This window comes from Carya illinoinensis, chromosome 16 (genome assembly GCF_018687715.1).
Source record: "Carya illinoinensis cultivar Pawnee chromosome 16, C.illinoinensisPawnee_v1, whole genome shotgun sequence".
Classification (NCBI taxonomy): domain Eukaryota; kingdom Viridiplantae; phylum Streptophyta; class Magnoliopsida; order Fagales; family Juglandaceae; genus Carya; species Carya illinoinensis.
In genome coordinates this window covers 24954125-25026213 of record NC_056767.1, presented here as the reverse complement: position 1 = coordinate 25026213, position 72089 = coordinate 24954125, and the positions used below count along the sequence as shown (strand labels likewise).

Below are 72089 nucleotides of genomic sequence, written 5' to 3'. Positions count from 1 at the left end.
GATGATTATGAAGGAGCAGAGGATCTGATGCTCATTGAATGGTCCTTTGGACCTCAGGGGTGGGGAGGAGTACTAGCAACTAGCAATTAAATTAGCAACGCAAATACCCAATAAGAATGTAGATTTCTTTTTCTGTAAAAAGATAATAAATTGGCAGAAAATAAAAAAGAAGAGCATGAAAATTTGAAACCCCACGTCATTTATTGTTCATTCCAAATAGATTGATATTAATAAGTTTTAGATAGTTTGAGGGTTGAAAGATAGCTTGTGGGATATTGGGTTGATTTTGGCACTACCTTCAACCCTTTTATACGGGGTGCTGATTATGAGGATCCATGGTCCAATGTACCATGTTTTTGTTTGCCTATGGATGGTTTGGGGGATTCCATCCTCAAGCTATGAGGGTGCAGGGTTATATGAGATTAAGAGACTTGGAGCCCCCGAAGGTGGTGGTTCGTGGGGGCAATAGTGGGCTGTGATTTGGAGAGTTTGGAGAATGGAGATACAGCAGAAGCATCATTTTGAGGTGTGGGGTTCCACCATTTATGCTCTGCTCATGATTGTAATTTTCTTTCACCCTATTTGGTTACTGTGAAAATCCAACAAGGGATCTGGGATCAAATTTTCTTTTTAAAAAAAGAAAAAAGAAAAAGTGGGGTGAACCGGCTAATTAAGAGGCCATAACAGAGTTGAGTCAGAATATCCAAAGAACATGAAACATGCATTTTATTTTATGCTCGATGATAGGCTTAATGCTTCTGTTTTATATCATTTTATATCTTTTAAAATTTTTACTTAAAGCATTGAGCCAAGTACAACATACCATAATATTTATTATAGCAGTGTATGTTAGCTGTATTTTATGGTTAATTCATATTCTTTTTTTTTTTGGATATATATATATATATATATATATATTTGTTTGCGAGAGGCGGAATCAGGAATTTTTCTAGGGGGCCAAATTTTCTAGTGAAAAATCATAAATATATATATTTATATATATAATTAGATCTCGATAATTGGCAATATATACATAGAAATAAAATTCTAACAATAAAACATTTTAATATATGTTTTAGATTTTTGACGATAATATTTCATGAAATAATATTCATCTATTATTATTTTTATAATGAAATATTTAGAATTTATTTACTTCATACAAACTATCAAGTGATCTTTTAGAATGTCATTTTTCATTCTAGTATATATGTAAGCCAGTTTATTAAGTTTCATGTAAACTCTAGATATTTTCACGTCGCATTAAGCATATCATACTATACTAGAGATCTTAAATAAGATTTTTCTTACTCAATGAAGTCTATAGGATAAAACCTCTCAACTATTTTCCATATAGATCACCAACTTTAAATGATTTTTCTTGTATTTTTACTTTGGATTCCAAATTAGAAGCCTAATATTGTATAACAAAAAACATTGGGATCCATATTAATAAGTTTATTATTTCTCATAAACCTATTTTTTATTTAATTTTGGCAAGATCACACACTTGAAAATAAATAATATATAGGAATTATATAAAATTTTGAGACTATAGGAAAAAAATTGAAGAGAGACATTTCTAAGTATATTAAAACTTTATAGAGTATATAGAGATTATAAATTTTTTTGGTGGGGCTATTTCCTATATTTAAAAAATTATGATTAAAAACTAAGGTAAATTTTGATTTTTCCAAAAATTTTGGGGGGCTTACATGCATGTAGTTCCGCCACTAGTTTTGCTGTTGATTTGCTTTTTATTATATTTATTTTTCTATTTTTTTTTTTTTTTATGTTTATCACATATGAAATGTAGCTTTGGTTGTAGTGTTAGTGGTTCACCTTATATTTCATTGGGCATGGAGGAAAATACTAGTCCTTTAGTGCCTTCCCAACACCATCCCTTTCCCCAAAGGCAAAAAGAGCTAAGAAAGCTATCAACCAATCTATTGCATGAAATCATTTTACAAAGATTGAGCCTTTTGATCTCATTGAACCTTAAGTCCGATGCAAATATTACTTGAAACTTTATAGATGTCATTATAAAAATGACATTTCATAAATGTCACGCCACCTAAGATTTGTTTGGCAAGACTCACCCATTAAAGAGAAAAAAAATCTTGGAAATGATAAATTACCATCACAATCTAGAATTGGATGGATGGTAACTGATCTAGTCCTCAAGAGTTAAAAAAATATGATCCCATAAAATTAAGGGTTCAGAAAATATGATCCCATAAAATTAAGGGCGATGATTGTCTTTTTTTTTTTTTTTTTGGTTATTTCCGAGTGCATGCCATTTTTGTTTTCGGTTAGGGCCCGCCATTATCATTATCAATCCGATCGAGCTGCTCAATTAATGTTGGATCCTAATTCGTGGAAATTACTCTGATGGGTAGATGGCTCTGTTTTTATGGCATTAATTATTTAGCCAAAGTCTCCGATCCTTTCATTCAAGTCTTTTTCCAGTACTCTACTTTTTCTTCGATTCATTTAATTTAATCACATGGTAGGGACTACTCCATGACAGTTGGCCACATTAATTCAACTAAAAATTAAAATAAAAATAAAAGCAATCACAATAATAACCATTCATGGCCAATTTGAAAGAGTTCTCCAGAGACAAATTTTCAACCAATCACAATCCATGATTACAAACTATACATATATATATATATATATATATTAAAAGCAATAAATAGACACATAACACAAGATTTTAGAAACAAAGTGAAAAGATTTTAGAATAACTCTTCAAAATAATAAAAAAAAACAACCATGTATGCTCAGTCGCCATATAGACTCGACTCACTACAACCAATTTGGAGACCAAACCAGCCTTTGCATTAGTTAAATATGGCTTGGCTTGTAACTCAATCTATGTCCTATAGCTTTGCATTAGTTAAAGGAAGTATGAATAATTGTACTAGCTTTGCTCTGTATAATTGTATAACATGCTGGCTTCTTTCTCATGTTTATAAATGCTCTTTCTCTCCTCCTTTTATTTGGTTCAGTCACATGGTGAATGGCCCACCACATGAATAATTGTACCAGCTTTCCAGTACTCTGGTTTTTCTTTTGATTCATTTAATTCAATCACATGGTATGGACTGCTCCACCACATGGGTTGGCCACATTAATTCAACAATAAAAAATATATTTGCAAGTCGACTTGGATAACACATTTAACAAAATGTTTACATGATTTGATTTTAAAAAGAATTTTAAAATTTTAATATCACAAATCAAAATCTTGTCATATAAGTAATGTAATAGTACGTTCAGCTTGCAAATAGAAGAATTCATTCAACTTATAACATGCCAAATCCAATAAATGAGGTACCTTAAGATTCAAGCATATCTTTTAGTCATACCAAAGTGTTCAAGTCTCCTTTTTCAAGTCTTTTTATAGTACCCTGTTTTTTCTTTGATTCCTCTTATTCAATCACATCTGTGGATCCATGGAGAATAACCAGCTCATAAAGATTTTCAAAGAATTTAAGGAATATGTCACATTAGCTAGCTATATGATGCTTGTCTGGGTTCAATCTTGAAACATCCAATAAAGAGCTAGCTCTCCCACTACCATTTTTTTTGTCTGAGAAATTAAGAAATGAATTGAGAAAATATGCAGAGATATACAAGTAAAACCAGTGGTTTCTTCTGAAAAAAAAGCCAAAAACAGCCTCACAAAGTAGGTATTTTTTTTTTCCCCTAGGCAAAGCATTAATAGAGTATAAAAGGATAACATAGAGTGCTATTACACCGAAATTTATAAAGTTCGGCTAGTGGTGGGTGTCTTTTCACTGTAAAAGTCTAATAATAATTGAGGTAATTTGATAGGAGTATGCAGCCAAAAGAACTGGTTGTTATGGCCCATTGCGCCAATTAATGCCCCATCGGTTCTTGTGCCGATAACTTTCTGAGCAACTTGGAAAGGAGTTTGGTAAAGTTGTAATATCTGTGAGGATATTGAAAATAGATCAATCGGGAGGAATTAGAAGGGCATTTGATGGCATTTGTTATGGAACTCAATAATTTTAGATGGAAATGAAAGAGAATTTTATATTTTTTTTTAAGGATTTTAAGCGATTTTCAAACTTTTCTAAGTAATCGTAAAAAAGTTCAATCTTTATTTGTTAATAAATATATTTACTTAAATTTTCATTCCTTGAGGCCAGAGGGCCATGGCTCCCTTCTTATATGTAGGTCAGTCATTGCTTCAAATGATTGATGAAAGTGAGATAATTAAAAAAACTTATATGAATAATATTTTTCTTTATAAATATCTTATACAAAGAAAATTAAAATTACAAAAAAATATAAAGGACATTGATCTCATTTTTTGTTGGCATAATTATTCTCTTTCGCTTGGATCTCGAATATAATACTAAACTTATATAGTGTCATACATGTCAACAGTAAACTAGAAAATCAAATAGGACGAGAAGGAAACTTGAAAAACCAAAAGCTCCATTTTGGTGATGAATAGATCCATATCGATTCTTAAATATCCAAAAACTGGTGTATTAATTCGATTTAAAAATTTGTCCAAAATCAGACCGAACAGGACAAGTTACGCCCCTATAGTGAGTGATTAAGTCTTGTTCGTTTAACTTTTATTTGAATACGAGTGGATCGTTTTTCATCGAGTTGAATTCTATGTCCACATACAACTTTATTTAATATTCGAGCGAGCTCAAACTTATTCAGAAGTTACTTTATTTTGATAAAATAAATTATTCATGCTATATATTAGAAATCTATCAACAATTTATGAATTTGGTTAATATCCTAAAATTTGTATGTAATATACCTCTAAGACCAATGATCATTTACAAATCTTATATATATAACTTTCAAAACAAAAGATTTAATTTTGTAGAGCCACATCATCTATTTCTGCATTAAATTTGTATGACTGAGTTTAGTCATTTAATTGCCATGACTGAACAAGCTGATCTGTACAATGCACCCAAGTCTTTCTCATGCGCATGCGTATCTTTCTATCTTATAGTCTTTGTCTGAGTATCTTTCTCTTTTCTTTCTGATCGCCTTTCACTAATCCAATGACATGGTGGGAGTCGGTAGTCCATCACAATATGTCCCATTATCTAATCCAAATCATCACGAGAACAACAGTTTCAAAGAAATTCTCAGCGTTAAACACGAGAACGTGCACACCACTCTTTTGACAAAAGGCCAAAGGCATCAAAAGGTAAAGAGCACCAGTCCCACAAGGCACCTTTATTGATTGCCCTTTTATCTTTTTGATAGTCTTTGTCTGCTTCTTTTTTCAAAAATTTAAGCAGTGGTCTAATTTTAGTGAGAATCATGTGTAGACTGAAACCTGACCTTATTAACCACATGATCATGTGGGATTTTCAAGACAACTTTGATAACGTTTTCTACCACATTGTGCTGATCACTGCAATTACCATTTGCATTCAACACAACCGCTGGCTTTATGAGTGTTTCATCAAGGCGGGCCCATAGATTGCACCTTTAGACATTCTTCCACTTTTACACAATTCATTAGCAAGACTGGTTTGCAAGGGAATCACCTCTGCAACAGGCTCTCACTTCTAGCTCGGGATCACTCTGTACTCATGCTTACCCATGAAGATCTATCCACAATAATCCCAGTTCTTGCATTCTTTGTCAAAATATCTTTATTTTGGATCATCTCATGATCAAGTAGTTTCAAAATATGACTACTTAAAAGTCCAACATACAAATTCGAAGTTTTTTACGACTCCATCCGCCCAGCTTCCTCTTATCGGCACATGAACATATTTCAATTTATATGAGGAGATGGAGATCTAACTTTCTTGACAATAGTAGTATGTTATATATAACAGATTTTGATAAACGAATTTTGACTTTTGCTAATATCTTTCTAAATTGTATATATACGTATATCAATGATCATTATATATAATACGAAATCAAGTAACATGTTTAGTATTATGAGCATGATTTCCTCTAATCTATTTAAATATTAAAAATATTTTTTTAATATTTTATAGGAGTTGTATCATTTAATAATTGATCATAATCTGTGTTCACAAACGCCATTTAATAAACAAATCGAGCCAAATTCGAATTTGATTGAGCCTTAATTGAGTTCAAGTGATCTCCTTTTTAAAGTCTTTTTCCACTCTTGTTTTTCTTTGATTCCTCTTATGCAATCACATAGGTGGAATCCATGGGATTGTAATTCAAAAAATCCATGGAGAATAACCTGTTCACATTCTTATAGCACAATTCAAAGATACAATTGGAAGATTTTCAAAGAATTTAAGGAATATGTGAAACTAGCTAGCTATATGATGCATGTCTGGTTCGATCTTGAAACATCCAATAAAGAGCTAGCTCTCCCACTACCATTATTTTCGTCTGAGAAATTAAGGAATGAACTGAAAAAATATGCAGAGATATATGAGTAAAACCAATGATTTTTTTTTTTTTTCTAGACAAGCATTAATAGATTATAAAAGGAAAACATAGAGTGCTATTACAAACCGAAATTTATAAAGCCAGGCCAGTGATGGGTGTCTTTTTTACTGTGAAAGTCTAGTAAACAAATCTTATAGGAGTTGTATCATTTAATAATTGATCATAATCTGTGTTCACAAACGCCATTTAATAAACAAATCGAGCCAAATTCGAATTTGATTGAGCCTTAATTGAGTTCAAGTGATCTCCTTTTTAAAGTCTTTTTCCACTCTTGTTTTTCTTTGATTCCTGATCTTATGCAATCACATAGGTGGAATCCATGGGATTGTAATTCAAAAAATCCATGGAGAATAACCTGTTCACATTCTTATAGCACAATTCAAAGATACAATTGGAAGATTTTCAAAGAATTTAAGGAATATGTGAAACTAGCTAGCTATATGATGCATGTCTGGTTCGATCTTGAAACATCCAATAAAGAGCTAGCTCTCCCACTTCCATTATTTTCGTCTGAGAAATTAAGGAATGAACCGAAAAAATATGCAGAGATATATGAGTAAAACCAATGATTTTTTATTTTTTTTTTCTAGACAAGCATTAATAGATTATAAAAGGAAAACATAGAGTGCTATTACAAACCGAAATTTATAAAGCAAGGCCAGTGATGGGTGTCTTTTTTACTGTGAAAGTCTAGTAAACATTGAGATAATTTGGTAAAGAGTATGCAGCCAAAAGTACTGTCGGTTCCGGTGCCAATGAATTTTCTGAGTAGTCCAACTTGGGACGGACTTTAGCAAAGTTGTGAAATCTGTGAATAGACCAATCGGGGAGAATTTGAAATACATTTGATGGCATTTGTGACCACTTGGCTCACAAAGTTGTTATTGCTATAGCGAGAATTCAATTTTTGTTTGTGTATATATGCTTTTTCCCTTTCTGTGATGATTCTTCTTCTTCTTTTATTTGGTTCAGTCACATGGTAGCTAGTGGACCACCACAAATTCAATCAACGTACCGATAATTTTTAAGATATGATCGTTTAATTTCTTTTATAAATCTTGGGTCTGTAGACTCTGTACACTGCACCCGAGTTTTCTGTAATTAATTGTGGGGGAAGTAGATGGCTTAGCTAGCAGCTTCTTTCTCATGCGCCCATCATCATATTAAATACATTATTATCCTGTTTTGGGTCCTATTTCTTTGATCAAATAGTCTTTGTCTGAGTATCTTTCTCTTTTCTTTCTGATATATTCTTGTCACCCAATATGCCATGGTGAAATATTAAATATATTATTATCCTGTTTTGGGTCCTATTTCTTTGATCAAATAGTCTTTGTCTGAGTATCTTTCTCTTTTCTTTCTGATATATTCTTGTCACCCAATATGCCATAGTGACTATGGCATCAACTTTTGAGCAAAACAAGAATGCAGCCTATCACATATTAATTATAAACTAATTAAGGCGATTGTATTGTGGAGAATGGTACTGTGGAAGTGACCCAAATTGCTCAAATTCACCTCCAAATGATCATCCCAATTCATCACATGGAATGATCTCTCTCTCATTCCACGTAGTGTAAATACATGTGTGCACGAATTGGCAAGAAGGGCAACGTCGTCTAATACGAAAATGTATTCCCTCAGCTTACCAAACACGTACGCCATTGTCCCTTTTCCACAGCGGCAAAGACCCACCCAAACATGCACTACCTTACCACTGCTTGTAATTTTCTATATTTACTCCAGAAATAGTACTAGACTTTCATTAGAGCAAGGGATGGGAAGTGAATTATTTTCATGTCAAAGGAATGCAAGATACTGTTTTAAGGTGTGTACCATACATGGACATCCTAAAACTATACAAATCATTTCCCTGATCTCTCATGCGGTAACTTCTAGTTCAAAAAAATCACTAACTCTTAACATGCATGATATAACATAAAATATTATATAAATTAATCAACATGTAAATGAAAATTAATATAATTTTTTTTTAATATTTAATGTCTCATCATGAAATGATGATTATGAAAATATATTGATTAAAAAGATTATGAATTGTAAACAATAGAGTAATGCTATACACCACACCACTATCTCACTTTCATCCCATTATAGATGATGTGGTGCATTTATCACCATTTGATGATAAAAAAAACATGCAATAAATGATTATTTAATAGTAGTAAATGTGTCACATCTTATTTAGTATGACGCAAATAGGATAGTAGCATGCTGTATAGAATTTTCCTTGAAACTATGATACTCCATTCAGCATAGAGCTAAAAACGAGGCAAAAATCATCAAGCAATAATTGTTGTTTATTTTAGGTATAGTTTGATTAGTGAATTGAGATGAGATTAAACACTTCTGCTGCCGCTTAATAATTATATTTTTTTCTACGCATACAACAGTTTCAAAAAAATTCTCAGCATTAAATAGGAGAACAACAATTTCAAAGAAATTCTCAGCGTTAAACACGAGAACTTGCTCATGACCACTCTTTTGAAAAAAAGCCGAAGGCATCAAAAGGTAAATTAAGAGCACTAGTCCCACAAGGCACCTTTATTTTGAATACGTGTGGATAGTTTTTCATCGAGTTATACAGCTTTATTTAATATTCGAGCGAGTTCAAACTTATTCAAGAGTTACTTAATTTATTTTGATAAAATAAATTATTCATGCTATATATTAGAAATTTATCAACAATTTATGAATTTGGTTATTATCCTTAAATTTGTATGTAACATAGCTCTAAGCTGGTCAATTATCATTTACAAATCTTATATATATAACTTTCAAAATAAAAGGTTTTACTTTTGTCGAGCCACAAGCTGGTCTATACACTGCACCCATGCAGCTTCGTTCTTATGGGCATGCATTTTTTTATTGAGTTTTGTTACGTACAAATAAAGTCGCCTGCTAACCAATACTGATTCTTCATATTCAAAATTTAAATTAGTATTATTTTTAATAAAATCTACTTTTTGACCAATCATATTCGATTAGTATACATATTAGTGCACATTTATATTTGTAATTAAATTTTTCCTTTTTCATTCCTTGTCTTGATCATTATGCTCCCACTAATTAATTAATTAATCAATTGCCCCCATCATCTAATAGTGTTTGGCTGAGTATCTTTCTCTTTTCTTTCTGATCGCCTTTATCTAATCCAATGACATTGTGGGAGTTAGTAGTCCATCACAATATGTCCCATTAATTTTGTAGTTATCACGAGTCTTCTTGCACACTGTTTTTATTATTATTATTAAGTCCACGTCCTCTCTATGATCTATCTACCTCATCATTTTCCGATTGCCCGCATTCAATCGTGGAAATTTCGTGAAAATTACTTTAATGGGCAGATGGCCCAGTTTTTACTATTTAGCCGAAGTCTCCTTGATCTTTCAAGCCTTTTTCCAGAACTCTGGTTTTTTTTTTATTCATTTAATTTATCTTTGTATAACCTAAATATGGCTTGCAACTCTTCAATACAGCAGAAGTTTTTCGGCTATACATTAATTTATCTTTTAGTCATACAAAACTCCAAATACATTAATTTATCTCTTTTTCTAGTACCCTGTTTTTTATTTGATTCATCTTATTCAATCACATCTGTGGAATCCATGGAGAATAACCAGCTCATATTCTTAGAGCACAATTCCAAGATACAATTGGAAGATTTTCAAAGAATTTTAAGGAATATGTGACATTATTTTCTGGGTTCAATCTTGAAACGTCCAATAAAGAACTCTCCCACTGCGGCCATTATTTTCTTCTGAGAAATTAAAGAAAGAGTACTGGAGAAAGTATGCAAAGATATATGAGTAAAACTAGTGGGTTCTTCTCGCTAAAGGCCAAGAGCAGTCTCACAAAGTTAAATCTTATTGCTGTTTTAGGAAGAATGCCAATTTTTGTTGTCTTAGGAACGTGGGTGGGACCTAACTTACTGGCTTCTTTCTGTGATGATTCAATGATTCTTCTTGATCTTCTTCCTTTATTTGGTTCCGAAATTCAATCAACGTCATACCGACCTTTGTCCATCCATCCAAAGTTTGAATAATTGTACCAGCTTTGTTCTCTATAAAATAACGAAGAAACTCTCTGCATATTGTTATGAAAACGAAAGAGACTTTTTACTTAAATTTACTTAAATAACGAAGAAACTTTCTGCATATTTACTTAAATTTTCTTTTCTTGAGGGCAGAGGGCGGCCATGGCTCCCTTCTTGTCTCTATATATGTAGGTTCGCCATTGCTTCAAATGATTGATGAAAGTGAGATAATTAAAAAAACCTATATGAATAATATTTCTCTTTATAAATACCTTATACAAAAAAAAATTAAAATTACAAAAAAAAAAAAAATATATATATATATATATATAAAGGATATTGATCTCATTTTTTGTTGGCATATTTCTCATGGGCATGCGTTTTTTTAATCCTTGTCTTGATTATGCTCCCACTAATTAATTAATTGCCCCCTTTATTATATTAAATATAGTATCTGCCATCTTTGTGCTGATATGCCAACTCAAGGTATTTTAGCAATATCAACGTGTCATATGACAACTTAACATCATCTGACTCGGATACTCCTGCATCAAAAAGTTTCAAATGAAAATTTAAAAACCAAAATAACATTATCGGTCCACAATCAATGTTTTCACCTGAAGGGAGATATTTTGTATGCAGAAGCTGAATCGAAGGCTGCAGATTACTCTAGAAGGAGACTGAATTAATTGTCTGCCATGCATGCCTTAACCAATATGAATTCGTCTCCAGCAATAATTGTTGTTTGTTTTAGGTGTGATTTAGATAATAAGATGAGATGAAATTGATGCTTCAATAATTATCTTTTTCTCTACGCGTTCAACAGTTTCTAAGAAATTCTCAGCGTTAAACACGAGAACTTCTCACCACTCTTTTGAAAAAAAAAAGCCAAAGGCATCAATAGGTAAAGAGCGTCCCACAAGACACCTTTATTGATTGCTCTCTTATCTTTTTGATAGTCTTTGTCTGCTTCTTTTTCCAAAAATTTAAGCAGTAGTCTTATTTTAGGGAGAATGTGTAGACTGAAACCTTACTTTATTACCTACTCGATCATGTGGGATTTTCAAGACAACTTTGATACCGTTTTCTACCACATTGTGCTGATCACTCCAATTACCATTTGCATTCAATACAACCCCTGGCTTTATGAGTGTTTCATCAAGGCCGGCCCATAGATCACCTTTAGACATTCTTCCACTTTTACACATGAACTCATCAGCAAGAGTGGCTTGCAAGGAAATCACATCTGCAACGGGCTCTCACTTCTAGCTCAGGATCACTCTGTACTCATGCATAACCATGAAGATCTATCCACAATAATCCCAGTTCTTGCATTCTTTGTCAAAATATCTTTATTTTGGATCATCTCATGATCAAGTAGTTTCAAAATATGACTACATAAAAGTCCAACAAATTCGAAGTTTTTACAACTGCATCCGCCCTTCCTCCTTCTATCGGCACAACATATTATAATTTTTACGAGGAGATGGAGATCTAACTTTCTTGACAAGTCAATAATAGAGAACAATGTTAGGTTATATATATTTATATTTGATAAAACTATCTTGCTTGGTTACGTGGTATTAATAATTCTGAATTAATTCATTTCTTTCTTGTCTCTGTTTTTGCTCAGCGGCACAGCCCATTGGAATTCCACCGGGAGGTGTAATCTTTGTCTATAATTTTGTAATAGAAATTTATTAGCCTCTCTCTCATATGTACTTGCAATAGAAATTTACTCTGACTTTGACAAAACGGATCGAGTTAGAGTCGGATTTATTTTTAATTTTTCAACCAAAGTCGGAGTAGGAGGAGTTGCTAGACCGACTTCGACTCCAACTTTGAACCCGACTCCGATATTGTATATAGCTTATAAAAATATGTATTTATCTATATATTTATCATATATACTAATATAGTTATATAACTAGAACTTATGTAGTTGAATTCAATAATATACTAGTATGAGCTAAGTATTATAAAATAGTATACTTATACTACAATATAAATAGACTAATGATAGTTTAGTACGTGTAAACATCATTTTATTATACTACCATATATAATCAAGTATAGAAATAAGTTAGGCACTAGTATTTAAATAAGTCTAGTATAATAAGTTAAAAACATATATACTAATTTACTAAAGTATAATAGCATATAATTAGACACTAGAAAGTTTAGTATATAAATAAGTTAGAAATTAGTATAATAACATGTAGTACTATTAATATATAATAACATGTAATTAGAAACTATAGTCTAAGTCTCGTATAGAAATAAATTATACACTAGTATAGAAATAACTAATAAATCTAGTATAATAAGTTAATAACACATAATACAAATTAGTAAAATATAATAACATGTAATTAGATACTAGAAATAAGTCTCGAGTATAAATAAGTTCTAAATAAGTTAGACACTATTATAATATAATAACATGTAATACTATAGTATAATAACATGTAATTAAACTCTAAAAATAATATGTAATACTATATATAATATGATAACATGTAATTAGACAATACTATAGTATAAGTCTAGTATAAAAATAAGTTAGATATTAGTATAAAAGTAAATTAGCAGTGAATGATTTAGTTTTAATTTTTAATCGTTTTGTAAAAATTGAAATTTGAAAGCCCATAATTTTTTTTAAATGGGTTAAATATGAAGGTTAAAAAAGGCCCAAAGTTGGAAAACCAAATCCGACTCCACTCTTGAAATGTCGGAGTCAAATCAAAGCCTACAAAAGTCGAAATCAGAATTGAAGTTTCCATCTGAACACAAAGGCAGAGACATTGGAGTCGGATTCCGACTAAGTTAGTACTCACTCCTAGAAGAGAGTCTCGTGAAAAGGGGAGGGCGTTTGGTAAGAAATGTTAGAAAAAAGGAGGAAAATTGGAATTGATTTTTTTAAAAAAATTTTAATCCAAATCATCAAAATCGTGCGGTATGCTTTTATCTCAGACTTCTCCCTAGCATTGCTGTTTATTGGTACGACTTTAACCCTATTGAAGAGTATTCCCTTTCCTCCATATCAGAAGCTACACAGCAAATGGCATCCACCTCAACTGCTAATAATCCAGAAGAATCGGGTGTTACATAGACTAGGCTGCGTGCTGTACCTTTTGTGTAAATGTACTGCCTCTGTAAAATGTAGTGCTCTGGCAAGATTCCTTTGTAACAAACTCTGCCAATTGCCTCTCTACAGCAGCGCATGACAGCTGCTCGTCATATTGTCCATATTGTCCATACGACTCTGTTGAGTCCGAAAGTGTATGTATACCACCTTGTATTGCTCTGCTATTTAATTAATGAGAATCAGGAATTCTTCCTTCTGAAATATATTCTTACAAACCCGATCGAAAACACATTTCACTTTGAAATGCTCCTGCTACGCTACTCTCTGGTCCATGAATGGATCAACGAGTGCTCAAGTACAACCAGGGAATTGTAAGAGACCCTCTTTCCACTTCTTTCTTTCAAATTTCAAGAATCTGATGCCACATGACCGCCACACTCCCAATGTGCTGATCTACAAGATGAGCTAAGAACCTCTGCTATCCAATAAGAAAGTGACGCTGACATGAAGTCCAAGCCGTGCGTGATCCCCATGCACCAAGATAATTCTACGATTCCAACATTCACACACGTGGTATCGGTGGATTCCTTGGCATATTAAAAATAAGCCTAATCCTACGCTACTCCCACAGGCTCACAAGCCGGTAATGTGTCCGGTATTCTTCGAATTCCGCAAGCGACCAGTTTTTTTCGTATCTAGCTATCTGGCCTACCATATTCCTGCTTTTCCTTAATGAGAGAATATGGATGCAGTGGAAATGGAGTTCTTCTAGTATCAAAATAGATGATTGCAGTGTGTTAAATCAAAATTCTTTTAAAAACAGGCTGTCAAAGACCCAAATGTTATATTAAAAACTATAAGATTAATTTATGTTATATCATAATCAAATATTATATTAAACTTTATAAGATTAATTTTATGTTATATCAAATGTTATATTAACTTTATGTTATAAGATTAATACACATGAATAATAAGATGAAAATTTCATGTTATATGAATTAACAATTAGCATATAATTTAGTATATTATATTTATATAATATAATATAAAAATTATATATAATATAAAAAATTAATATATATATATATATTAACATGTCTTGTTCGGTTTAAACCAATATTCTAGATATCAAAACTGGAACTAGACCGGTTTCTAACCGATTTTGATTATTAGAAACCGGAACTAGACTAGACCAGTTCCTAACCGGACCGTACACACCGGTTTGGTCGATTTCACCAATACTAGGAACCTTTTTTGTGTATGTATCTTCCAGTTAACATATGCGTTCTTTCAAATCCAAAGCTCCATTATCAGTCGACAAAAATGAATCTTGAGGACAAAAGTCAAAACAGTGTAGCACATGCATGCGCTCAATGACTTTTCACAAACAAAGGACTTTGATTACCCAGGTGTTTCCAACTTCCTCAAAAATTCAAGAGCTCGATAGAACTTAATTGGTTAAAATGTCTAAAATGCCCACCATCACCAACTCTAAGAAACAAGATGTGGCCTGCAATTTCCATATAACTTAATGAATGTTATAGGCACTAACAATCTCTAAAATTGAAAGAACTTTAAACAGAGGCGTATTTTTTTTAATAGAATTAAGGGTATTAGATGAAAGAGAGGTGATGTTATAGCCCTGCTGTATCTTAGGTAGTTGTCATCCCAAGCATCAATCTCTTGAAGTTAACAGGAGTAAGCCTTTTTTTTTATTAGAATATTTACGTAAAAGAATCTTTGCTAGACCACTCAACAAAGAGCAATTCACCAGTCCCAACTTACCAGAAAAGTGTTGAGTATTGATCTGTTGTACATTAATACATCTTTAGTTGCTGAGGAACCAATAGAAACAGTAGTGCTTGGTGGCAAGGAACTGTCAACTGGCGTTTCCTCCTAACATATGAATATGAAAGACAGTAATGCTTAGTGGCTGGAAATATTGGCGAATAGATGTCCATTTCAGGATCAAAAGTGTTTATGGTAAGTTTAGGCAAAGACAGCAGTACTTGCACATTCATTTTTCAGATGGCACTTTGAAGCTGCAACAATTTGCAACGGTCTTTTGAACCATCTGCAAGCATCGCAGATCAAAAGAAATATTCATCAGAGATAGAGAGGTACCCATATAAAAGGAAAGAGTTAATCTTGAATGTACAAGTGCTCAAGAAGAGATGAGGTGCTGCTGCAACTGTTGTTGGTATTAAATGAGCAGCTCCATTGCCTTCTCTACAAACATTGGATACTTCATAGAAATCGTCTGAAGCAGGTATTTGATCTTTGCTAGAATAAGGCCGTTTGTAGGCCTCTAAGTGCTGCACTGGCCACCACATCATCCACATCTGCAACAGCCTCTTTTCCTTTCTGCTCATGGCCAGCTTTAAGTGAATCCTGAACACACATCAAAACACAGTTTATCCTTCAGGAGGTGTTTGCCATTTCAAACATTTTTCCTTTGCATTTAAACATCTATTTGACTTCAATGTTCTGTAACTGTGAACATATACTAAACAACTATCAATTATGATCCGCACAGGAGTACAATCAGTGGCTTTATACAAACTACGATTCCGGCATCGCCATATTCCCAATGCAATAGTTAAGAAAAAATTAAGACAAACTCAACATCTTTATACTTCATCATATCCCACAGTATCAAACCAAAATTAGAATGATTTTGCGTCCAAGCAGCATCCATGTCAAATGTTTTATGCCAAACATGCAATTTTTAAAAGCATACGCAATGAATAAAGGGTCAAGTATGCACTTCCGCAGTTCCAGAAAATCAATGGAAAAGGAATATATGGTGAAGCTTTCCATTTCACAATATGCACATCATTATTCTTCAATATCAAATTGGCAAAATACAAGGAAAAGAAAGACATAAACAAAATACTCTCAACCTTTTGTGCAGGATTTCCACGGTTCTCGTATAATCATCTATTTCAAAAGCAGCCCTGGAAATGGAACCCAGGGTAGGCATGTCTGGAGCCCATATATTTCCACTTGTAGCGCAACTTCTTCTGTCATTCTGCAAGTATAAAAAGCATCATCCAAAAGATATATACCCATATCAGAAACCAAAATAATAGCTAATTCCAATCCCACAAACAGACCAACAACTAGCCAAAACTTGAGAAACAAAACATAATCATAAACTCAGATAAACAACTTAAAGTTGTGCAGGTGTGGGATCTGTGAGAACTAATTTGTGCAAGTAAAACATATTTTCAGAAGGTAAAATAGAAATTGCTAGAATTTCAAAATATATCATGAATACAGACTCCAAGAAGTTACAAGCGCCTCGTATTCTTTTCTTCTTAGGGGAAGAAAATCTTTTATTGATAAAAAAAAGCTCTATAAAAGAGATTGAATAGAAAATGGAATTTCCTCTATGTCAATGATGACATCAGAGATAGATAATACATTTTGTCCTAGAGGATGAGCAACAACATTTGCTTCTCTCCTTACATGTTTAACAGCCCAGCTATCATACTAACAAAGCATTTTTTTAACATCACAAATGAGGATGCCTTTACTATCCAAAGTTGTTTTTGTGCTTTCAATAGCCTTGACAACAAGAAGAGCATCCCCTTCTAGTATGATCCTCTTGAAACCCAGCTCAATCCCCAGAATAGTTGCATGAAGGGCAGCATATGTTTCTGCAAAAAATGGATCTGGAAAAAAGGGATCTGTTCAACGTCATAGTGGCCAGTACATGTCCTTCCCAGTCCCTCGCAGCAGCTCCCACGCAAATTTTACTAGTGTTCTTGTCAACTGCAACATCCCAATTGATCTTGATGATAGCCTTTGGAGGAGCAACCCATACACATCTATGCACTGGGGTAAGGGTCTGTTGAATTGGAAAAGCCAGATTAATAGCTTTGAGGTCCTGTATTCTTTGAGATATCTGTTTAAGCAGTCTATTAGGAGTAAGAAATCTTTTTTGGAAGATGAAATTGTTCCTCCTCTTCCAAAGACTCCATGTCACCACTGCAAACTCTATTAATTCTTCACTGTCCAAGCTATGTAGCATAAAAGTCACAGTGTCCTTGAAAGTCTGGTTGATAATTTTGCCCTTTTGCAGCTTCCTTGAGCACTAAGACCCATCTCAACTCACTACTATTCATAATCTTCAAAAATTGGAATTGTAATAGTTAATCTTTTTATTTTGGTAAGTTTAACCGAATTGGTCTTCAGTAGACATGAAGTTTAAGAGATTTTTTCTTTAGCTGACAAAAAACTGTCTTTTATTTTGCCACATTTTCTTCTAAGAAATTATGCTGTTAAAAAAATATATGTTTCAGGTGAGATAATTCAATGGAATGATTAACTATGATCACTAATAAACAACTTTTAGAGAAACCAAAATTAATTTCTTCTGAATAAGCTAAATCATCAATTTGTACGAGGGAAGACCTTCTAATCAAGCTTCGACACATCAGCATAAATATATAATAAGAAAATTAATATTTGGCCTGCTTGTTAATGACAACCACAGATACTGATAACATCAGGAAACAGCCATGATGTCTTTTCCTCAATGTTTTCCCATGTAAATACTCTGTACCCTCCAAAAAACAATGCCAAAGGTACTGCTGAAAGTACTGATATACATATAGATATTTCCCTATACTTATCTTCTTCATTTTCTTCTCAAAGTTTTTTTTTTTCTTTTGTTTTTCTTGATCAGAGAGATTCAGAGCAAAAGAAATACAAAATAAATGGCTAATGCATTTCATGAAGAATGTGATTATCTATTCAAGACAGTTCTTACTGAAGACTCGGGGTTTGGAAAATCAAATCTTATCTGAAGGTTTGCAAATGATGAATTCCGGTAAGATTCCAAACCCACTATTGGGGAATTTGCTTACCAGACTATAATCTTTCTTTATTTGTGTTTTTTTATTTCTTTTATCATCTACCTTTCGTTTAGAGTAATCAAACCTCTTCTATTAATCAAACTTCTTCGATTGGTTCCAAATATATAGATTATGAAAGACAAATTAATAAATCCCGAAACAGATATAGGAATTATAAAAGAGTTAAGCTGTGGGATTTTCTCTTTTTTAATATTGCAAAAACTCAGCTAAAGTTGCTTGAAAGGGTGGGTCCAGTTTAAACTCAGCCAGAGGACTTTCTCCATTGATATTTTCCCCTACGTTGTAATCATATTTAAGAAGAGAAAGATAATATTAATCATGATTTGGTAAATTCACGGAAACATTTGCAGTACAAAAGAATCTGAATGTGGAGGAAGCATTCTTGCATAAGATCATGAACGAGAATATTTCATCTTGGCAACAAAAAATGTAAAACTTAAATCAACAAAAAATTTTAGTATTTTTGATGGAATGGCAATCACCTTGGTCGGCTGTAAAATGGACCGTTCTGTTAAATAGTTGTAGAACATAAAGGGAATGCTGTCCTTTGCTTATCCTTGTACTAGCAACTGATGCAGATTGTATTCTATCTGTCTCAATTCAGTTACAAAATCAAAATGGAAGAACTCCACAAAAAGAAAATTTTTCAAAACACTGATTACAACAATTTCAATGGATTTCTACAAACAAATATACAACCTTGAGGATAGCTGCACTGTGATGAATAAAAAAGGGAATTGAGAAAAAAGAATCACAATCTCAAATTGGATTGAATGTAGAGAAGTCAACACATCACTTTCTCAGACTTGTCCAAGGCAATCTAGAACTTCACCCCATATTTTTACAGTCCAATGACAGAGAGTATGATGGTATAGTTTGCTCTTCTAGCCTGCTTCTTCTGCAATTGATGGCAGAGCCTTCTGATGGCCACTGCCTGTGGATGTGCTTGGCCTGGGAACTTGAGAACTAGTTATTGGCTTCTACAACGGCTTCAAAGCATCCATGATCTCAGCAAACTTGGGTCTCAATTTTGGGACTCTAGAATGTGAAATTGGATCTTTTGTTAGGAATGCATAAATGAATTTTGAGGTACTCGATAAACTGTCACAACAACGTTAAACACAAAAATAGAATTCCGATCCAAAACTACTAATTCATAAGAGAATTTAACCTTTTATGATCTTTTTCAATGGCATTATCATTATCTGCTTGGGCAACAGTTTATACTCAGTTTTTTCAAAGAGAGCACAAAGATCATTCCTTGTCCATTCTCGGTAGGAATGAATTGGACAAGGAAGACAGTTCTTTTGGAGAAAAGAAGATAAGAAGATAAGCCTTAACTATCATATTCTTAATCAGTAAAACAGAGGATTTTTTTTTTTTTTTTTTCTATACCGATTTCTGTATTTATATGGAAAAAAAAAATACGAGAAAGGAACAAGATATACCAACATATATATGGACTTTAAATACTAAACATAACAGTAATATTATGATTCGATCTATTCCAACTTATAGGCTTATTGCTAATTGGCATAAAGACGAGGGCTTGGAACATGCAATTTTTCCTTAGCAGTTGACATACTGCTGATCTTGACAAAATCAGAGGAACAATATCTAGTTATGTAGCTGTTTTGGAGCCCAATCATTTGTCAAGTTAAGCAATTTTCCAATTTGAAAATAAAAAATTGCAAGTTCAAAGACCTTCTCTCTTTGCTTGAAGATTTAAAAATCTTAACAAGGACTTGTTATATGGTTATGCAAACCCAACGAGAACAAAAAAAACCACAAGAAGAATAGTTAGACATTCAGCATACAATAGGAGTGACGGGATCTCTCCAATGCCACATTCAACATTCATAGGAAATTTGGATCAGAGCCGGAACAAACTTACCTTTGGATTTATTCCTCCGTTTCTGTGTCATAAATGTATTTGTCATTAATTTCAACATAAGGAATGTCAGCTATCTTGCGCCACTCTTCTTTCCGATCTTTCTTGCAGCGTTTCTCCAGCAGAGGGCATCCTCGGATATAAAGTGTCTGTAGTGAGGGAGGCAGGCCATTCTTTGGTAAGGACATCAACTTTTCGCAATTATTGATACCAAGCTCTAGGAGTGAGGGAGGCAGGCCATCCTCTGGAAAACACGTGAGCTTCTCGCAGTCATAGATCGACAAATATTTAAGAGAGGTGAGTTTTCTTAAGCCCTCGGAAGACAGGCATTGCAGATTCGAGAATTCTGAGATGCGGAGGATTGTTAGAGAGGTAGGCAACGTCATCTCTGGAAAGAGCACCAGATTCTGACATCCACCAATGTGAAGATGATTTAGGTAAGTGAATTTGTCCAGCCCCCAATCGAACAAGGCTTGAGTGATTTTAATATCAGGGATCACAAGTGTTGTTAGGTTTGTGGGAAAACCTTCTTTGGGAAATGATAAAATGCTCGGAGAATGGGAGATGGTGATTTCTGTAAGAAACGAGTTATGATGAAAACTCTTAGCTACTGACTCCAGCTTCGGACAATAGGTAATAAGGAGGTTTTGAAGCGTGGCAGGTAATTCTCCGCTTGATGTTAAGGATTCAAGAGATGGACAATTCCTAACGACCAATTCCTCAAGAAGAGATGTGATGCCACTACTGCAACTACCGTTGTTGTTTGTATCATTATCATCATCCCCCACCAAATTCCTCATACTCTTGCAGTCACTTATAACTAGCGACTTTAAAGTTGGAGGCAGATGGCTTCTTGCAAAATGCGTAAGCGAATCACAATTGCGGATAGTAATATCCTGAAGACACGTGTTGTTGTACATCAATGCCTTGGGTAATGATTCCAAGGCTATGCAATTCCAAATATGAATAGACTGAAGACACGTGTTGTTGTACATCAATGCCTTGGGTAATGATTCCAAGGCCATGCAATAGAAGATACGAATAGATTCGATTCTGAGTTGGAGACGCTCTTGATCAACTTCTTCCGCCACCAAAGAGACTAGTTTGGGACAATTATGAATGTAGAGAACACGGATAAATGGGAGACTAGTTTGGGACCACAAATTCGTCAACTCCTCACAGTGCCAAATCTCTAACTCTTCCAACTCTGCCAGCCCTTCCATATAAGAAATTGGTGAAAGTGATCTGTCGAATTTTATTGATTTGAATGTAACCTTGCTTCCACACACCACCCCTTCCATATGATCAAGCCCTTTGGATTCCTTAATGTTAAATTTGCATTTATCTGGAAAGCATGAAATTGAGACCACCAACTGCGCACAATTATGTATCCGAACAACGTTTAGTAAAGGAAGGTTGTTTGGTAAATTCCCTAATAGCTTCGGACACTTATAAAGGTCAAGCTTACGCAGATTTGAGAATTCTTCACAAGGACTCCAATTCTCCCACTCCTCCATGTCTCTGAAATGCAAAGTCTCTAAATTACAGCCACAAAATTCAGAACCAACACTCTTCACGTTACGCATGCCCTTGATCCAAAGATTTTTGAGTGATGGCAAATATTTCCCCAATGGAGGTAATGATGTGCACTTGTAACAATTTTTTAATCTCAAGGACACCATTTGAGGAAATGAAGGAGATGTTAACCAATTAGGAAATTTTGTACCACCATAGTTAGTTATATGGAGCTCCTTCAAAGCGTCATGAGGCTGTAGCCCATTTAGTACCTCCAGGTCACTTGTCGTGTCTCTTGACTCATCAATGTCCCCCGACTCATCAATGTCCCCACTCCATTTCAACCCACTCCATTTCAACCACAACTCACTAACTTTCATCTTTTTAATTAATTCAGCATCCTTTGCATCCTTCGGTTCAATCACATTCTCTAATCTTGAAATGCAGAGTTTCCCTCGAAGATGCTTCAAAGGTCCAAGCTCCTTTATTCCAGAGCAGCTGTCTTTTTCCAAAACGAGATTAGACAGTGTTTGAAGACAAGTAAGTTTACCTATTTGCATAGGCATTCCTTCCAAACTTTCTGCACCTTCAATGTTGAGGTGGCGCAGGTTGACCAAGTTTCGAAACATTGAAGGTAATTTCTCTAGACGAGTACAATCTTCCAACAACAATGTTTGTAAGTTGTAGAGACTAGTTATTGATTCTGGCAGGAATCTAATTCGAGTTTTGGAAAGATCAAGGTACCGCAGATGCTTCAAATCACCAATAGAATCCGGTAGCTCCGTTATGCAGTATCCGTTGAAAGATAACACCCTTAAACAACGTAACATTGGAACCAATTGAAAAGGAACATGATGAGCCAAATAGCAATCACCTGGATCTGGTAGCATGAGAGGTAAGAATGTACGCAAACTTTTGCATTTAGAAAAAACCTCAAACTTTTTAGTTACATCATATTCGCTTCCCAAATAAGATGAGTGGCGTGCCTTTATAGGAATATTCTCATGCTTATTACCTCCAACCCTATCTTCCATTCTAAAGCAAGTATCGCCTGCAACTGACTGAGCCAAATCATTGATGAGGTCATGCATCACAAATTGTGATTCATTAATATTGCGTGACTTTTGGAAAAATGACCTTGACAACAGATCGCGAAAATAGTCTTTACCCAAATCTTCCATTTCCTCTTCATCTTGTCGTGGTTGAATCAAACCTTCTGCCATCCATAACAGAACCACATCCTTCTCCTCAAATTCGTAGTCCTTTGGTAGTATTGAGCAGTATGCAAAACACCTCTTTAAATGTGAAGGGAGATTGTCATAGCTTACCATAAGAGAGGTAGGAATTTCACTTTCTTTCACTGGAATATCCCATATCTTATTTTTCAAAACTTTTTCCCACTTAGTGCGGTCTTCACCTTCACTGAGTAAGACTCCTGCAATAGTTTTAACTGCCAATGGCAAGCCTTTACACCTTCTAACGAGTTCCTCACCAATATCTTTAAGGTCCGGATGCGCACTGAAGTCTCTTGCACCCAATGCATGTTGGGTAAATATGGACAAACAATCTTCATCTGACAACAACTCCAACTGAAAAGGCTCAACGTCCTTGTTTCGCATTAGTGATGAGACTCTGTGGTTACGAGTTGTGACAATAATACTACTTCCAGGAGCCCCAACTTCGAAAGGGGCCCGTAGGCGAGTCCAATCATTGTAGTTCTCGTTCCAAACATCATCAAGAATTACTAGGAACTTTTTCCCACGTAGTTGCTCCTTCAATTTTTCTTGCAACCAATTTAGATCTTTGCCCTCACAGTTTTCCGAGATCAAAGACTGTAAAATTGTTTTGGTAACTGCAGCAACATCAAAATCTTCAGAAACACAAGCCCATTTTTGCGGATCGAAAAAGCTCTGCACTTTTTTATCATTGTAAACAAGCTGGGCGAGGGTTGTCTTTCCGATACCCCCCATACCAACTATAGGAATCACATTGGGTACTTTATTCGAAGCATCACTATGTTTTTCACTGACCAATAATTGAAGTACAGCCTCTTTGACTTCCTCCCTACCGTATATGTAATCTTTGGTCACCACAGAAGTTGAGGGAGGTATCTTTCTTTTGCTTGGCCTCGGACTAGAATTTTCCTTCAAATGAAGTTGATCTTTTTGTGTCACGAGATCATTAAATCTAGTATTTATTTCCTCTATCTTTGACCCCAGCCTAAACTTGATCTTAACAGCACTTGGAGTAAAACTAGTACAACAAGCAGGGACGAGATTTCGTACCTTACTAGCGCTAGCCTGACGTTCACCGGCCATCAACTTGCGTTGCAAAGCTTTTGTGGCGAACTCATCCAGTATATCTTCCACGTCATAGGCCAAGTCTCTGAGATCATCAAGCCAAGCTTTCACCGTCTTTTGAGTCTGTTGCTTCTCCTCTGCATCATCAAGCACGTCTCGAATTCTTGTCAACGTTTTGCCCCACTTGTCCAGCTGCTTGCGAAGTCCCTTTAGGCTAGCAAATTTCAGCAACTCGGGAGACGCCAGTCGGTCAAACAACACATCAAGGAATGCAGAAAGAAGGAGCTCTGCCATTGTTTTCGTCAGAGAAAGGAATGGAATTAAGGAGGAAGTATGCAAATTAAAAACACTACTGTTTTAGGCCCTTTTTGTTTTCGTGAGAGAGAAAAGAAGGAAGCAAGACAATAGCAAGAATCCCCCCTTTTTTTTTTTAAGGAACGTGGGAGGGACCTAACTTATTGGAAGTATGAATAATTGTACTAGCTTTGCTCTGTATAATTGTATAACATGCTGGCTTCTTTCTCATGTTTATATATGCTTTTTCTCTTTTTGTGATGATTCTTTTCTTTTATTTGGTTGAGTCACATGGTGAATGGCCCACCACATGAATAATTGTACCAGCTTTCCAGTACTCTGGTTTTTCTTTTGATTCATTTAATTCAATCACATGGTATGGACTGCTCCACCACATGACTTGTGTTCAAGTCTCCTTTTTTCAAGTCTTTTTCTAGTACCCTGTTTTTTCTTTGATTTCTCTTATTCAATCACATCTGTGGAATCCATGGAGAAGTCCCACGCAGAGATGAAGAATTGAAAAAAACAGAGGAAGGAAAATATGAATTTTATTATTGCTGCGTGAACACTCGACTTCAGAATTAACTCACAGAAGAGTAACATCAACTATTTAAACATGAAAAAGGAATAATTTGTTACAGGAAAAATCACATGACAAATAACGTAAAACTCCTAAGAGATTGCATAATATCCGATTCTGTGCTGGTAGCTTTAAGTCCGAGATTTCCATGATTTGCTCTTGTTATCATCTTTGAATTTCAAATATTGCCGATGGATGATTTTTAGTTGAATCTGAGATATGCTCACCTCCTTCCTAGAAGATCCTTATCTTGTTTGAATTACCATTTTGGGTTGAATTTGTTGGTCCTTGAGACTCCTTATCCTTCAACATCTCTCCATCAACATTGCATGATTTGCAGGATTTCTCACCCTTATTTCTCCAATAGTTTTGTGACACCTTATCGCTCCATTGAATCCCACAAATCAAGCCAGTTTGCTGAGTTGTGCTAATGGATTTATTCCTCAGCACTCTCCCTTATGTGTAGGTCTGTATTTTAATTTTTTTTGGTCCTTATCGAGGTAAATAGTGTAGGCTCACATTCATCATGTGGTAGGCTCTGATACCATTAAAAAATTCATGGCCTAACTCTCTTAGAAACTTAGTTCAAAAAGAGACGTTTTCTAACAAGTTAGGCTCATGAATTTCTTTAGTTATAACCCTACGCCTTATCTTCCTCTTTGCCCATTGAGCTTCATAAAAACAGCATACACTACTATCGTCATTTTAAAGGCAAACAATTTAAGAATGTCAACTTCTTGCAAACAATTGATTGAGTGCATGACATTCAACAATTCATATTTGCTCCTCAAACTTTTTAATCAACCAGATGCAACACAATTCTTGGAGTGGCAACCCACCAAACATTAAACAGAATTAACAAAACTTCAAATGCCACGGAATAAATAAGAATTTGATAAAGTCAATATAAGAATCTAAACAATCATTATTATTGAAAAATAAAAAGAAAAACAAAATCAGTTCAGAACATCATGAAATTAAGATTCTGTGTTCTCTTTCTTAGTTGTGATTCTGAGTTTAGAGATTTTTGTGTTTTAGAGTTTAGTTGTGATTCTGTGTTTGAAGGGAAAAAAGCAGTTCTACATACATTTTTTTAAAATGTTTCATAGCTTATATGGATTTCCTTTTCCACCCAATCTAGCTGGGTTCTTGCTCTTTTCCCTTATCTAGATTGGTTTTTCTTGGCTAATCTTTTGGATTTTTATAAAGTTGGTGAAACTTGGTGGAAGAAAAAGGGGAGGATTTGATGATTATGAAGGAGCAGAGGATCTGATGCTCATTGAATGGTCCTTTGGACCTCAGGGGTGGGGAGGAGTACTAGCAACTAGCAATTAAATTAGCAACGCAAATACCCAATAAGAATGTAGATTTCTTTTTCTGTAAAAAGATAATAAATTGGCAGAAAATAAAAAAGAAGAGCATGAAAATTTGAAACCCCACGTCATTTATTGTTCATTCCAAATAGATTGATATTAATAAGTTTTAGATAGTTTGAGGGTTGAAAGATAGCTTGTGGGATATTGGGTTGATTTTGGCACTACCTTCAACCCTTTTATACGGGGTGCTGATTATGAGGATCCATGGTCCAATGTACCATGTTTTTGTTTGCCTATGGATGGTTTGGGGGATTCCATCCTCAAGCTATGAGGGTGCAGGGTTATATGAGATTAAGAGACTTGGAGCCCCCGAAGGTGGTGGTTCGTGGGGGCAATAGTGGGCTGTGATTTGGAGAGTTTGGAGAATGGAGATACAGCAGAAGCATCATTTTGAGGTGTGGGGTTCCACCATTTATGCTCTGCTCATGATTGTAATTTTCTTTCACCCTATTTGGTTACTGTGAAAATCCAACAAGGGATCTGGGATCAAATTTTCTTTTTAAAAAAAGAAAAAAGAAAAAGTGGGGTGAACCGGCTAATTAAGAGGCCATAACAGAGTTGAGTCAGAATATCCAAAGAACATGAAACATGCATTTTATTTTATGCTCGATGATAGGCTTAATGCTTCTGTTTTATATCATTTTATATCTTTTAAAATTTTTACTTAAAGCATTGAGCCAAGTACAACATACCATAATATTTATTATAGCAGTGTATGTTAGCTGTATTTTATGGTTAATTCATATTCTTTTTTTTTTTGGATATATATATATATATATATATATTTGTTTGCGAGAGGCGGAATCAGGAATTTTTCTAGGGGGCCAAATTTTCTAGTGAAAAATCATAAATATATATATTTATATATATAATTAGATCTCGATAATTGGCAATATATACATAGAAATAAAATTCTAACAATAAAACATTTTAATATATGTTTTAGATTTTTGACGATAATATTTCATGAAATAATATTCATCTATTATTATTTTTATAATGAAATATTTAGAATTTATTTACTTCATACAAACTATCAAGTGATCTTTTAGAATGTCATTTTTCATTCTAGTATATATGTAAGCTAGTTTATTAAGTTTCATGTAAACTCTAGATATTTTCACGTCGCATTAAGCATATCATACTATACTAGAGATCTTAAATAAGATTTTTCTTACTCAATGAAGTCTATAGGATAAAACCTCTCAACTATTTTCCATATAGATCACCAACTTTAAATGATTTTTCTTGTATTTTTACTTTGGATTCCAAATTAGAAGCCTAATATTGTATAACAAAAAACATTGGGATCCATATTAATAAGTTTATTATTTCTCATAAACCTATTTTTTATTTAATTTTGGCAAGATCACACACTTGAAAATAAATAATATATAGGAATTATATAAAATTTTGAGACTATAGGAAAAAAATTGAAGAGAGACATTTCTAAGTATATTAAAACTTTATAGAGTATATAGAGATTATAAATTTTTTTGGTGGGGCTATTTCCTATATTTAAAAAATTATGATTAAAAACTAAGGTAAATTTTGATTTTTCCAAAAATTTTGGGGGGCTTACATGCATGTAGTTCCGCCACTAGTTTTGCTGTTGATTTGCTTTTTATTATATTTATTTTTCTATTTTTTTTTTTTTTATGTTTATCACATATGAAATGTAGCTTTGGTTGTAGTGTTAGTGGTTCACCTTATATTTCATTGGGCATGGAGGAAAATACTAGTCCTTTAGTGCCTTCCCAACACCATCCCTTTCCCCAAAGGCAAAAAGAGCTAAGAAAGCTATCAACCAATCTATTGCATGAAATCATTTTACAAAGATTGAGCCTTTTGATCTCATTGAACCTTAAGTCCGATGCAAATATTACTTGAAACTTTATAGATGTCATTATAAAAATGACATTTCATAAATGTCACGCCACCTAAGATTTGTTTGGCAAGACTCACCCATTAAAGAGAAAAAAAATCTTGGAAATGATAAATTACCATCACAATCTAGAATTGGATGGATGGTAACTGATCTAGTCCTCAAGAGTTAAAAAAATATGATCCCATAAAATTAAGGGTTCAGAAAATATGATCCCATAAAATTAAGGGCGATGATTGTTTTTTTTTTTTTTCGTTATTTCCCGAGTGCATGCCATTTTTGTTTTCGGTTAGGGCCCGCCATTATCATTATCAATCCAATCGAGCTGCTCAATTAATGTTGGATCCTAATTCGTGGAAATTACTCTGATGGGTAGATGGCTCTGTTTTTATGGCATTAATTATTTAGCCAAAGTCTCCGATCATTTCATTCAAGTCTTTTTCCAGTACTATGCTTTTTCTTTGATTCATTTAATTTAATCACGTGGTAGGGACTACTTCATCACAGTTGGCCACATTAATTCAACTAAAAATAAAAATAAAAATAAAAGCAATCACAATAATAACCATTCATGGCCAATTTGAAAGAGTTCTCCAGAGACAAATTTTCAACCAATCACAATCCATGATTACAAACTATATATATATATATATTTTATATATTAAAAGCAATAAATAGACACATAACACAAGATTTTAGAAACAAAGTGAAAAGATTTTAGAATAACTCTTCAAAATAATAATAAAAACAACCATGTATGCTCAGTCGCCATATAGACTCGACTCACTACAGCCAATTTGGAGACCAAACCAGCCTTTGCATTAGTTAAATATGGCTTGGCTTGTAACTCAGTCTATGTCCTATAGCAACTCAGAATCTTCTTCTTCGATCTTTTTTATTTATTATTATTATTATTTTTTTATATAGGCTAAAGTTAGTAGAGAAAATAGTACAAGCAGGTATAACAGTATTAAAAGGTAGGGAGGGTTCTTTTCAACTAGTAAAGCTGAGAGTAGGGGGCTGTAAATAGACCAGTCTGTACGATTGCTTGCCTGATACTTGCTCGGCTAAACTCAATCTGAGTTCGACTTGTCAAAAAAAAAAAAAACTCAATTGTGAAAGAAAAAACCCACTCTATTAGTAAATGACACATATTCAATTAAACTCGCACAACTCGACTCAGCTAAGGCTCGTAAAGGCTCGCTCGTTTATGCCCGACTCGGCTCGTTAGCTCGATTCGATTAGAGCTCGTCCATAAATCATTGAATATATAAAATTTATCTCTATATATTAGTATTCTTAAACACATGCATATATATATATATGCTTCTATACATATTAAATTTAATAACATAAGCATAGTTACCTCTATAATTAAAGAAGTAATATGTAGCTCAATTACTTATGCTCAGTCATTTATACTTATATATTGAGTATAGTTCATAATTATATGTTAGTTAATTAAGTACTTAAGTGATTAATTATAGTATATATATTTTATAATGTGTAATAGTTAGTATACTTGGTAGCAACAATCTCGGAACCTAAAGTGCATGATCCATCTACTATTGAGTTGCTAGCTATCTTGAGGGGATTGCAAATGTGTGTTCCTTTGGGTATTCCTAAAATAGTGGTAGAATCCGATTGTTTAATGATTGTTAAAGAATTGCAATCTTCACAGGAATCATCATTGGCAAATGGCAATTTAATTTTGGAAGTTAAAAATCTGATGAGTTGTTTTGATGAAGTGGTTGTTGAGCATGTATACCGAGCGGGTAATGGAGTGGCTCATGTTTTAGCTAGGTATGCTTAGAATGTGTTAGATGTTCAGATCTGGTGGGGTTCCGCCCCAGATTTTGCTGGTTATGCCTTATGGTTTGATCATGCTATTATGTAATTCTGATTATGACATGAAATGAAGTTCTACTCTGTTTATAAAAAAAAAAAAAAAAAAAAAAAAAAAAAGAAGAAAGAAAGAAAGAAAGAAAGATATATATATATATATATATAATTATATATATATAAGAGTACAAACAAAACTTGAGTAATAACTCAACTTGGCTAGGCTTGGAAATATGTTACAAGCAGAACACTTTTAAACATGTTACATTTATTTGGAAATAAATTTAAAATGTATTTTTTGATGTAAAAATGACATAAAAGGTCATTTGATTTTTTGAAGATCATGATTATATTCTTGATTTAAAGAAAATTTTATGATAAAAAATAACAAAAATAATCTAATAAAATTTTCAATAAGTATATTGAAAAAAACCTCTTCAATAATGAATAAGTAAAATAGCAATACAAATATATATAAGATAAGGTCAAAGTCGTAATCATGTAAAAGTTATATTAGTATTTTCGCCCATTGAAATTTTTTTCAAAGCCTAACTACGTTCTACAATATTAAAAAAAGGGCATTTGAGAAAAAGCATGAAATTGATGCTTTTCTTGAAACGTACTTTTCTAGCATTTTTCATATTAAAAAGTATTTTAATATGTGTCAACCAGCCAACCTAATTTTATTATTAGTGCTTTTAAGTCTATTTAAATACCTTTTAAGTCCCCTACCACAACCCCAAATAAACCCTAAGTTTAAGATCTCGAGCTTCTTTGGTGTCTAGAAGGGTTGCGAGTGCTTCGCCCATTGTTGGGTCAACTCCTTCTATAATATCGTTCTAGCTAGTTGAAACTCCATCAAAGGTCTTTAAATCAACCATGCGAATGGACTGAGCATATGGGGAAGACAAAGAATAAGTTTTGAGGAATAAGAAGGATCAAGGTTTCCTCTCCCTTAAATAGTTAGAAATCCTCAATTATAATCTCTATAAATCTTCAAATCTATCTATAATAAAAAAAGTGAGTTTAGGGCTTAGGGCATAGGAATTCATGTAATGGCTTGGACAAAAATGCTTCCTATAGATTCCATGTTGGATTGAAATTTTCCTGCTACAGATATTGATTTGACCAAAGTGCTCCTGCTATAAGCCCCAAGTTAGGTTAAAATGGCCCTATTACATATCCGAATAGACTAAAATACACTTATGACATATCAAATTATATAGAAATACCCCTGATCCAAGTTAAACTAGTTGATCAACATCCAACCAATGACCCATAGTGTTGCAATATCGTACCATGACAAAGATGAAAAAGGCATCGTTGTGTGTCCAGATCGACCAAATGATGGACTTTAGCATCAATATGGGTCCAGATTGACCCAACACTGGACCACGATGCCCTCAAGCATCCAAATTGACTACTTAAGATGGACCATTTTGCCAAGGCGAGGAGCATTTTGCCGCCCATGGTACTCACCTGGGTGGTGAACACTTTTGCTCTCCATGGTTCTAAACTAAAGTGTTAGCACTCTACCTCCCACAGTGCTCGACTAGTTAGCAAGAACTTTTGCTTTCTAGGATGCTCTCCCAAGGTGTGAGCACTTTGGCTTCCGTGGTGCTCACTTGGGTGACGGGCACTTTAGCTCTCATTTGCATGATACTCACCAAGGTGGCATGCTTCATGCTCCTTCATGGTGGTCACTGCAATGACAAGCACATTCGCTCTCCATTGTACTCATCTAGGGGCGAGCACTTTGCCTACCCAAGTGAGAGTCTAGGTGGCAAGCATTTTCCCTTTGCACAATTCTTGCCAAGGTGAAAGCTTTATGCTCCTTCATTACATATATTGGAGGGACATTTTGTGTGTTGAGGTTCACTTCCAAAAAAATGATCTCGATGATACCATTAGTTTATCAAAAATTATTTAAATTTTGTTATTATCTATGAGTCTCAAACTCAAAGCACGAATATGATCAAAATGTTATTTCATGCAGTGGGTCTACAAGTATCATTACATATATAAGACTTCCTATATTAAGCGACTCTAGCTTTAGAGCAAGATGAGCGTAAAAACATTCAGCACTAAAGTCCTAAACCCTAGTTTATCTTTTTTAAGTCTAAAATAATTATTATTAAGAATAGTAGTAAGGATAAGAAAGATACAATGTTTAAGAAGATGAAATTAGTTACAAATTTTGAGCCCTATGAATGAAAATGGTGAAATCTTAATCTTTTTGAAATATATCACAAATTCATTATCAGTTAAGAATGGCCTATTCTAGAGGTAGTATTATTTCATCAAATTAATGAAATATAAACAAGTTGACAGCATGGTCACCAAATTCGTTAGGTAGAGAGAATTTTATTTTGTTAATTTGTCACTCAAGATATGGAAATGAAATTGTAATTTTTATTTTTTTTGGTAGAATAAAGAAATGAAGGTCACCAAAGTGTAAGAAATGTATCCTAAATAGAAGGCCTAATTTGGAGTGAAGGGTGAGCTTTTTGTCTGTACAAGTTTCGAATCAAATCTTATAAATAGTTATACATATATTTTTAGGTTAAACTTGAGTGTAAATGTTCACATTTTAACTTGTTTCTTTCATTTGTATAAGTTTCAAATCAAATCCTATATACGTTTATACTTATTTTTGGTGGTCAGACTCGAGTGTAAATGTTCCTATTTTAATTTGTTTCAAACTATCATTTATCATGTTTATTCCATATTTCTTTCCAGTAAAATGTTATTCATCATGCCCTCATGATACTTTTAATAAAAATCTTTTACACTCATGAGGCATGTACTGAAACCAAGAGAAACTATAATTTATGAAAATTTTTTACAACTTGTGGCATAGAAGTTTGACACATGACTATAGAAAGTTTTACAACTTGGAGGGCAATGTAGCATCATCCATTTTAATATGGCTATTTTGCAATGTTTTAGAATTTAAAAGGGTAAATTTGTCTTTAACTTTAAAGGGAAAAGACATTGCAATTTTTTACTAGTTTAGAATATGGTTGATTGTGACTGTAGCCTTTCCTCTCTCTGCCCTAGAGTAGAGGCTCGCTTTTCTCGTCGGCGTACGAGTACTCCATAGATTGCACAGATGGCCGAGGGGCTGGAGTCCCTGTACGCCTCGCTGTCTCTCACGGAGAAAGAAAATGAAGAAGTGGTGGTGGAGACTAGTATGGTGGAAGAGGTTCTTGACAGGGGGAAACATTGTTTGATCATGAGCCTTCTCACCAGGAAGCACTATAATCACGATGCTTTCAAGGCTACCATGAAGAAAGTGTGGAGACCAGTCTTTGGGATAAAATTTAGGGATCTGAACACGGTATTTACTCTGGTGGAGTTCGAAAATGAGGGGGATAAATCAAAAGTGGAGAGGGATGGTCCATGGCATTTCGACAAGCAGCTGATACTCATGAAACCATTTGAAGGTACGTTGCAAATTAGCTCAATGCAAATCAAACATGCTGCATTTTGGGTTCGGATTCATGATCTTCCTTTAATGGCTCGGAATTATTATGTGGGAAAAAGGGTGGGGAGCATGCTGGGCGAATTTGTGGAACTGGATTTAGAAAAAGGGGAAATCGAATGGGGTGAATATATGAGAGTAAGGGTAATGGTGGATATTACCCAACCGCTCCAACGGAGGAAGCGCTTGAAAATTGGAGATGGGGAGTCCTGCTGGGTTCGATTTTCTTACGAACGGTTACCTGATCTATGCTATTTCTGTGGAGTGGTAGGGCATACAACGAGAGAATGTGAAAAAGCGCCGATGGAGGCTTCCCCCGAGCAGGTTCAGTACGGCGAATGGTTGAGGGCTTCTTATGGGTCCAACCGACGAGAGGGCAAATGGGAGTACAGACCTCGGCGTGGGTTTCAATCAACAGGGGATCAGGGGACCCATTCGGACTCGCCGGCTAAGGAAACAGAGGAGCCGAATCTCCCGAAGCCACCTCCGGCCTCTCCGCACCAAACCCAGCCGGTTGTGGGGATATCGATCGATGGGTCTTCTCCTACAGCTCCGACAACGACGAACCCGGTGACCTTTTCAGAGTTAGCATCCGATGAAGATATTCCCCCGCTTGAAGGAGTATCTCCAAGTCCGATGGTGGTTCCGACAATCTCAGAAGAACTTTCAGTAGCTCTGGTGGAGGTTCCGATTGTGGATTGTGTGGACCTGGATCCGGGTGGTGCTGAAATGGAGTTGGGCCCTCAGCCCTATGGGTTTTCCAGCCCAAGTATTTTGAAGGCCAAAGATGTTCCTAGGAAGGCCTGCTCTAAAGGCCGGTCTATTCAAAAGAGGATTAGCCACGGCAGGAAACAGACTCTCAAGCAGGAAAAAGTTTCATCCAGAACAAGTAGTCTAAGTGGCCGGAAGAGAAAAGGAAAAGAGGTTGCAGAAGAAGAAGTGGTTACTAGGAAGAAACACCATGGGTTGGGACCCCTTAATACCGAGTCATTGGCGGTGGCTGAGCATCAGCCCCGCCAAACGCAATGAAGTTTTTCAGCTGGAATCCCCGTGGGCTTGGGAACCCACGGGGTGTCCGAACGCTTCGTGACCTGCTTACGAAGGAAGATCCCGACGTGGTATTCTTGCAAGAAACTCGCTTGACGGCATCTCAATGGGTTTTCTGTAAGTATACTCTTGGCTTTAAAAACTGTTTTGTTGTTGATCCTATTGGTCGTAGTGGTGGTTTAGCGTTATTATGGAAAGATGATTGTGATTTGTTTGTCATTAACTATTCTAGGAATCATATACATGCCTTAATTAAGAATCCTATGTTTGAGGGGGGGGAAGGTTTAATTACGGGCATTTATGGCCATCCGCAAACAGAAAGGAGGGAGGAGGTGTGGGGCTTGGTTAAATCTTTGGGGCAGGGAGTAGCCAGTCAATGGTTGGTTTTTGGGGATTTCAATGAAATCCTCAACCAATCTGAGAAAAATGGGGGAGTTTACAGGAGTGAGAGACAGATTGAGGGGTTTAAATCAGTTTTAAACGAAAGGGGACTCAGGGACTTAGGCTATATTGGAAGACCTTTTACGTGGTGTAATAGGAGGGAAGGGGATGTGATAAGTGAGAGATTAGATCGGTTTCTAGGTAATACTAAGTGGTGTGAGGCATTCCCCTTTGGGCAAGTACAACACGGGATGGCAGCATATTCGGATCATATTCCGATATGGCTGGATACAAATGGGGGGCTGATAAGGAAAAGGGGCAAGAGGCTTTTCAGGTTTGAAGCAATGTGGGTAGGTAATAAAGATTGTTCAAGTATAGTGGAGAGGATATGGGGGGAGAGAGAAAATTCTGATCATAATAACCATCTCATGGAAAAAATTTCTAAATGTGGAAGTGAGCTGTCACATTGGAATAAAAGGTCTTTTGGTAATGTTCAAAAAGAATTAGCTTCGGCTAAGGACAAACTGAAAGGAATAGAAGAAATGGATCCAAATTTCCAACATACTTCTCTACATAAAGAAGCCAGGGAGGAGGTCCAGAAATGGCTGGAAAGGGATGAACTTATGTGGAAACAAAGATCTAGAGTGCAGTGGTTAAAAGAAGGGGATAGGAACTCGCGGTTCTTTCACCATAAAGCAAATGCTAGGAGGAGAAAGAATGGTATCCAGCAACTGAAAGATGAAGGTGGAAATTGGAGAAGGGGAGATCAGAGGGGGGTCTTAATTGTGGATTTTTTCAAAAATTTATTTTCTTCAGATTCACAACCGGATTTTCCAGAGTGTTTTTCAGAAGTGGGGTTGAGGGTATCGTCCCAAATGAACGAAGAGCTTCTTCTTCCGTATGTAATGGAGGAAGTGGAGGTGGTTATTAAACAAATGCATCCCTCGACAGCCCCTGGCCCTGATGGTATGTCTCCTGTTTTTAATCAAAAATACTGGAGTAAGGTGGGAAAGTCAGTCACTGATTTTGTCTTAAAAGCCTTAAATAATGGTGTGTTTCCTAAGGAGCTCAACCATACTTTCATATCCCTGATTCCTAAGATAAACAACCCCTCCAAAGTGTCTGATTTTAGGCCCATTAGTCTTTGCAACGTTCTTTATAAGATAATCTCAAAAGTCATTGCAAACAGGCTCAAAAAAATTCTGCCTATGATTATTTCTGATACTCAGTGTGCTTTCGTCCCCGGGAGACAAATTACGGATAATGTATTAGTGGCATATGAGACACTACATTACATTCGAAGTAAAAGAGGGGGTCGGAAAGGGTATATGTCCCTCAAATTAGATATGAGCAAAGCGTATGATAGAGTGGAGTGGAACTTTTTGAGGGGGATGATGAAGGCTCTCGGCTTTGCCCATCAATGGATTGAGCTGGTTATGTGGTGCGTGTCTACAGTTTCCTTCTCTGTTCTGGTAAATAGCAGCCCAATAGGCCCGGTTTATCCATCTAGAGGAATTAGGCAAGGGGACCCCTTATCCCCCTACTTATTTCTTCTTTGCACCGAAGGGCTGATTAGTTTATTGAAAAGGAATGCTAATGTGGGAATGGTGGAAGGGGTGAGAATTTGTAGAGGGGCCCCTCGAATAAACCACCTTTTATTTGCTGACGATAGTGTGATTTTTTGCCAAGCGGATGTCTCTACTAATGCTAATATTCTATCTCTACTGGAAGTGTATGAAAAAGCATCAGGGCAATGCATTAATAAAGGAAAGACTTCAATGGTCTTTAGTAAAAATGTCCAGGAGGATGTGAAAGCAAACATTATGGCAATGTGGGGTGGGAGTAACACTCAGCAATTTGAGAAATATTTGGGCTTGCCTCCCATGGTAGGGAGATCAAAGCAAAAAGCCTTTGCTGAAATTAAGCAAAAACTGTGGCAGAAAATTCAGATGTGGAAAGGAAATTTGTTGTCTCAAGGGGGTAAAGAGATCCTATTAAAAGCAGTAGCTATGTCCATCCCGACATATGCTATGAGCTGCTTTTTGCTCCCTAAAACCTTATGTCATGAGATGGAAATGATGATGGCCAGATTTTGGTGGGGCAATCAAGATCAAGAGAGGAAGATTCATTGGGTAGGGTGGCAGAAACTGAGTGTATCCAAATTTAGAGGAGGGCTGGGCTTCAAAAAATTATATGATTTCAATATGTCCCTCTTAGCTAAACAGGGGTGGAGGCTTCTTACTAACTGTGATTCACTTCTCCACAAGATTTTCAAAGCAAGGTATTTTCCAAAGAGCTCCCTGTTTGAAGCCAAGATTGGTTTTAACTCATCATATGTGTGGAAAGGCATTCATAGTGCATTGCCTCTATTGAAAGCTGGATGTGTCAGGAGAGTGGGGAATGGGGGGGAAACAAATGTATTTAAAGATCAGTGGATTCCTGGTATTCAACCATCAGTTTTGCTAGGTGAAACGGTAGGTCCTCCTCAGGAAAACCTGCAAGTGCAGGAGTTAATGGATAGCAGGTCGGGTTGGTGGAATGTAGCTGCATTAAGAGCTCTCTTCAATCCAAGAGTAGTATCTCAGATTTTAAAACTTAATGTGGCTCCTAATTATGAGGACTCCTGGTATTGGCTAGAGGAAAAAAGTGGGTCCTTCTCAGTCAGAAGTGGGTACAGATATCTTCAAAAGTCCTATGCGCTAAATGAAGGGGAAGGGTCTCGGGTTCAACGTCTAGTTCCCTTTTGGAAGAGTCTGTGGAATCTGAAAATCCCCTTAAAGATGAAGGTTTTTGTATGGAAAGGTTGTTTAGAAATTCTACCTACATATCAGAACCTTGTGAGGAAAAAAATTCTGGAAAGTGATGTATGCTTGTTTTGTAACCAATGTAGAGAGGATGCAGCTCATGCCTTGTTTTATTGTAGTTCTATCAATTCCTTATGCATCAAATTTCAACCTCTGCTGGGGGAGATAGGTTGTGGGAAATCATTTGGGGAAATTGTGCTGGAAGTAAAGGAAAGAGGCAACGAGGAGGAGGTTTTGAAATTTATAGCAATGGCTTGGGGCCTTTGGTATAAAAGGAATAAATTTATCTATGATAACTCTTCTCTTCCGTTTTCTTCTGTCATTTCTACAGCTCTATCTATGCAAGCTGAGTTCAAAAAAGCACAGCTCCTGGAGAGCAGCAGCCGAGACACCCCACGGGTCCTCATCTGGAAACCTCCACCACAGGGCAGCTTGAAGATGAATGTGGATGGTGCAACCTTCGGTGAGATTGAGAAAGCTGGAATTGGTCTGGTTTTAAGAGATCATGAGGGCAATGTTTTAATGTCTTGCAGCAAAATAGAGCATGCTGTTGCAAGTTCTGAATTTATTGAAGCCACAGCTGTTTTGCGAGGCCTCCAATTCGGGTTACAGTGGGGCATAACTAATCTGGTGGTGGAATCTGATTGTTTGTTTTTAATTAATGTTTTAAACTCTTCCTCTGGCTCCTTATCTGATTTCGCATATGTAATAGATGAGATAAGAAGGATTAGATCTTGTTTCCAGGAAATCTCATTTGTGCATGTATGTAGGCAAGGAAACAATGTGGCTCACAGTTTAGCAAGGTTTGCTAGGAATGTTGAGGATGTAAGTGTTTGGCGGGATGGATGTCCTTCGTGTGTTTCTCAAGCAGTATGGCTTGATAGGCAGGTTTATGTAAGGACTTGATTTTAATGAGATGAGATTATCAAAAAAAGAATATGGTTGATTGTAAAACATGATCAATTTGGGTCGTGATTGATATGTAATTAAGTGGTAGTTCGATAGGGCTTTGTTCATTTTTTCCTAGAAAAATGCTATACTCTCCAAGATTGGGTTTCGAGAGTGTCTACTGACACTTTTTTTTTTTTTAATCACTTAATGAATAAATAAATGTTTTTTAAATGTTTAAGAACCTATGAAGAAGTGTCCGAATTTGAATTGGGTTGAAGGTGACATCCCTAAATGAAAGACAATTTTTCCAGCAACAGATGGCAAGCAAAGCTAGCTCGGACATATCTAGCCAAAAGTCTCATTTTAACGATTGGTTGTGTTTAGAAGATGAATCAAATTCAATTCATCTCAAATTAATTATTACTTTTTTAATTTCTCATAAAAAAATAAAAATTATTTCAACTTATTTCATATATTTTAACCTAAAAAAATTAAACCCGTTTCAATAAAACCCATAAAATATTACTATTTATAAGTTAATTCAATTTACCTCAAATGCAGGTGAGAGTTTCGTGATGAAGAAATCGTCGAAAGCTCCCTTCGGACATGTTCTTAATGATCCATCAACGGAATCCAAATCTCTTAACATTAGTGAAATAAGAATTTCAGATTTCTCATTTAATTTCCTGGAAATTCTTCATGGGGAGATGGCTCAGTTTTTATGGAATTAATTATTGCTGACTTATTGCTGACTTATGGCATTTAATTCAATCACATGGAATGGACTACTCCACCACATGACATCGCCACATTAATTCAACAAGAAGAAATATATTTGCAAGTTGACGACGTGGTTAACACATGTAACAAAATAGTTACATGACATGAATTTATTTTAAAAAAAAATTTAAAATTTAAATATATTCTATATATCGACTTGCAAATAGAAGAACCCAATCAGCTTATAAAATTTAAAGAGATTTTAAAAAAAAAAAATATGGCTTGCAACTCTTCAATGTAGCATAAAGTATTTCTGGCTATGCATTAATTGATTTTGGAGTTATGCCAAACTCCAAAGACTTGTGTTCAAGTCTCCTTTTTTTTTCTTTTTTTTTCTTTTTCTTTTTTAAGTATTTTTCCACTATTCTTTTTCTTTGATTCCTCTTATTCAACTGTGGCACCCTCTTTTCCCGCTTGTGATCAAATGACAGTAGTTGAGGAGCCAGGATGTTGGCCGCTTGGGTGAAACACCCCTAGTGCACTGTGACAGCAAGCATGTGCTTACATGCAATACAATAGTGTGCAGCTAATTCACAGCAAAAAATTTTAAAAGGACAATCTTTAATTCTAACATTAATATAAATTAAAGCTACAACACCAAACAAATATCCATAAGCCACAATATTTACCAAATTTCGGCATAAAAGTATTACAGTCATCTGGATAAATTTAAAGAAAATCCAAATAAAAAAAATGCCCCTAAGTCTTCACTCTCTGGACGGATCTAGACCTCCATACTCGTAATCTCCCTCTGCATCAAAGTTTATGCAGAACCGTAGGTGGGGACACTACTGTGAGATTTCGCAAAATCTCAGCAAGTGAAATAAAAAACTAAAACTAAAAAAAAAAAAAAAAACCATGGAAAAATATGAAGTTATGCAGAAATAGTAATTTCATAGGACTCTAACATCTACCACTATTATAAATCACCAATACCTTCCCAAACTTCACAAAAAACACCATTAGTCAGAGCAATGGTAATTTATAAAGCCAAGTTACTGATGGGTGTCTTTTTCACTCACTGTGAAAGTCTAGTAAACATTGAGGTAATTTGATAAGAAGTATGCAGACAAAAGTATTATTTGTTGTGGCCCGTTGTGCCAATTGATTGATGCGCCCATTGGTTCTGGTGCCGATGAATTTTTTGAGCAGTCGAACTTGGGAATTAAGGACTTAATTAGTAAAGTTGTGATATGTGTGAGGATATTAAAAATAGAAGAATCGGAAGAATTTGAAGGGCATTTGTTGGCATTTGTGATCACTTAGCTTACAAAGTTGTTATTGCTATAGCGAGAATTCAATTTTTGTTGTTATAGGAACGTGGGTGGGTCGACCTAACTTGCTTGCTTCTTTCTCTTGTTAATTTATATATGCTTTTTCTCTTTTGTGATGATTCTTAATTCTTCTTTTATTTGGTTCAGTCACATGGGACCACCACAAATTTAATCAACTTCTTACCGAAAATTTTTAAGATAAGATCATTTGATTTCTTTTAAAAATCTTGGGTCTGTATTTATGGTTTATATTAAATAATTTATTTGTGACTCGAGTATTATCTTGTACCGTGAGCACCAACCAAGTCTTGCTTGACTTGAACACCATATCAACATGATCTAAAATTCCGTACGGATTAAATAGAAAAGAGAGAGAGATCGACAACAAAAGTTCCCATGCACTAACGAATGCAAATACACAAATAAGTACTTGTGACTATACAAATAGATTTCGGAAAACTTTAAAAAGAAATTCAAAAGCTGGAAAAAGGGAATAAATTTCATTGATTTGAAATATATTAATTGAATTTTGAGAAGAAAGTATTGTTTTCTACTCAAAATTATACTCGCAATATATAGTCTCAACACCTTGAATAAAATTATAAAAGATAACGAAAGTATATGATATTTATCATTTATTTTATTATTATTCTTTTAATATTTTTTATATGAAATCAAATCATTAGTTCCCAAGTTCATGTTGTCTCTATTTTTAAGCCATTAAATTCGTCAACGTATGTTATAATCTATCGTGTTGTCTCTTTCATTTAATTAAATTCGTGACAGTATGGTAGATGGCTTAGTTTTTTATGGCATTAATAGCTGACTGAAACTCCAAAGACTTTTTATGTACAATCATCACTAGTCTTTTTCCACTCTGTAACTCTGTTTTTTCATCGATTCCTCCGATTCAATTCCGCAGCTGGCCTCATTGATTCTACTTACCTACCAATCCAATAAATAAATAAAACTAAATTGTATATGTTTTGATGGTGAGATGAGAATTTTTTATTTTAGATTAAAGTTGAATCAATTATTATTTTTTTAATATTATTATTATTTTGAGATTTATTATTTTTTTAATTTCTCATATAAAAACTAAAATCATTTCAACATATTTCATATATTTTAACTTAAAAAAATTAAACCCGTCTCAATGAGATTTATAAAATATTACTATTTATAATTTAATTCAATTTATCTCAACATCCAAATGCAGGTGAGAGTTTTGTAACGAAGAAATCCAAAGCTCCCTCCAGACATGTTCTCAATGATCCATCAACGGAATCCAAATCTCTTAATATTAGTGAAATAAGAATTTCAGATTTCTCATTTAATTTCCTGGAAATTCTTTATGGGTAGATGGCTCAGTTTTTATGGCATTAATTATTGCTGACTTATTAGCTCCAGTACTCTGCTTTTTCCTTGATTCATTAATTTAATCACATTGTATGGACTACTCCACCACATGAGATGGCCCCGTTATTTTATAATAAAGAAAAATTTTATTTATAAATAGAGGTGGATTTATAAATAAAATATTATCATATAAGTGAAATAGATAATGTGTTTTATGCATTAACTTTCTGCATGAATAGAATAACTCATTCAACAAACATACCAAATTGAATAAATGATGTATCTTAAGATTCAAGTAATGGACTACTCCACCACGTGAGAAAAAAAAATTGAATAAAAATGCTATAAAGTTAAAAAATTACTTGAATATAATTTTTTATTGAAAATTTAAAAAGTTGCAATTTATCTGTGTTTTTAATTTGATATTTTTAATTATTCAATTCATTCAAAAGATATATATAAGAGTACAAAACTTGAGTAATAACTCGACTAGATTTGGCTCAGCTCAGCTCAAGCTCGTTAAAGAGTACAAACAAAGATCGATAAATAACTCCACTCCACTAGAGCTCATGTTTGATCAGCTCAAACTCAGCTTGGCGAGCTCTACAACCCTTAGATTGATTATAAAACCCCTTGGTCGTATGCACCAGGGTTTGCACTACACGGAACCCACGAGAAGTCCCAATCTTTGTGATCCAACAAGATAACTTTGATTTTGTTGAAGATTGGTACAATTTGCTAGTTCTTAGGGGGATCCTTTAGTGCTATATATGGCGTTGTGGACTGATTTTGTATCTCCTTGAATAGTTATTTGATTAAGTACATCTTTGGAATTGTGGTGTGTAAGTTAGCTTTTAATTTAAGATAAGATGAGATGAAAGTTGAATAAAATACTATTAGAATATAATTTTTTAGTAATATTTTTATTTTGAAATTTAAAAAAGTTGAATTATTTGTTGTATTTTTTGTGAAAATTTAAAAAAGTTTAAATAATTAGATGAGATAAAATTAGATGAGTTGAGATGAATTGTGAAAACAAATCAGCCGTTAGAGTTATATATAGAGACTATTATTACCATTATCTCTCTTTATCTAGAACAATTTCCTCGAAATTGTTTTATTTCTTTCTTTATTTGTCTAGGGAAAGTACTTATCCCAAGAATTATCCCAAGAATTTCAAAAGTCTCCTTCAATTTAGTAGAAAATTTCAACTTTATTATAGGGTCCATTTTATGTATGCCAACTTATCTCAACATTCAAAAGCAGCAGAGAATTACTTATGGCTACGATGACTACAATTCAGTTTGCATTTGGGGATTTCCAAAGTGGTGCTTAGAGTGATTGTTTACTGATGGTGGAAGCCTTGTCTACAGACACGGATTAATCAACGTCTTACCGAAAATTTTTAAGATAAGATCATTTGATTTCTTTTAAAAATCTTGGGTATGTATTTATGGTTTATATTAAATAATTCATTTATGACTAGAGTATTATCATGTACTGTGAGAACCAACCAAGTCTGGCTTGACTTGAACACCAGATGAACATGATCTAAAATTCCATACGGATTAATTGAATTTTGAGAAGAAAGTATTGTTTTTCTACTCAAAATTATACTCGCAATATATAGTCTCAACACCTTGAATAAAATTATAAAAGATAACGAAAGTATATGATATTTATCATTTATTTTATTATTATTCTCTAAATATTTTTTATATGACATCAAATCATTAGTTCCCAAGTTCGTGTTGTCTCTAATTTTAAGCCATTAAATTCGTCAACGTTATGATCTATCGTGTTGTCTCCATCATTTAATTAAATTCGTGACAGTATGGTAGATGGCTTAGTTTTTGATGGCATTAATAGCTGACTGAAACTCATAGACTTTTTATGTACAATCGTCACAAGTCATTTTCCACTCTGTAACTCTGTTTTTTCATCGATTCCTCCGATTAAATTCTGCAGCTGGCCTCATTGATTCTACTTACCTACCAATCCAATAAATAAATAAAATTAAATTGGATAGGTTTGGAAGGTGAGGTGAGAATTTTTTTATTTTAAATTAAAGTTGAATCAAATATTATTTTTTTAATATTATTATTATTTTGAGATTTGAAAAGATTGAATTGTTTATTATATTATATGTTGAAATTTGAAAAAATTTAAAAAACTTGTATCTCATCTTAGCTACCAAACCTACCAGCCTCTTTTGGAAAGCGAAATATGATGAAATATTTGTAAATAGTAATAAGATATTTTTAAATAATAATAAAATAATTTAAATTATGATGTTTTATAGAATTTTGAAAAATGAGAAAAAAGTTCAATAAAAATATTGTAAAGTTAAAATATTTTTGTTTTTGGATAACGAGATAATTTAATTTATAAATCCTCAAATCACAAAAGTTACATGAGTCATGTCTCACAAGCATTTCGAGTCTAAAATGGCAAATCTTGCAAAAATTTTGCTCGAGCTTAAGTTTTTCTTTGAATGAAGTCTCATGAACTTTTTAGAGAACTCACTATTCTTGTGTAGCGAATTTCATATTTTTGCAAGTGTCTATCCAATTTCAACTGGGTGATTTGAAATTAGTTAAGGTAATCATCTGAATCCTTGAGACAACCTTGTAGACCAAAAATATAGAGGATATTAACTACAAGTTTTCATTGAGTTTATTTTTTAAACAAACAAAAATCGAGAAATAAAAATCAAACATATAACAGAAGTGGATAGAAAATTCAGAACAAAAGCTTTAATCCTCAATTCAGTTATGGAATGAATAATGGAACGAAGTCCGAGCCCATGTTCCTTGGGACTTGTGCCATGGGAGCCCATATTCATTCTCCGAGTGGATTCAAAGGCTGCATGCAGTTGGTAACAAATAAAGAAAATGACGTTGTTAAGATTAATGTCAAGAAAAGATTAATGTCAAGTTAAGATTATTTATATAGATAAACTCATTATTTATGCATAATATTCGAGTTAAGATTAATGTCAAGAAAAGAAAAGAGGCTTTTGCGGCAATTTAGAATTAAATACGTTGTATAGTATTTCAACTTTTCCCATGTCAATTAAATATATATATATAGTTAATTTCTTTTTTTTTTATAACAAAAAATATTTTTCCTTTTCTTGCATAATTTTACTGCATTTCACTCCATTGTTTGTGTTTCTACATAAAAAATATACCACTGTACTCCCAATGCGTTGTTCTATGAAATGTGCTAAGCGGCTCTGCCGTCCAACAAGCACGTGAGCCTAACGTTACGCCCAAGCCACGTTTGAGCCACACGTGCCACCGCAATTCCATGATTTCAACAATCACACGCATAGCACCGGTGGGTTCTGTGGCCTAGATTTTCAAAATGAGCCTAATCACATTAGGGGTGGTACATCGTGTTTTCAGCTCATGTTCATATCTTGTCAATTCATAAATATTTGACTATATAAATAAATCTGAACTCAATCCATTAAGCTCGTGTTCGTATCCTGCATCCAAAATGACTGCATGAAAGACTATATAAATCATTTTTCATCGATCACATTTCTATAAAGCTCGCTAGTCATAAGTTTTTCAACATAGGTTCCAATTTCCTCCCCGTTGCTATGGCCTAACATGCCAAGATTCTAGAACCCAGCAATCACTAAAACGCATAATTCATTTAGTCTGATTAATATAATTTCATATAAAATTTAAAACCTATATTTATTAATAACCACAACATCTTAAAAAATATATATATAAATATTTTTCAAATTTTAAAATATAATAAAACCAATATTACATACCATACAATAACAAATACGAGCATAGATCTAAATTAAATTACAATCTCAATAATAAAAACAATAAACATATAAGCATACTGTGAGATACCAATCGTTAACAATAATAAAATTTTAATTTTGAAATAAATTCTAAACATGTCAAAACAGTCTGATTTTGTGTTAAATAAATTAACCCATTATTGATCTGTTTATAAATCGTGTCTTAACTAATCAACCTGTTTTTATCCAAACCCATTAACGTAAAATCAAAACCTGCTAATTTCGTGTCGTGTTCATATGGAGTTCACAGGTCCTGTCACGTATTGCTACCCCTAATCCATACTCAATTCCCATATGCGTGATCTTAGACATCGGTATAGTGTCTAATATTCTTCAGGTTGATAGGTTCTGCAAACGATCAGTTTTTTCCATCTCTAGCTATCCTTTTACAATCCTGCTTTCCCTAAATAAAAATTGAGGTAGTTTTTTCGGTCTCCAAGTATCCTACTGTATTCCGCAAATGTGCAATGACTTTTCACAAATAAAGGAATTTGATGACCTTGCTGTATCTCAAGTACCTGTCATCGCAAGCATCCTTCTCTTGAAGTTAAGAGGAGTAAGCCTTTTTTTAGGTAAATGAATCATTGCAAGACCACTCAACAAAGGCCTTTGTTAGCTTAAATAAATATATATCCAACAATCTAATGTATGGGATGCTAACCCCACAAAATCTAGAGAGAAGAACAAAAGAAATTCAACATGAGAAATTCCAAGTTACAAAAGAAATGCTTGGGAATTACAGGCATAAAGTTTGTACTTCAACATGAAAATGGGATTACTTTGATTCATTACAAATTTACAATTAGATAAAATAAATGACAAATTGCATCAACAGGGGAAAAAGAAAAAGTGAACGTTTTAAGCAGCTTCTTGACAGCTCTTAAGTATAAGCATTGGGCCTCCAAAATATTACCATGAAAAGGTGTCGCTTATAGCCTGACAATGATTATGTGGATATGAATAGCAAAACCACAAAGAAAGACTTGGCATGCCAACATTAATAACAACTTGCTGCTGCAATTTTAGAAGATCGAGTATGTTGATTTAGAGAAGAATCCAGGATCCAGCCATTGTGAAGACAGCAAATATATGGCATCCATTGCTGGCTGGTTTATAACTTTTTGTCCTCCTTCAACCTGAGAACAAGAGTAGCTGCTCTTTTTAGAAATTTTATATTAGTATACCTACTAAGATCACGTTGCATAATTGCCAAAATCAATTTTCTACAATCATGTTGGCTTATAGAATTCACTATAACTCCAACAGTTCTTCTACTCATCAATCTCTTACATGTATATTAATATTCTCAATCAGTAAAACAGGGGATTTTTTTTTTTTCTATAAAAATTTCTCTCTTTGCTTGGAGATTTGAAAATTTTGACAAACACTAGTTATGACGTTATGCAAACCCAACGAGCACAAAAAGCCACAAGAAGAATATTTAGACACTCAACATACCAACCAGAGTTGCAGCAAGCAATAGTAGTGATGGGATCTCTCCAATGCCACCATTCAACATTCAAAGGACCTTTGGATCAGAGAATCAGAGATCTTCTAACTTTGCTAGCCCCTCCACATCAAATCCTTCTATTCTACAAGTGAGTTAAGAGATTGTACGAACAGAATCAAATCCTTCTGGTTATAACCAAATTACTTCCGCACACCACCCCTTCGGATCTATCAATTACTATTTTGCATTGATCTGGAAAGCTTGAAACTGAAACCACCAACTGTCCACAGTCATTTATCTCAACACTTTTTAGTAAAGGAAGTCTCTTTGGTAACTTTCCCAATAGCTTCGGACACGTAATCCAGGAAAAGTGATGTAGAATTAATGGAAACATTTCGAAAGGAGAAATGCTAACCCACCGAGAGTTGGGTCTCCATAGTATGTTCCCATTTTTGTTTTTTCTTTAGAGATTAAGAAAGTGAATTTTTTTTTAAAAAAAATTTAAAGATGTTAAAAAATGTATGAAAAAATAAAGCAAAAAATAGACGGACTCTTTTGCAAGGACTCCAGCACTCCTTCATATTCACGAAACTCAAATTCCTCGAGGATCTAAAACATTATGTTGAACCGTGTCCACAAAACTCGTGACCAACGCAAGCTAGCCATGCCCTAGATAGAAAGAAATTTGAGTATTGGCAGTTTCACAATTTCCTATTGTCAAAGTCGTCACCATATGAGAAAATGAAGGGCTTGTTAGCCAAATCGGAATGAATAATGGACCAAATATATCCGGTAACAAATTCAATTAATCTCCCAAATCAATATTAATTGTGATGGGTAGTCAGGAAAGTTAACATAACCATCTTTTATTGATACGACTTTAACTCGATCGAAAACACATTTGTAGGAAGGAATCAAAAAGAAGAATATAATTAAGGGAGGTGGAAAAGCATACGCAATGAATAAAGGGTTCCCAAGCATATATGCACTTCAGCAGATCGAGAAAATCAAATGGAAGAGGAATATATAGAGAAAGCTTTCCATTTCACTAATATATATAGCATCCTTATCACTTTGAAATGCTCCCTGCTACACTACTCTCTGGTCCATGCATGGCTCAACAAGCGCTCAAGTACAACTAGGGAATTGTAAGAGACCCTCTTTCCACTTCTTTCTTTCAAATTTCAAGAATCTAATGCGCAAATGTAAGACGATCAGTTTTTTTTTCGCATCTAACTATCCTACTATATTCCTGTTTTCTTGAATGAAAATATGGATACAATGGAAATGGAGTTCTTCTAGTGTCAAAGACTCAAAATAGATGATTGCAGTGTCTTTCTTCTGATTGTGACTTAATGCCACAAGCAATTGGTCCACCTTTTGGATTAAAGCAAACCACCTATGGAGGTAACATGAACCTGCCCCTTCTTTTTATTTTACCTCCTCTCCCTTCAAGTACTTTTTTTTTTATTTTATTTACTTACTCTCCTTCGAGTACTACCATCACTATAACCTAACTTTTGTATGGACCCCACTTTGTCTTCTTATATGTTTTATTTAATTTCAAGGGCAAAACCTATACATTTCCTATATTATTGTTTATTACTCATATTTTTTTTTTCTCTCTTTCAATTTGGATTAACAATAAACTAACGTAAGCATGTAATTTAATTAAAAATAAACTCAATCTTATAAAAATGGACTCAATTTGCTCTTTGAGTCAATTTTTATAAGATTTGAGTTTATTTTTAATATATATATAATATATAATATAAAAATCATATATAGTATAAAAAATTAACATATATATTTATCTATCGATCTAGTTCGGTTCGAACCAGCGTTCTAAATTTCAAAACTGGAATCAGACCGGTTTCTAATGTTGGGAATTTGGACCTTCCAATTCACCCCCCCTAGGATCTACCCTTTGCAGGAATAACAAGAAAAATAGAGAAATAATAACAACACAAGAAATTTACGTGAAAACTCCAAAACAGGAGAAAAAACCACCAGACCCAAAGAAGAAAATTCACTATGTGAAAAATTGTTACAATCACACAATTTTTCTCCTCACCACACCTACAAAGCTACCCCACTAGTAAAACTTTAACTTTACACCTCTTTCCCTTTTACAAAAGGTTAATAGAGGAATTTAACTAAAGTCAAAAGTTACTAGATAAACTTTCAACTGGTGCACCTAAACTAAGAGGCTAAGCCCCTTATTTATAATCTTAAAAACCTGCCCTTTCTTACTAACCCACCGATGTGGGACTTAAAAGTGCAAAATTCAACAATCTCCACCTTGCGACTTTGACTGGTCCCACAGCCAAGCTCCACCTCAATGAAGATCTTCATAGCTTCCGCTATCATGCTTCACCATAAAAGCATACCCACTTAGAATAAACCAATTCCAAGCATTTCATTTCGGACCATGTCGAAAAACAACCTTGCTGAAAATTATGGTGTAACTTCCACGTTTGGCTTTCCTGGAAGTTCATCAGCCATCGACATGAATTTCCACCACACACCCTGCATCAATGCCAAACCAATGCCTGTGTGCAAACTTGTGGACCCGCTAACATTAACACATCCTCTATCATGACAACTTTGGGAATTAGCGACATGCCATGAGGATGTACATGTCTCTTTTTAAAGAGCAAAATCTTCCATGGAGAGAGACACAATATTAGCATCATTTCCAGTATCTCCATTTACTGACTTGGAGCCACTTGCCGAACCTGCTCCAGTTCTTGGACAATTTTTCTTGACGTGCCCAGATTGTCCACACTCCCAGCAGACTACTTTCTTCTTCATGGGGTTCTTCATCTTCCCATTTCCAGCTGCTACCATCACTAAGTTCTCATGTGGAACATTACTTCCACTACTTAGTCTTCTCTCTTCAGAAAATATTTTACTGGTAACCTCTGAAAAAATTATTTTCTCCTTCCCATGTATCAAAATAGGTTTCATGTGCTCATAGGAAGGTGGAAGAGACCAGATGAATCTCAAGGCTTGATCCTCATCATCAATTTTAACTCCAATAGCTTCTAGCTCAGCGACAATGCCATTGAGAACACTTAAATGATCTGAAATAGTTGTACCTTCACTCATCCGCAGTGTATGAAACTGCTCCTTCAGGTACACACGATTTGAGACGCCCTTCGTCTGATACAACTCTTCAAGTTTTTCCCAGAGTTCCTTTGCCGTAGATATTCCATGCACATTTGCAAGAACATTTTTGGCCAAGCACAAACGTATCGCACTTGCTGTTCTCAAATCCAGATCCTCCCAATCTTCATCGCTCATTTTATATCTGCTACTTTCACCAGTCACACTAGTACCAGTGCTGACTTCAGGTGTTGGTCTGCCCTTCAATGCTTTGTGTAATCCTGATTGAATCAAGACATCCTTGACTTGTACTTGCCACAAGCCAAAATTGATTCTCCCATCAAATTTCTCCACCTCAAATTTGACAAGATTTGAAGGCCTACTTCCTGACATTGCTTTGATGAATTTACTGTAGAAATGAATAGTACCTCACTAAGTCAGTTCCCAGGAAAGATTGGAGGGTCACAATGGACACACTTAAAATTTCCAATCTCCTAGACAGAACCTCCTTAGACTGTACGTATCCACACTACCACACCAAAGCTCCACCCCACAAAAAGAACCTAGTGGCTCTGATACCAATTGTTGGGAATTTGGACCTTCCAATTCACCCCCCCTAGGATCTACCCTTTGCAGGAATAACAAGAAAAATAGAGAAATAATAACAACACAAGAAATTTACGTGAAAACTCCAAAACAGGAGAAAAAACCACCAGACCCAAAGAAGAAAATTCACTATGTGAAAAATTGTTACAATCACACAATTTTTCTCCTCACCACACCTACAAAGCTACCCCACTAGTAAAACTTTAACTTTACACCTCTTTCCCTTTTACAAAAGGTTAATAGAGGAATTTAACTAAAGTCAAAAGTTACTAGATAAACTTTCAACTGGTGCACCTAAACTAAGAGGCTAAGCCCCTTATTTATAATCTTAAAAACCTGCCCTTTCTTACTAACCCACCGATGTGGGACTTAAAAGTGCAAAATTCAACATCTAACTGGTTTTAATTATTAGGAATTGGAACTAGACTAGACCAGTTCCAAATCAGACTGAACACATGATTGGTTTAGTTGATTTCATAGATTAATTTTTTTTTTAATAGCCCTACCCAAAATAAATACCACCTACCGTGAAGTCTTCTAAAGGAGAAACAGAGAAGTAAAATGAAAAGATAGCGAGTCTTGGGCAATATAGATGAACAAACAAAATGAGACACACAACTAGTAACCTTTTTTTCACGGAAAAGTATAGTTACAAGCACAATTGTGCACTAATTTGTGTACTAATGTGATGTGATTGGTCAAAAAGTAGATTTTATTGAAAACAGTGTTAATTTAAATTTTAAGTATGAATGAATCAGTGTTGGTACACAGATTAGTACGCGACTGTGCTTGTATGTAGCAAAACTCTTTTTTCACAAACAAAGGACTTTGATTACCCACGTGGTTCCAACTTCCTCAAAAATTCAAGAGGTCTATATAACTTGATTGGATAAAATGTCTAAAATGCCCACCATCGCAAAGTTTAAAGGACAGTCTTCCACATCTGCAATAGCCTCTTCCTTTTTGCTCATAGCCTGCTTTAAGTGAATCCTAACTAGGACTCCCATCAAAACTCAGCTTATCCTTCAGGAGGTGTTTGCCATTTCAGAATTTTTTCCTTAGCATTTAAACATCTATTTGACTTCAATGTTCTGTAACTGTGAACATATGCTAAACAACAGAGAAGGCCTCTTGGAAAATGCAACTTTCCCTTCGTTCAAAACATGGCAGTTTTGGAGCCCAATAATTTGTCAAGTTTGTCAAGTTCAGCAATTTGCCAGTTTGAAATGGATGGTAGGCATGTCTGGAGCCCATATATTTCCACTTGTAGCGCAGCTTCTTCTGTCATTCTGCAAGTATTAAAGCATCATCCGAAAGATACACACATCAAAAGCCAAAATAATAGCTAATTCCAATCCCACAAAACATAATCATAAACTGAGATAAACAACTTACAGTTGTGCAGGTGTGGCATCTGTGAGAACTAATCTGTGCAAGTTAGATATATTTTCAGAAGGTAAAATAAAAATTGTTAGAATTTCAATATATATCATGAATACAGACCCCAAGAAGTTACAAACACCTCGTACTCTCTCTTTTTTTTTTTTTTTTTTAGGGAAAGAAAATCTTTTATTGATAAAAAAAACTCTATAAAAGAGATTGAATACAAAATGGAACTTCCTCTATGTCAATGATGACATCAGAGATAGATAATGCATTTTGTCCTAGAGCATGAGCAACGACATTTGCTTCTCTCCTTACATGTTTAACAGCCCAGCTATCATACTGACAAAGCATTTTTTTAACATCACAAACGAGCATGCCTTTACTGTCCAAAGTTGTTTATGTGCTTTCAATAGCCTTGACAACAAGAAGAGCATCCCCTTTTAGTATGATCCTCTTGAAACCTAGCTCAATCCCCAAAATAGTTGCATGAAGGGCAGCATATTTTTCTGCTAACAATGGATCTGGAAAAAGTGATCTGTTCAACCTCATTGACATGAAGTTTAAGAGATTTTTTCTTTTACTGACATAAAACTGTCTTCTATTTTGCCACATTTTCTTCTAAGAAATTATGCTTTTAAAAAAAAATATATGTTTCAGACAAGACAATTCAATGGAATGATTAACTATGATCACTACTAAACAACTTTTAGAGAAACCAAAATTAATTTGCTTCTGAATAAGTTAAATCATCAATTTGTACGAGGGAAGACCTTCTAATCAAGCCTCGACACATCAACATAAATATTAAATATGAAAATTTATATTTGCCCTGTTTGTTAATGACAACCACAGATCTTGATAACATCAGGAAACTGCCATGATGTCTTTTCCTCAAAGTTTTCACATGTAAATACTCTTTACCCTCCAAAAACCAATGCCAATGGAACTGCTAAAAGTACTTTGTTTGAAATACGTACATATATATATATACTGATATACATATAGATATTTCCCTCTTCTTATATCCTTCGTTTTCTTCTCAAAAATTTTTTATTTTCCTTTTGTCTTTCTTGATCAGAGGGATTCAGAGCAAAAGAAATACAAAATAAATGGCTGATGCATTTCAGGAAGATTGTGATTATCTATTCAAGACAGTTCTTACTGGAGACTCTGTGGTTGGGAGATCAAATCTTATCTGAAGGTTTGCAAATGATGAATTCCGGTAAGATTCCAAACCCACTATTGGGGAATTTGCTTACCAGACTATAAAGTTTGCAATCCTTTCTTTATCTGTGTTTTTTTTTCCTTTTATCATCTACCTTTCGTTTAGATTAATCAAACTTCTTCTATTAATCAAACTTCTTCTATATAGATTGGTTCCAAATATATAGATTATGAAAGACAAATTAATAAATCCAGAAACAGATATAGGAATTATAAAAGAGCTAGGCTGTGGGATTTTCTTTTTTTGTAATATTGCAAAAACTCATCTAAAGTTGCTTGAAAGGGTGGGTCCAGTTTAAACTCAGCCAGAGGACTTTCTCTATTGATTATATTAATCCAACTCAGATGGGACCCAGAAGCCGAGAGAAATCTGATTTGGTAAATTCACGGAAACATCTGCAGTACAAAAGAATCTGAATGTGGAGGAAGCATTCTTGCATAAGATCATGAAAAAAAATCCACGAAATCTCAAGCCAAAAAACTTTGGAAGCCAAAACAAATGGAACAGCCACAAGTAAAGCTTTGAACGAGAATATTTCACCTTGGCAACAAAAAATGTAAAACTTATATCAACAAAAAATTTTAGTATTTTTGATGAAATTGCAATCACCTTGGTTGGTCGTAAAATGGACCATTCTGTGAAATAATTGTAGAACATAAAGGGAATGCTGTCCCTTGCTCATCCTCGTACCAACAACTTATGCAGATTGTATTCTATCTGTCTCAATTCAGTTACAAAATCAAAATGGAAGAACTCCACAAAAAGAAATTTTTTCAAAACATTGATTACAACAATTTCAAAGGATTTCTACAAACAAATATATAACCTTGAGGATAGCTGCACTGTGATGGGGAAAAAAGGGAATTGACAAAAAAGAATCACAATCTCAAATTGGATTGAATGTAGAGAAATCAACACATCACTTTCTCAGACTTGTCCAAGGTAATCTAGAACTTCACCCCATATTTTTACAGTCCAATGACAAAGAGTATGATGATATAGTTTGCTCTTCTAGCCTGCTTCTTCTGCAATTGATGGCAGAGCCTTCTGATGGCCACTGCCTGTGGATGTGCTTGGCCTGGGAACTTGAGAACTAATTATTGGCTTCTGCAATGGCTTCAAAGCATCCATGATCTCAGCAAACGTGGGTCTCAATTTTGGGACTCTAGAATGTGAAATTGGATCTTTTGTTAGGAATGCATAAATGAATTTTAAGGTACTCGATAAACTGTCACAACAACGTTAAACATAAAAATAGAATTCCAATCCAAAACTACTAATTCATAAAAGAATTTAACCTTTTATGATCTTTCTCAATGGCATTATCATTATCTGCTTAGGCAACAGTTTATACTCAGTTTTTTCAAATAGAGCACAAAGATCATTCCTTGTCCATTCTCGGTAGGGATGAATTGGACAAGGAAGACAGTTCTTTTGGAGAAAAGAAGATAAGAAGATAAGCCTTAACTATCATATTCTTAATCCTAAAAGATATACCAAGATATATATGGACTTTAAAAACTAAAACATAAAAGTAATATTATATGGTTATGCAAACCCAACGAGAACAAAAAAAACCACAAGAAGAATTGTTAGACATTCAGCATACGATAGGAGTGACGGGATCTCTCCAATGCCACATTCAACATTCAAAGGAAATTTGGATCAGAGCCAGAACAAACTTACCTTTGGATTTATTCCTCCGTTTCTGTCTCATAAATGTATGTGTCATTAATTAGAACAAAAGGGATGTCAGCTATCTTGCGCCACTCTCCTCTCTGATCTTTCTTGCAGTGTTTTTCCAGCAAAGGACATAGATTGATTGCAAGTGTCTGTAGCGAGGGAGGCAGGCCATTCTTTGGTAAGGACATCAACTTTTGGCAATCATGGATACAAAGCTCTAGGAGTGAGGGAGGCAGGCCATTCTTTGGTAAGGACATCAACTTTTGGCAATCCCAGATACGAAGCTTTAGGAGTGAGGGAGGCAGGCCATTCTTTGGTAAGGACATCAACTTTTGGCAATGAAAGATATTAAGCACTAGGAGCGAAGGAGGCAGGCCATCCTCTAGAAAACATGTGAGCTTCTCGCAGTGATAGATCGACAAATCTTTAAGAGAGGTGAGTTTTCTTAAGCCCTCGGAAGACAGGTATTCCAGATTCGAGAATTTTGAGATGTGGAGGCTTGTTAGAGAGGCAGGCAACGTCATCTCTGGAAAGGACACCAAATTCTGACATCCACCAATTTGAAGTCGATTTAGGTAAGTGAATTTGTCCAGCCCCCAATCGAACAAGGCTTGAGTGATTTTAATATCACCGATCTCAAGTGTTGTTAGGTTTGTGGGAAAACCTTCTTTGGGAAATGATAAAATGCTCGGACAATTCCATATTTTCAAATGTTGAAGAGAGGTGAGGAGGAGCAACTGATCTCCACCATTCAACAATTGAAGATTTTCACAATAGGCGATGGTGATATCTGTAAGAGACGAGTTATGATGAAAACTCTTGGCTACTGACTCCAGCTTTGGACAATTCATAATATAGAGCTCTTGAAGTGTTGCAGGTAATTCTCCGCTTGATGTTAAGGATTCAAGGGATGGACAATAGTAAACTTGCAAGAACTCAAGAAGAGATGTGATGCCACTACAGAAAGTGCTGTTGTTGTTTGTATCATTATCATCATCCTCCACCAAATTCCTCATACTCTTGCACTGTTCTATATATAGCTTCTTTAAAGTTGGAGGCAGATGGCTTCTTGCAAAATGCGTTAGCGAATCACAGCGTACAAGTTTAATATCCTGAAGACACGTGTTGTTGTACATCAATGACTTGGGTAATGATTCCAAGGCATTGCAATTGTAGATATAAATAGATTCGATTATGAGTTGGAGATACTCTTGATCAACTTCTTCCGCCACCAAAGAGACTAGTTTGGGACAATTATAAATTTCGAGACGACGCAGAAATGGGAGATCATGTGGCAGTGATCCCATGTTGTCTGACCACAAATTCGTCAGCTCCTCACAGTCAGCAATAGTTAACTCTTCCAACTCTGCCAGCCCTTCCATATCAGAAATTGGTGAAAGTGATCTGTCGAATTTTATTGATTTGAATGTAACCTTGCTTCCACACACCACCCCACTGGAATTGTCAATTTTAAATTTGCATTTATCTGGAAAGCATGAAATTGAGACCACCAACTGCGCACAATCAATTATCTCAACGTCGTTTAGTAAAGGAAGGTTGTTTGGTAACTTCCCTAATAGCTTCGGACACTTACGAAGGCAAAGCTCACGTAGGTTTGGAAATTCTTCACAAGGACTCCACTGCTCACACTCCTCCATGTCCTCGATCCAAAGATTTTTGAGTGATGGCGAATATTTCCCCAATGGAGGTAATGATGTGCACTTGTAACAATTTTCTAATCTCAAGGACACCATATTGGGAAATGATGGAGGTGTTAACCAATTAGGAAATTTTGTACCACCATAGTTAGTTATACGGAGCTCCTTCAAAGCGTCGTGAGGCTGTAGCCCATTTAGTACCTCTAGTTCACTTGTCGTGTCTTTCGACGCATCAATGTGACGACTCCATTTCAACGACAGAGCACTAATTTTTGTCTTTTTAATTAATTCAGCATCCTTTGCATCTGTAGCTTCTATCACGTTCTCTAGTCTTGAAATGCAGAGTCTCCCTCCAAGATGCTTCAAAGGTCCAAGCTCTTTTATTCCAGAGCAATTGTCTTTTCCCAGAACGAGATTAGACAGTGTTTGAAGACAAGTTAATTTACCTATTTGCATAGGCATTCCTTCCAAACTTTCTGCACGTTCAATGTTGAGGTGGCGCAGGTTGACCAAGTTTCGAAACTTTGAAGGTAATTTCTTTAGCCTAGTACACTTCTTCAACAACAATGTTTGCAAGTTGTAGAGACTAGTTATTGATTCTGACAGGAGTCTAATTCGAGTTTTGGAAAGGTCAAGGTACCGCAGATGCTTCAAATCACCAATAGAATCCGGTAGCTCCGTTATGCAGTAGCTCTTGAAAGATAACACCCTTAAACAACGTAATGTTGAAACCAATTCAAAAGGAACACGATGAGCCAAAAAGCTTGAATATGGTAGCATGAGAGGTAAGAATGTACGTAAACTTGTGAGTTTAGAAAAAACCTCAAACCTTTTAGTTACATCATATTGGCTTCCCAAATAAGATGAGTGGCGTGCCTTTATAGGAATATTATCATGCTTATTGCCTCCAACCCTATCTTCCATTCTAAAGCAAGTATCGCCTGCAACCGACTGAGCCAAATCATTGATGAGATCATGCATCACAAATTTTGATTCATATATACCGCGTGACTTTTGGAAAAATGACCTTGACAACAGATTGCGAAAATACTCTCTACCCAAATCTTCCATTTCCTCTTCATCTTGTCCTGGATTAATCAAACCTTCTGCCATCCATAATAGAACCACCTCCTTCTCCTTAAATTCATAGTCCTTTGGTAGTATTGAACAGTAAGCAAAGCACCTCTTCAAATGTGAAGGTAGATGGTGGTAACTTAACATAAGAGCTGGAACAATTCCGCTGCTCTTCTCTTGTATATCCCATATCTTACTTTTCAAAACTTTGTCCCACTCATTGCGGTCTTGGGTACCGCGCAAGACACCTCCAACAGTTTTTACAGCCAAAGGCAAGCCTTTACACCTTTTAACAATTTCCTCCCCAATATCTTTAAGGTTTGGATGTGCACCAAAGTCTTTTGCATCCAATGCATGTAGGGAAAATATTGACAAACAAGCATCAGTTGGCAACAACTCCAACTGAAAAGGTTCAACTTTAATGGTTCCCATCATTGATGATACTCTCTGATTACGAGTTGTGACCATAATGCTACTTCCTAGAGCCCCTGCTACAAAAGGGGCACGTAGCCGATCCCAATCCTCGTAGTTATCGTTCCAAACATCATCAAGAATGACTAGAAACCTCTTCCCACTTAATTTCTCCTTCAGTTCGACTTGCAACGAATTTAGATCTTTGCCGTCACAGTTTTTTAAAGTCACAGATTGTAAAATTGTTTTTGTAACTGTAGCAGCATCAAAATCTTCAGAAACACAAGCCCATGCTTTAAAATCGAAAAAGCTATCGACCTTTTTATCATTGTAAACAAGCTGGGCGAGGGTTGTCTTTCCGATACCCCCCATACCAACTATAGGAATCACAATGGGTACTTTATTCGAAGCATCACTATGTTTTTCACTGACCAATAATTGAAGTACAGCCTCTTTGACTTCCTCCCTACCGTATATTTCATCTTCGGTAACCACAGAAGTTGAGGGACGTATTTTTCGTTTGGTTGGTCTTGTACTAGAATTTTCCTTCAAATGAAGTTGATCTTTTTGTGTCACGAGATCATTAAATCTAGTACTTATTTTCTCTATCTTTGACCCCAGCCTAAACTTGATCGTAACAGCACTAGGAGTAAGACTAGTACAACAAGCAGGGACAAGATTTCGTACCATACTAGCGCTAGCTTGACTTTCACCAGCCATCAACTTGCGTTGCAAAGCTTCTGTGGCGAACTCATCCAGTATATCTTCCACATCGTAGGCCAAGTCTCTGAGATCATCAAGCCAAGCTTTCACTGTCTGTTTAGTCTGTTGCTTCTCCTCTGCATCATCAAGCACCTCTTGAATTCTTTCCACGGTTTTGCTCCACTTGCCCAGCTGATTTCGAAGTCCCTCTCGGCGAGCAAATTTCAGCAACTCGGGAGACGTCAATCGGTCAAACAACACATCAAGGAATGCAGAAAGAAGGAGCTCTGCCATTGTTTTCGTCGGAGAAAGGAATCAAATGAAGGAGAAAGTATGCAAATTAAGAAACACAATTGTTTTAGGCCTTTTTTGTTTTCGTTAAGAGAGAAAACAAGCAAGCAAGACTATAGCAAGAATCCCATTTTTATTTTTGTTGTTGTTTTAGGAACGTGGGTGGGACCTAGCTTGCTGGATTCTTTCTCATGTTTATATATGCTTTTTCTGTTTTTGTGATGTCCGCGTTAAGTACGTATGATCAGGCTTACGCGATCCAGACGCGATCCCGACGCGATCCCGAGTGAAGCCGAGGTGCTCTTGCCCGGCAAGCTGGAGAGGTCGTAGCTGAGGTCGGCGGAGTGGGAGCACCGGCGGATCCTTCCGATCCGGGATCAAATCGGCGACGGAGGGAGCTCGGCTGCTATCTAAGGGGAGGGCGGAGGATTGAAGGGGGGGGGGGGGGGCGGGGGATCGAGAGAGGCAGAGCTCGGTTTGGTGTCGGCGACTGAGATCGGTCTTCACCGTGATGGATCCTTTCTTCCTCTTCCCAGATCGGAGCTCGGCCGGGAAGGCAGAGGATTGAAGGGGGAGGCGGAGGATCGGGGGGGGGGGGGGGGGGGGGGGGGTTGGGGTTCGGCGTCGATCTGGCTTGTTTGAGCTCATCTTGATGAGGGATGGGAGATCTCTCTCTCAGACTGGCCGGTGGAATCTCTGATCGGCGCTTTGGACGGTGATCGGCGTTTTTTTTTTTTTTTTTTTTTTTTTTTTTTTTTTTTTTTTTTTTTTAAACCAGGGCAGCGCCGTATGGCTGCCGCTGGGGGTCCTGGGCCAACAGCGAACGCTGGACGGCAGAGAAATTTTGCAGATATGGTGGCTCAATCCCCTCAGCCATTACCGGAGGTCGAAATTCCATTTCGTCCGGCAAAAGTTGTTGATGGAGATATTTGTGTGTTTTTTTCCAAAGAAGAAATTGAGAGGTCTGCAGTACCTTTCAAGTACTCAATGGTTTTGAAGTTTCTCAAGCAAAGGCCATCACTAGATGTCATCCGTGCCTTCATTCGGAATAGATGGGGCTTAGAGTTTCAACCTGTGATTTCGGCTATGAGAAGAGCTAGAAACGTGTTCATTCGGTTCTCAAATGAACCGGATTTTGTCAAGGCTTTTTCGAGGGAAGCAACGGACGTTAATGGAGCTCCTTACCGAGGCTTCCACTGGCACCCAGAATTTGATGAGGAGGCCGAACCATCCCTTGACCCGGTGTGGGTTTTCCTTCCAGGTTTGCCTCCTAACTTTTACCATGAATCTATGTTGAAAAATATTACTTCTCCTCTTGGGCGTTTTCTACGCCGTGACAATGCCACAAGATGTGCCACCAAGACGGACGGAGCGAGAGTTTGTTTGGAGATGGATGTTGCTGTAGAACCAATCCGAGGAATCTGGATTGGCACGCCCAACCATTGCTCCAGATTGTACGTGAAGATAGAGTGTGAAACACTACCTGCTTATTGCTCAAATTGTAGAGTCCAAGGCCACAATTTTCAGAAATGTAAACGGAAAGAGGGGGCCAGGAACATTGGAGTTAAAAAGGGAAAAGAAAGGGAGGAAAATAAAAAAGTTAGTCAGATTCAAAATTTAATAAATCAAGAAGAAGAAGGTAAAGAATCAGAGTTCTTACCGCAGATAAAATGGGTTGAAATTGGAGGTGCTGGCCCGAGTGGTTTAAAGAGGAATAATACTGTGGGGTTACAAAGGGAAGCAGGAAATTGTATGATGGAAATGGATGTGGAAAAACCAATTATACAGGCTGAAGACGTAGAGGCCGAAACAGGGGCTAACGAATTAGTGGTGTGGTCGGAAATGGGGGAAGCAGCTTGCGGGGAAAATGGTGAAAATAATGAACCAGTTATCATTGACTTGTTGAATTGCCGAACGGAAATGGGGGAGGTAGCTAACCGGAAAAATGGTGAGAATAACTACCCAGTAATTAATGAATTGCTGAACTGCCGAAATACTGAATCAAGGACTGCTGAACCAACCCAAGAGACAGAAACTGAAATTCCGAGAATGGGGACCAACTCGGCTACAGGGAAGATACCAATAACAGAAAAGCCTTTGACGGAAAGAGAAGAGGTGCAAGATCATGCTAACAGGGAGGTAAATACAGTGGAACTGTGGTCGTATGAAAGGGAACAGGAAGTAGTGATGAGAAACACTGAAAATCAAGTAACGAAAGCTCAAGGCAATTCTCGTGAAACTCCGGAACTCTCAACTATAGGGGAACAGACTGCAAATTTGCTCATTCGATTAAATGGGGATGCCATTGTGGGTAGTGATGAAATAAGTGTGGAAATGGTGCCGGAAACCAGGCCAGAGGAAATGTTTGTTCAAGAGTCGCAAGATACCGGACAAGGGGACCTATATAATCCCGGAAACATGCAAGACGGTAGGGCCGAAGAAAGTTACTCGGAACCAGAAAATGAAATTGCGGAACACCTGAGTAAAAATAAACAATACCCATCGGACAGTGATGAAACAAAAGAGAAAACTCAAGGAAAGGGTAGGAAAAAACTCAGAAGCTCAACTCGGGTTCCTCGCAAGCCCGTATGCCTGAATCTATGAATTGTAGTCCATTATATTGGAATATCCGGGGACTCAAATCATCTCGGATAAGACTGGGTAAGATGGTTAGAAAGTTGAAATTAAATTTAATTATGCTTGCTGAACCTTTTGCAGATGAGAATAGTTTGGATATGTTGAAAAATACACTGAAGTTTGAACACAGTTTCTCCAATCAGTGTGCTGGTGGGAAACTCTGGGTGCTTTGGGGAGGTGGCTTACACATCACAGTCACTAATTTCAGCTCCCAACACATCACCATTTCTTTGGTTATAAATTCTCAACATTATGTCATATCAGTGGTTTATGCCAGATGTAGTTATTTGGAAAGGCGAGAACTCTGGAGGTCATTACATTTGGATGCCGTGCAAGATATTCCTTGGCTATGCCTTGGAGATTTCAATATTATTCGCAGGGAGGAGGAGAGAAGAGGCGGGCGACCTCGTTTGAGGATTGCTATGGATGATTTTAATGAGTTTATTGATACTTGTGGACTCATGGAAATGAAGTCAGTAGGAAGTAAATTCTCTTGGTGCAATGGTCAGAGGGGTCTCTCTAGAAGTTGGTCGAAGATTGATAGATGTATGATGAACTCACTGGCTGTCACCTCTTTACCAGATGCCTTTTGCAGGTACTTGGCTCGCACGACTTCGGACCATGCCCCAATGTCGTTTGTCCTAAAATCCCTTCATACTCGGTATGGCCCCACCCCCTTTAAGTTCCAACAAATGTGGGCCTCTCATGAGAACTTCATAGATGTGGTAAAGAATGCGTGGAATGAGCCAATTTTGCCCAGGGGTATTTTCAGTTTGACTACCAAATTGAAGAAAATGAAAGGGATCTTAAAGGAGTGGAATAGGTGAGTTTTCGGGCACACTGAAACCAACATACAGAATCTAGAGAAGCAGATAGAGGATTTAGAAAACCAACTACAGATTGGTTTTTCGGAATCTGTAGAATCAGAATTGGTAGTTGCTAGAGAAAATCTTGATACATGGCTTCAGAGAGAAGAGATTAGACTAAACCAACAGGCAAAGATTAACTGGACAGAAAAAGGGGAGGCATCGGCACAATTCTTCAGGACCTATGTTTCACGATCCAAGCCTGTAGTTCAGGAGATGCGATGTCGGGATGGTTCACATCTGACCACTCCGGAATCCATTCATTCAGGTGCAGTGGATTTCTTTAGCACATTCCTACAAGCGAGACCTCATAGAGATCTTCCAGATTTGTCAACCTATGTTCAGATAACTATTCTAGAAGAGGAGAATGATAGCCTCCTGAAGCTTCCTTCGATTCAAGAGGTAAAAGAGGCTATGTTTTCCATCCCTGTGGACAGTAGTCCTGGCCCTGATGGGTTTGGCTCAGGATTCTATAGAGTATGTTGGGATTTGGTTGAAGCTGATGTGGTGGCAGCAGTTAGAGACATGTATAGTGGGGTCCCAATGCCAAGATTCTATTCAGCTTCGTACATCGCTCTCATTCCGAAAATGCAACAACCCACAGGTTTTGATAAGTTTCGACCCATAAGTTTGTGCTCGGTCATATACAAGGTATTTGCAAAAATTCTTGTGCGACGGATGTCTCCTATCCTAAGCAGAATTATATCTCCTGAGCAAGGGGCTTTCTTGCCAGGGAGAAGCATCTTTGAAAACATCACTTTGGCCCAAGAAATGATCCATATGATAAACAGAAAGGTCCGTGGGGGAAATGTTCTCATCAAAGTCGACATAGCCAAAGCGTACGATAGTCTTGACTGGGATTTCTTATTACATGTTATGACATCTTTTGGTTTCTCAACCCGGTTCTGTGAATTAATCAGACAATGCATTTCGACTCCATGGTTCTCAGTGGTCATGAATGGGTCGGCTAAAGGTTTCTTCCCCAGTGGTCGTGGATTGCGTCAAGGTGACCCTTTGTCCCCTTACTTGTTCATATTAGTTCAAGAAACCTTGTCTCGCTTGATAAAACATAATTTTGAGATAGAGAAAATTGCACCATACTCCCACCCTCGGGGCACACCCCTGATCTCCCATTTATTTTATGCTGATGATATAGTGGTCTTTGCAAACGGGGGTAGAGCCTCCATGCAAGCCATTTCTGACGTATTTACCTTGTATGAAAGCTGGTCGGGTCAAGTGGTTAGTAAGGAGAAGTCTTCCATTTTTTTCCCCAAGTATGTCAACTCGGTCCGAAAAAGAAATATCCTTCAGTTGACCTCCTTCTCGGAAGGTCTATTTCCGGTTAAATACCTGGGTGTCCCTCTATTTAGTGGAAGGTTAAAGGTGTCTTATTTTGAAGATTTAATGAACCGTATCCGTGATCGTCTAGAGGGGTGGCAAAATAGGTTCCTATCAGCAGGTGCTCGTCTTCTTTTACTACGCCATGTGGTATCAAGCATCCCGGTCCATCTACTCTCAGTGTTACATAGTCCCAAGAAAGTGGTATCTTCGCTAAACAGGATTATGAGTAATTTCTTCTGGGGTACCTCAAATGGCAAACAGAAACGTAAGTGGGTGGCCTGGCAAAAGGTTTGTATGCCGACCAAGGAAGGGGGACTGGGCTTAAGAAAATTTGAAGAAGTTCAGTCTTCACTATTTATGAAGCTTGCTTGGAATCTGTTATCCAGTGATTCTCTATGGGCAAATTTTTTCAGGAAGAAATACTGTAAAGGAGAACATGTGACATTAGTTGATAACACTAAAGGATCACATCTCTGGAGGTGTATAATGACCATGGTTCCGAATATTCTTAATAATGCTTGGTGGCGGGTTAGGGAAGGACAGGTTTCCTTTTGGCGGGATCCTTGGTTAAAGACTGGCCCTTTGGTAGAGTCTTGCGAGATGACTGCACAATCGTCTTTAAGGGTAAGGGAGTGCAGAATACAGAATGGCTGGGATGTGAATTTGCTAATACGTCTGGTGGGGGAAACAAAAGCAGAAGAAATTCTAAATAGCCTAGGGGCACACAAAGAAGGCACTGATGTGCTAGTTTGGAAACCGGCTTTGAATGGGGTTTTTTCATCGAAGTCGGCTTGGGAGTGTATTCGGGTTCACGCGCCAAAATTGGAATGGGCAAACTGGATATGGCACCCCGTCCTTCCCAAGAAGTATTCGATTACAATCTGGAAAGTCTTGAATCATAGCCTTAGTGTGGATGTTCGCATTCGACACCTGGGAATTCCCCTAGCTTCCAGATGCGAGTGTTGTGAGCATAGGTGTATAGAAGATCAAGACCATGTCCTTGCTACAGGGAAGGTTGCTTCAGACGTATGGAGACGCGCTTCTATACTTATGGGCATGCCGTATGATCATAGGAGACCGTGGAAGGCAAATATGGAACTATGGTTTCGCAAAGCATCACTTTCAACCCAAAAAGGTATGCTTCTAGGCATTGTTCCTGTTATTATAACTTGGTCTCTTTGGGTTTGGAGATGTAAAGCTCGTATGGAAGGGAAGATGCAAAATGGGGATCGATTGTGGGGGAATATAAAAGCTGCCTTAGCTTGGGTTGGTTTAAGATTACGCACTAGCAAAAGGTTTAGTGATGGGGATGACAAAGTTTTACGTAACCTTGGTATCCCGATGAAAGTGGGACATAATCCATCACCTTGTTTGGTGAAATGGAACAAGCCAGGTGTGGGGTGGGCTAAACTTAATGTGGATGGGAGCTCCTTGGGTAATCCGGGTCAGATGGGCGCTGGTGGCATAATTCGTGATGATAAGGGTCGTATGATGTGGGCCTACGCAAAAGAGATGGAGGTTGGGACTAATAATGAAGCCGAACTACGAGCGTTGTATTATGGGCTAAAATATTGTAAGGATTTAGCACTTGAGAAAATAGAGATTGAAGTGGACTCTTTGTTAGTTGCAAATTGGTTGAGAGGAGGGAGATGTAGCATATGGTACCTTGAAGACTACTGGGAAGAAATACAGGACATTCTAAATACATTGGTATTTAAGGTGATGCATGTCTTTAGAGAAGGTAATGCAGGGGCAGATTTTCTGGCCCGCTTGGCTTCGGAAAAGAAATCTGGAACTTGGGCAAATTTCAACGATGTTCCTCACATACTAAAAGGAATATTAAAAGTAGACAAAATGGGTCTGTATGCCCTCAGAAAGTAAAATTTTTTTGGCTTTCTTTGTTGTATGGTTCTGGCTTTAGCTTAATATATCTTTTTTTTACACTTGGGTTTTGGGTGCTTCTTATAGCCCCCTAAGTGTTTGCTTTGTTCTATGGTTTTCCTCCGCCATACGTGAGGGTCTTTTGTATGAAATTGGGGTGGGGTCACTCTTGGACAAAAAAAAAAAAAAAAAAAAAAAAAAAAAAAAGTACCTGCTTTGCTCTGTATAATTTGGTCGCCATCACAAAATATGACTACATAAAAGTCCAACAAATTCGAAGTTTTTACAACAAATTCAAAGTACTTTCAATATTACAGTCTATGCATTAATAATAATTCATGTCTTTCTTGTCTCTGTTTTTGCTCAGCGGCACAGCCCATTGGAATTCCACCGGGAGGTGTAATCTCTGTCTATAATTTTGTAATTCTGTTTAGTGGTGTAGAAACTAGATATTGAACTCTAATATTGCCGCACCCAAATTAGGTGAAGCGTTGAGTTTATCTCTATTAATAGTGTAAATGGGTCAACTTCGAGCGATCAATGAATGGTCAAATCTTTTTGTTTGTTTAACTTTTATTTGAACACTAGTTGAGTTTCTTTATTTAGATAAAATAGATTATTTTTATTATATATTATAAATTTATCAACAAATTTTGATAAACGAGTTTTGACTTTTACTAATATCTTTCTAAATTGTATATATACGTATATCAATGATTATTATATATATTACGAAATCAAGTAACATGTTTAGTATTATGAGCATGATTTCCTCTAATCTCTTTAAATATTAAACATATTTATTTACTATAAATATAGAGACAATACTATAAAAATAATAAATATGAAGTTATTCAAATTCATACAAGTTTTGTATGAGCCTGGCTAAATTTTATAGTAGTTGTATCATTTAATAATTGATCATAATCTCGTGTTCACGAACCCCATTAAATAAATGAATCGAGCCAAATTCGAATTTAGAAATAATTTCTAAATAAGTTAGACACTAGTATAATATAATAACATGTAATACTATAGTAGGAAAATGCTAGTGTGCCCTCTCTCTCTGCCACCTCAAAGTGACCGCTGGTCACAAAAAAAAAAAAATTAATTAATTTTTTTTTACCTAGTGATTTTAAATGTATTGGTATTTTTTTATATTTTTTAAAAATGTTTAAATATATTAAAAAAATCTGAAAAGAAAAATGAAAAAAATAACATGTAATTAAACACTAAAAATAATATGTAATACTATAATATGATAACATGTAATTAGACACTATAATAGAAGTCTAGTATAAAAATAAGTTAGATATTAGTATAGAAGTAAATTAGCAATGAATGATTTAGTTTTAGTTTTTAATCCTTTTGTAAAAATTGAAATTTGAAAGTCCATAAATTTTTTTTAAATGGGTTAAATATAAAGTTTAAAAAAAAAAGCCGAAAGCTAAAAATCCAAATCCGACTCCACTCCGAAAAGTAGGAGTTAAAGTCGGAGTCGAATCGGAGCCTACATTAGTCGGAGTTCGAATCTGAACTTCAACAAAGGGAGAGTTTGAGTCAGTTTTAGGGAAATCCGACTCTAACTAAGTCAATGGTCATCCCTAGAGGAGGGTCTCGTACGACAAAAAAATGGGAGGGGGTTTTGTACGAAATGTTAGAAAAGGGAGGAAAATTGGGATTTATTTTTTTTATTATTTTTTAATCCAAATCATCAAAATCGTGCGGTATGTTTTTATCAAAGACTTCTCCCTAGCATTTGTGTTTATTGATACGACTTTAACCCGATTGAAAACACATTTCTAGGGAAGGAATCGAAAAGAAGAATATAATTAAGGGAGGTGGAAAAGCATACACAATGAATAAAAGGTTCCAAAGCATATATATATATATATATATATATATATATATATATACATATATATATATATATATATATATATATATATGCACTTCAGCAGATCGAGGAAATCAAATGGAAAAGGAATATATGGAAAAGCTTTCCATTTCACTAATATATATGGTAAAAGTTGGGTATCGCTCGTACCCGTCCTGTGGCAAAGGGATCGAGATTGTGTGAATGGCCCTTAAGGGAGGTCATGGTATATATCTTAATTAAATGGTGACTTTTTAAAAGAAAAAGTGATTTTGAGTGCATGGTGTTTTTTTGTAAAGTTTGGGAAGGTATTGGTGATTTATAATAATTGTGGATGTTAGTCCCATATGAAATTTCAATTTTTGCATAACTTCATATTTTTTTCATCTTGTATTTTTTAGTGTTAGTTTTTTATTTCACTTGCTGAGATTTTGCAAAATCTCATTATAGTGTCCCTACCTACGATTTTGGGTAAACTTTGATGCAAAGTAAGATTATGAGTATGGAGGTCTAGATCCGTCCAAAGAGTGAAGACTCAGGGCCTTTTTCTTATTTAGATTTTCTTTAAATTTATTTAGATGATTATAATATTTTTATGCCGAAATTTGGTAAATAATGTGGCTTACGGATATTTGTTTGGTGTTGTAGCTTTAATATCTGTTAGTGTTAGAATTAATAATTTTCGTTTTTAAATTTTTCACTGTAAATTAGCTGCACACTATTATATTGCACGTAAGCACACATACCTGCCGTCATAGTGCACTAGGGGAGTTGGACCAAAGCGGCCAACATCCCGGCACCTTGACTACCGTCATTTCACAACGAGGGCGCTACAATTGAACAAGAGGAATCAAAGAAAAAATAATGTGAAAAGACCATTAAAAGAAAGGGAGACTTGAACACAACTCTCCTTGGAGTACCATTATCACTATAACATGAGTCGGGACTTTTGTCTGGACCCCACTTTGTCTTCTTATATTTTTTATTTAATTCCAACCGTAAAGCCTTTACACTTTATTTATTATTGTTTTATTACTCATCTTCTATATGTAAAAAGTGTGTATGAAACGGAAAATCTTGTTTTAACAGTTTTTCTTATTTTTCCGTTAAAGTTAACACCGTTTGTTTTAACGGTTTGACATATAAAATGAAGACATAAATATTGAGAGAGATAGCATTCAATGTTGTTATATGATTTATTAATCACAATAATAATAATACTTAATGGTTTATATAATAATAAGTAATTAAAGATTAGTTATTATATTTTTCTCATTTTCCTTAACATATACACGTGTATTAGGTGCATAAGACGTAAATCCCTAAATATAATATACGTGTATTATACGTTTCATTAACTCAGATTATTGAATATTTCAAATTTAAAAATCTCATATAATATATAATATAAGTGTGTTTAATCAAAGTGTTTTTTCTTTTCCCATGGTAGTAGGACGTAACTTCCGCTAAGTCATATTCCACACGTAGGCTTGCTATGATGGGTACGTGACAAAGGTCGTGATCCTTGAGCAAATCAAGAAAGAGTAAATTCGGCCAACAACTTCAAAATATATTTTAGGATTTATATATATGCTATATATAGAAAATATTATACCACAAATTTTATAAAAAGATTATGTTTTAACTTTATGTTGTCCTTGATCGACTCAACCAACAGCAAAATAAGAATTTCAATGTTGTCTCTATTGATCGTCTACAGGATAACATAAATTGATGAATAATAATACAAACATCAAACGACACATATTTTGAACTACCGTTTATGTTAGACTTTTATTAAATTTATTGTATACATCTTTGCTAAAATTATAGATGTTATAAACATGTATTAGATTATATGATATTTTGAATTAATTTTTTTATTTTCTCTAATATGCCTTAAATTATTAAGTGACATCAATAATTTTTATAAAATATATATTATTTTTTACAAATAATCATTTCATAAAATTAGACAAACGTGCTTTGCACGTTGCTCCCACCTAGTATATATAAATGTATAGATATATATATATATATGCATTAATAATAATTCATGTCTTTCTTGTCTCTGTTTTAGCTCAGCGGCACAGCCCATTGGAATTCCACCGGGAGGTGTAATCTTTGTCTATAATTTTGTAATTTTGGTTAGTGGTGTAGAAACTAGATATTGAACTCTAATATTGCCGCACCCAAATTAGGTGAAGCGTTGAGTTTATCTCTATTAATAGCTGTATGATGCATGTCTGGTATCAATCTTGAAACATCCAATAAAGAGCTAACTCTCCCACTGCAGCCATTATTTTCATATGAGAAATTAAGAAATGAATCAAGAAAGTATGCAGAGATATATGAGTAAAACCCGTGATTTCTTCTGAAAAAAGGCCAAGAGCAGTCTCACAAAGTTGTATTTCTTTTTTTTTTTTCTAGGCAACCATTAATAGATTATAAGAGGATAACATAGAGTGCTATTACATACCGACATTTATAAAGCCATGCTAGTGCTTGGTGTCTTTTTCCCTATAAAAGTCTAGTAAACATTGGGGTAATTTGATAAGGAGTATGCAGTCAAAAGTATTATTTGTTGTGACCCACTGCCTCAATTGATGCCCCATCGGTTCTTGTGCTGATGAATTTTCTAAGCAACTTCGAGAGGACTTCAGTAAAGTTGCGATATCTGTGAGAATATTGAAAATAGAACAATCGGAAGAATTTGAAGGGCATTTGATGGCATTTGTGACCACTTGGCTCACAAAGGTCCAATTTTTTTGTTGTTATAGGAACGTGGGTAGGACCTAACTTTCTGGCTTCTTTCTCATGTAATATATATATGCTTTTTTTATCCCTTTCTGTGATGATTCTTCTCTCGTCTTTTATTTGGATCAATCACATGGTGCATGATCACCAATTCAATCAACGTACCGATAATTTTTAAGATAAGATCATTTGATTTCTTTTAAAAATCTTGGGTATGTATTGATGGTTTATATTAAATAATTTCTAATTATTTATATTTATATTAAAAATGCCATGTGATTTTCAACATAAAAGAGGCTTAAAATCTAGAATTATTACTGACCACTCTTAATGGGATATGCATCTGCAAAAAAAAGTCACATTTAGCTATTAGGACCAAAAGTTAGCCGTAATGGATTATGCAAAGTCAAAAAATTTAGCTTTTAGCTACAGCATTTGTAAAAATAAAGTCTAATTTGGTGTAAACTGTTCAATAACCAAATGTTTAATTTATTGTATTTTTGTAACAATCTCTATTCCCTCGACATTTTCTCAAAAAACTGCCTAATTTCTTTGATTTTTACTGCAGCAATCAATGTCAACAAGGGTTATTAGCATTATATTGAATTTATTCTTTGGCATTTATATTGAATTTTTGATAAGTTTAATTAGATATTTGTGGTTATTAATATTAAATTACTATTAAAAATATGATATTTTAACCAATTAACATATAATCATTAGAAGGGTAAAATATGATAAAAATAAATATATTAAAAAATCTATTAAATTAATATTATTTTATTATTATATAAAAAAATGAATAATTTAATGTGAAAATTTTGGTGAATAGAATAACCAAAAATCAAATTTATCTCATATTTATTAAAAGTATCCTTCAACTTCAACTAATCCATTAAGGATGCTATAACCAAAGTCTCCATCTTTGATTTTAGTCTTTTTTTCAGTACTCTGCATTTTCTTTGATTACGTGGTATGGACTACTCCACCACATGAGTTGGCCACGTTACTTCAACAATGAAAATTCTATTGGACCAAAAGGTCCAGAATCCATAAGAAAGAATTGATTATATAAATAGCACAAAAAGTTATTAAGTGAGCCACAAAAAGCA

The 72089-nt window shown here is 35.4% G+C and overlaps 2 protein-coding genes and 3 long non-coding RNA genes across 6 annotated transcripts; 1 reads left to right on the top strand and 4 right to left on the bottom strand.

The window, feature by feature from the left end:
- Positions 1-15584: 15584 nt before the first annotated feature.
- On the bottom strand, positions 15585-18966 carry LOC122299153. 2 transcript variants are annotated; one of them, XR_006239610.1, is made up of 3 exons: positions 17079-18962; positions 16511-16638; positions 15585-15998 (listed from the first exon to the last, which is right to left on the bottom strand). It is a non-coding gene; the product is annotated as an uncharacterized LOC122299153 (long non-coding RNA). The 2 variants fall into 2 exon arrangements; XR_006239609.1 differs by having other exon boundaries at positions 16511-18966.
- An 84-nt stretch (positions 18967-19050) lies between these two features.
- LOC122299152 (putative disease resistance RPP13-like protein 1) lies at positions 19051-24792 on the bottom strand. The gene is made up of 2 exons (XM_043109156.1): positions 20385-24792; positions 19051-19528 (listed from the first exon to the last, which is right to left on the bottom strand). Exon 1 carries the CDS (start codon positions 24488-24490, stop codon positions 20393-20395), a length of 4098 nt encoding a protein of 1365 aa, XP_042965090.1. The 5' UTR covers positions 24491-24792; the 3' UTR covers positions 19051-19528; positions 20385-20392.
- Positions 24793-46770: 21978 nt separating this feature from the next.
- LOC122299155 lies at positions 46771-48706 on the bottom strand. The gene is made up of 2 exons (XR_006239612.1): positions 47484-48706; positions 46771-47161 (listed from the first exon to the last, which is right to left on the bottom strand). It is a non-coding gene; the product is annotated as an uncharacterized LOC122299155 (long non-coding RNA).
- LOC122299154 lies at positions 48530-56497 on the top strand. The gene is made up of 5 exons (XR_006239611.1): positions 48530-48623; positions 48778-48882; positions 53654-53797; positions 55595-56275; positions 56361-56497. It is a non-coding gene; the product is annotated as an uncharacterized LOC122299154 (long non-coding RNA).
- Positions 54667-59787, bottom strand: LOC122299150 (putative disease resistance RPP13-like protein 1). The gene is made up of 2 exons (XM_043109152.1): positions 55487-59787; positions 54667-54965 (listed from the first exon to the last, which is right to left on the bottom strand). The coding sequence occupies exon 1, from the start codon at positions 59620-59622 to the stop codon at positions 55495-55497; it is 4128 nt and encodes a 1375-aa protein (XP_042965086.1). The 5' UTR covers positions 59623-59787; the 3' UTR covers positions 54667-54965; positions 55487-55494.
- Positions 59788-72089: the final 12302 nt, after the last annotated feature.

What these genes read in the sequence shown, in the direction of transcription:
- LOC122299152 (XM_043109156.1), bottom strand. Translation starts at nt 24,490, where the DNA reads ATGGCAGAGCTCCTTCTTTCTGCATTCCTTGATGTGTTGTTTGACCGA.
- LOC122299150 (XM_043109152.1), bottom strand. Translation starts at nt 59,622, where the DNA reads ATGGCAGAGCTCCTTCTTTCTGCATTCCTTGATGTGTTGTTTGACCGA.